Genomic DNA, 67,822 nt, shown 5'->3' with positions numbered 1-67,822 from the left:
CATAGGCTCACACAGGCTCACACAGCCACTCTGGTTCACACAAGCCTACACAGTTTCATATATGCACACAGGCTCACAGGCTCACACAAACACACAGATTCAAACAGGCTCACAGGCTCACTCAGGCTCACAGACTCTCACAGGCTGACATGATCAAACAGGCACACAGATTCACACAGGCTCACAGGCTCACACAGGCACAAAGGCCCACACAGGCCCACAGGATTACAAAGGTTCACAGACTCACACAGATTCACACAGACACACAGGTTCACGCAGGCTTATAGGATCACACAGACACATAGGCTCACAAAGGCAAAAGGCTCACACAGACCCACAGGATCACAAAGGCACAGAGACTCACACAGGCACAAAGACTCCCTCAGACATACAGAGGCACACAGACTTACAAAGACTCAACAAAGCTAACAGACTCACACAGGCACACAGACTCACACAGGCACAAAGACTCCCTCAGACATACAGAAGCACACAGACCTACAAAGACTCAACAAAGCTAACAGACTCACACAGGCACACAGACTCACACAAGCACACAGCACACAGGCTCACCACAAATACACACATTGTCACAGGCACACAGGCACAGAAACTCACCTGGGCTCACAGGCTCACACCAATTAACACATTCTCACAGGCACACAGACTCACACAGGCATACAGGATCCCACAGACTCACACAGGCACACAGACTCACAAAGGCACTCAGGCTAACACAGCCTCAGGCTCAGACAGGCTCAGACAGCCACACTGGCTCACACAGGCCTGCACAGGTTCACATATGCACACAGGCTCACACACACTGACAGACTCACACAGGCATACACATCCACAGGCTCACACAGGCTCATAGACTCACACAGGCACACAGACTCACACAGGCACACAGCACACAGACTCACACAAATATACACATTGTCACAAGCACACAAACTCACCTGGGCTCACAGGCTCACACCAATTAACACATTCTCACAGGCACACAGACTCACACAGGCATACAGGGTCACATGCTCACACAGGCATACAGGCTCTCACAGGCTCATAGGCTCACACAGGGAGCAGATTCACACAGGTTCATGGGCTCACAGGCTCACATGGGCTCACAGGCTCACACAGGCTCATAGGATCACAAAGGCACAGAGACTCACACAGGCACACAGACTCCCTCAGACTCACAGAGGCATCAGGGGCACACAGACCTGCAAAGACTCAACCAGGCTCAGACTCACAGAGGCACACGGACTCACAGAGGCAAAAAAACTCCCACAGGATCACACAGACTCACACAGATACACATTCTCACAGGCACACAAGCTCAAATAGATACACACATTCTCATAGGCACACAGACTTACAAGGCACACAGGCTCACACAGGCACACAGATTCACACGGGTTCACATTTCACACAGACACACTGGCTCTCAGGCTCACATAGGCTCACAGACTCACATACCTACACAGGCCTACACAAGATCCCATAGACTCACACAGGCACACAGGCTCACAGAGGCACAGAGTCACACAGGTTCACATTTCACACAGGCACACAGACTCACAGGCTCACACAGGCACACAGACCCTCACAGGCACGCAGGTTCACATAGGCACACAGATTCACACAAGAACACAGACTCACACAGACTCAAACAGGCACACAAACAGTCACACAGACTCACACATCACACAGCCTCACACAGACACATGTTGATTTATATAGCCTCAGAGGCACAGACTCACAGAAAAACAGACTTATAGAGGTACTATTTACAGAGGCACCCACAGGACCCACAGATTCACACAGGACAGAATCACAAAGGATCCCAAAGGCACAGATAGGCAACTAGGCTCACAAGGGCTCACAGGCTCACATGCTCACACAGGATCACACAGACTCACACTGGAACACAGGCTCATACAAGAGCATACAGACTCATATAGGCACACAGGCTCACAGAGACATACAGACTAACACAGACTCACACAAACACACTTGGACAAACACTGAATCATACAGTCTCACAGAAGCACAGACTTACAGATAAACTCATACAGCACTCCTTACAGAGGCACCCAGACCCACAGACCAACAGATTCACACAGGCTCACATAGACACACAGTCTCACACAGGATCACATAGGCATAGACAGGCAACTAGGATCACAAAGGCTCACACAGTCCCACAGGCTCACAGACTCACACAGGCCCACAGACTTAGAGAGATAGCCAGGTTCACACGGGTACACAGGCTGACACAGGATCACATAGGTACAGACAGGCAACCAGGCTGATAAGGGCTCACAGACTCACACTTACACACAGACTGACACTGGCACCTCAGCTCACACAAGCACAAAGTCTCACACAGATAGACAGACTCACAGAGACACACAGGTTCACACAGGCACAAAGGCTCACACAGATACACAGACTCACACAGGCTCACAGGCTCACAGAGACACACAGGCTCACAGAGACACCCAGGCTCACACAGGCACACTGACTCACACAGGATCACACAGTCTCACCTAGGTACAAAGGCTCACACAGGATCACAGATTCACACAGGCTCACAGACTCACAGAGACACACAGGCTCACATAAGCACAAGGCTCACCCAGATACACAGGCTCACAGAGACACAAAGGCTCACAGAGACACCCAGGCTCACACAGGCACACTGACTCACACAGGCACACTGACTCACACAGGATCACACAGTCTCACCTAGGTACAAAGGCTCACACAGGCTCACAGACTCACAGAGACACACAGACTCACACAGGCACACAGACTCACACAGGCTCACAGGCTCACAGAGACACACAGGCTCACACAGATACACTGACTCACACAGACTCACACAGACACACAGACTCACATAGACTCACACAGGCACACAGACTTATACAGGCACACAGGTTCACATAGGCTCAAACAGGCACACAAACTCACACAGGATCACACAGTCTCACCTAGGTACAAAGGCTCACACAGGCTCACAGACTCACAGAGACACACAGACTCACACAGGCTCACAGGCTCACAGAGACACACAGGCTCACACAGGCTCACAGGCTCACAGAGACACACAGGCTCACAGAGACACACAGGCTCACACAGATACACTGACTCACACAGGATCACACAGACTCACATGGGCACACATTCTCACAGAGACACACAGACTCACACAGACACACAGACTCACATAGACTCACACAGGCACACAGACTTATACAGGCACACAGGTTCACATAGGCTCAAACAGGCACACAGACTCACACAGGATCACACAGGCTCACACATGCACACAGGTTCACACAGACACACAGCTTCACCTAGGTACAAAAGCTCACACAGGATCACAGATTCACACAGGCACACAAACTCACACAGGCACACAGACTCACACAAATACAAAGGCTCACACAGATACACAGACTCACACATGATCACACAGTCTCACCTAGGTACAAAGGCTCACACAAGATCACAGACTCACACAGGCTCACAGACTCACAGAGACACACAGACTCACACAAGCACAAAGGCTCACACAGATACACAGACTCACACAGGCACAAAGGCTCACACAGATACACAGACTCACACAGGATCACACAGTCTCACCTAGGTACATAGCCTCACACAGATACACAGACTCACACAGACGCACAGACTCACAGGGGCGCAAAAGCTCACACAGGCTCACAGACTTAGTAGACATGCCAGTCACTGAGGCCCACAGGTGAGGAAGTCCAGTGTGGGTTCCTGAGGCGCCCAAGTGAGAACCCTGCTCAGCCTGGAGAAGCCAGGCCTGCCCCAGGCATCATCCCTGGCACTGGAGCCTCAGCACCTCTGCACAGTGACACCCGCTCAGACTGGGTCACACTTTGTCGGGACTGAGCCTGGACCTGGGTCCAGACACGGATTTGGGGCCTCCCATCCACCCAGAGCCCCACAGACCCCGGCCCGTGCCACAGCCAGGGAACGGTGTGTGCACGTGTGAGTATGGACCTGGACTCGTTCACTTACACTCTTCACAGCCACACACATAGGAAGCTGGCTGCCAGCCCCATGAGGCTGAGCACCCAGGGTCACGGTTCAGCTGACCTGGGCCTGTCCCCTCAGGCCCCGAACCTGACTCCCCCGGCTGCTAGGCCGGGCACCTTTCAGAGGGCCCCACGCTGATCACATAGCATCTGTACCCCGGGGATTGTTCTAGAACCCACAGCTGACCACAGCCCCATTGCTCTCGGGGTGAACCTGGTCGGCCTGCCCTCCCCTTCTGGCCAGCTCCTCTTGCTTTAGAAAAGCGGGAACGCTAGGCTTCTCAAGTCCAGTAGTTTAGTGCTCCTCACCACCCACACAGGTGCCCAGGGAGCGGATCTGCTCTGCTGGCGGGAACAACCCCACCTTGGCTCTGCCCCCTTTGCTGTTTCACCTCCCAGGTCACAGGGCCCTTCCCTCAGCAGTGGCCAGTCCAGGGAGGATGGGCAGCCAACAGGCAAAACCCCAATGGTGTCTCTCCCCACCAGGCTGTGACCCTTGGGAAGGCTGGGGGCTCTGAGGTGCATAGAACTGGGGTGCCTCGTGCAGGGCAAGGCTTGGGGTGGACGACACACACAGACCAAGGCCATGGCCCACATGTGTGCACGTGTGAAAGCTTGAGAAACGGTTCAGGGGTCCCCCAACCCTCCACCTACAACGTGGGTCCTTCAGGGCAGCAGCCAGGCTCTCCGAAACCCAGCACCACCAGACCCCCCGAAGGCCCAAGCACCCCCCCACAGGCCCACCCTCCCTCCCCAGGCAGGGACTTACTCCTGCCACACGGGGACTCCCACCCGGAAGTGTCAAGACCGCTGACCAGGACAGGTGTCCCCTCTCCTGTCGCCCAAGCACCAGGGTCACTGTGGGGGCCCAGCGTCCCTGAATTCTCCAAACACTGCCCCTCAGTGGTCACTCGGTACGGGTGCAGCCAGCTCAGTCCCGGATGACCCAGGGCCGTGGGGTGACCGAGTACTGCCAGTGAGCTCAGCCTGGCAGGGATCGGGGTCCAGGCTGAGCCTGGGGCTGGCGTCAGGGGGACCTAGGGCCGGGCTGGGGGAGCCTGAGGCTGGGGTCCCGGGGGCCTAGGGCTGGGCTCGGGTGAGCCTGGGGATGTTCTCTGACTCTGCCCCGGGAGGTGGACCTCCAGCCCCTGAACACGCTGGACTCTGCTGCCGCCGTGTGGCCATCGGCAGCATTGCAGGCACTGGACCGCAGAAGGCTCGGCCCAGACCCGGGCCCTGGGGGGAGGAGCAGAGGCAGGGGCAGCGGGCGAGGCCAGCACCACCTGCAGGTGGGAATCGAGGTTCATCCTGGAGCCCAGTGAGGGTGTGCACCCTGGACCCCGTGCCCACCCCCTGTCCTTGCAGTGCAGGTGAGCTCTGGGGTCCTTGGAACAGCCTCGAAGGAAGAGGCACACGGGGAGCCTGACACCCCCGGAGGCCTGTGCCCGGGCATCTGCGTTGTCCCGTGTGTACTCGGCAGGTGTGCCAGCTGTCCTGAGGGCTACGGGCCCAGCCCAGGGCCGAGGGCACGGCCCGAGGGTCGCACTCTGTTCCCTGGTCCACCAGAGGCTGCTGTATTTATCATGCAGTTTGCGGGGATGCTCCCCGTGTGCCCGTGAGGTGACACCCGGGCCCCACCCTGCAGCCCGTCCCAAGGTGCAGCAGGTCCCGGGCAGGTGGTCACACCGGGTGTCCCCGAGGCAAGGCTCGGTGCCCCCTGGGGGCCATTCTGCACCTTTGCCGCTCTGCCAAACCTGGGGCATCAGAGCCCTCCACGCAGCCCTGGGGCTCTGGGCAGGGGCTCTGTGGGCACCGTGTGGGCAGTCTGGGACTGAGTTAGGGGGGTGGGGGTCCCCCTGGAGCTGCACAAGGGCTGGGGCTCAGAGCTGCTCTTGGGGCAGGGCCACAACTCGGTTCTGAGTGAGCAGGTCCATCACAGACATGCAGACTCACCAGCTCTCCTGAATGGACCACGGGCAGCGCCCACCCAGCAGCATGCCAGGGACTGTCACTCAGACCCAGGCCCCGAGCCCATCTGCAACAGGGCAGGACCAAGCCTGGGTCTGGGTCTGGGGCCTGAGTGGGCCCCCATCTGTATCAGGGCTGGGGGTCTCTGAATGGACACTGTGATGGCGAGTGAGAGGTGGGTGGCTGAGGGGAGCAATGCCCTGGCAGACACAAGCCTCGTTCCCTGAGTACCTGGGGCACTCAGCCTTCAGCCTCAAAGAATGCTAGTGACAGATCTGAGGACAGAAGGCCACTACAAAAATCACAAGGAAGAAAAACAAGAAGCCAACTGTCATTTCCTGTGAAATGAGGAACCACAGAGTCAGACCCCAGGGAGAGGAAAAGCTGGTATCAGAACCATCAGACACAGAACAGGCAGGGGAAGCATCTAGGGTTGTTTTCTAAAGATAATGCACATGACAAAATAAGATAAAAGTTTGAGATAAACCAAGAGACTTAAAAAGATATCCTAGAACTGAAAAGGTGACGTTTGACAGGGAAGTCAAAACAGACAAAACAGACAGCACACAGGACCCAGCCAGAGAGAGGATTCATGTTGGAGGAGAAGTAAGGTAGCAGGGGGGGTTTCCCTGGTGGGTAAAGAACCCACCTGCCATGCAGGAGTCATAGGAGACGCAGGTTCAATCCCTGAGTCAGGAAGATCCTCGGGAAGAGGGCACGACAACCCACTCCAGTGTTCTTGCCTGGAGAATCCCACAGACAGAGGAGCCTGAAGGGCTACAGTCCATGGGGTCACAAAGAGTCAGACACAGCTGAAGCGACTGAGCTCGCAAGGCAGCGCGGAGACCCCAAGCGAGAGGACGTGGGAAGCAACACCAGGTACCCTGGACACTGCAGCAAACAGGCCACACCACGGGGCTCATCTCCCAAAGAAGAAGTGGGGGTGCAAGAGGCTAGGGCCCAGAGCGGTCCGAAAGAGAAGAGAGACGGAGCTCTGCACACTCGAGACACCAGCAGACCCCAGCAGGACAGGGTTCAGGCCCACTTGAGCTGTTGTGATCAGCACCAGACTCCAGGCAGCAGAAACCGCGGACTGCATCTCCCAGTCCTGAAGGCCGGTGGGCTGAGACGGAGGTGGGGCACTGGGCTCCTCCCGAGGCCATGGTGTGCAGACACGTCCTCTCCCGGGCAACCCCTGGGCCTGTCTGCGTCCTCATGTCCTCCTCTTAGGACAACACCAGCCAGACTGGGTTGGGGCCACCCAAGGGACTGCGTCTCAACTCGATTACCTCCATAAAGGCCCATCTCCAAGTTCAGCACATTCTGAGCTCCTGGAGGTTAGGGATGCAACATCTGAATTTGGGCAGACATAGTTCCCTCCATAACATCAAACAAACACAAAATGCAATTCCTGACACATTGAGGAGAACAGAGCAGGTGCCCTGTGACAACCTGGAGGGATGGGGCGGGGGGGTGGGGGGAGCTCAGGAGGAAAGGGATGCAGGTTCGCCTATGGCCGATTCCTGTCGATGGAGAGCAAACACCATCACCACATTGAAAAGCAATTATCCTCCAATTAAAATAAATACATTGCTTAAAAAAAGAAAATGGAAGATTTTAGAAGCAGGTGGCCAGGCACGCTGGGCATGGCAGGCTGAGCGTGGCTGCTGGGCAGGGCTCCAGGGCTCAGGTCACACTGGTGGATCAGCCTGTCTGGATGCCGCTCCGACACCCGCTCCTGGCCCTGCAGTGACTCCAGGGCAAGACTCGGGGGCCCCCTGGTGGCCGTCCTGCGTCATCACATGCACATGCGGACACAAGGGTGTTTACACTGAGGTCTAATTGTTTGCTCCTTGGAAGAAAAGCTATGACCAACCTAGACAGCATATTAAAAAGCAGAAACATTACTTTGCCAGGAAAGGTCTGTCTAGGCAAATCTATGGTTTTTCTAGTAGTCATGTATGGATGTGAGAGTTGGACCGTAAAGAAAGCTGAGCACCGAAGAAAGGATGCTTTTGGTCTGTGGTGTTGGAGAAGACTCTTGAAAGCCCCTTGGTCAGAAAGGAGATCCAACCAGTCAATCCTAAAGGAAATCAGTCCTGAATGTTCATTGGAAGGACTGGTGCTGAAGCTGAAACTCCAATACTTTGGCCACCTGATGCGAAGAACTGACTCATTTGAAAAGACCCTGATGCTGGGAAAGATTGAAGGTGGGAGGAGAACGGGTCAACAAAGGATGAGATGGTTGGATGGCATCACCGACTCAATGGACATGAGTTTGGGCAGGCTCCAGGAGTTGGTGATGGACAGGGAGGCCTGGTGTGCTGCAGTCCATAGGGTGGCAAAGAGTGGGACACTATTGAGCGACTGAGCAACTGAACTGAACTGTTCGGTCTAACGCAATAGACCGAGGGGTCCCAGGGCAGCCCCTCCTGGCACGCGGACCACCGTCTGGGTACTCCTCTACACCTCACAGTGTACAATAAATGCCCTGAGTCCACACTGACATAACCACATAATGGATTCAAACAGAGTAAAGCATTGAATGAAAAAATTAAAATGCGGGAGAAGAGACAGCTCTCCCTGCAGGAGAACCCCACAACTACGGAGATGCTTCCCCTCACCCAAGCGGAGGGTAACATCCCCCACACCCCGCGCAGGGGGCTTCCCCCTGGAGCCGCCTGTCTTTATTGACCCTGAGCGCAGATGGCGGGTAGGAAGCCGCCACTCTCCGGTCGCTGCTTCATGGAGGGACTGGAGTCCCCCGTGCTCTCTCTCGAGCTGGCCTGGGGCTAGGAGCGTGCTCTCTTCGCTCGCGCACCCCGAATCTCGTGTGCAGAACTGCACACAGCCCAGTGTGTTCCCGCAAGACGTGATTTCACACGGACAGCGCCCCTGGTGGCCACGCCCAGCCAGCCCTCGGCTCTAGAGTGGGGGATCTCCTGGCAAGTCACAGGCTTGGACGTGAGCACGTGTGGTGTGTGCGTGAGAGTGCCTGTGTTCACATGTGTAGCCCTAGCTCCACCCACCGAGCGGTCCCAGGAACAGCGATGAGTACATATCGGGGGCAGGGGAGCAGTCCACGGTTCCGCCTGACGCCCCTGCGGTTTCTGTAGGATCGGCGGGCTCTCACTATGGACGGACGAGACGCGTTGTCCTGGGGCCCGGCCTTGCAGCTGGGACTTTGGGCCGTATGGACGGACCCCTTTGTGGAGGGGTCCAGGCGGCCGGGGGGTGGGCGTGGGGAGTCACCCTGCCCTTCGCAGTGACCGGGCTGGCGGTGCCTGCCTGGTCGTCCGGGGCGGGGGCGGTCAGCAGCAAGGGGCAGCGAGAGTGGCCTGGGTCCCTTCAGTCTGCAACCAGCAGAAGCCCCCCAGCTGCCCGACGCCCGGGGGCACCGGAGAGGCCCAGCCTGCTGCGCGTCTAGCTGCGCATCTAGGCTGGCGGCACGCGGCGAGCCCGGGCAGCAGGGAGGCGGAGCCGGAGCGGCGGGCTGCTCCGCCGCCCGGGACCCTCCCCGCCCCTCGGGCTCCCCCGCTGCAGAGCCAGGTCCCCCGGGTCCGCCCCCCTGCGGCGGCGGCGGCGGCGGGGTGGTGGGGGAGTGGCAGCGGAGCAAAGCCCACCCTCCCCGGGCACCAGGTGCTGGTGCCGGAGGCCCTGGCAGCAGCGGGGCACCCACGACCCCGAAGGCACAAGGGGCAAAGACGGGGCCCCGGCGACCCCCCAACAGAGGCGGCGGCGGCGGCGCCTCCCGAGCGGAACCGAGCCCGCGGGCGCCGAGGCTGGAGACCTGCGCTGCGCCGCCTGCCGGACGGAAGGGAGAGCTCTGATCCAAACCACCGCCGGGGCTTCCCGGGGGCTCAGGGGGCAGAGTCAGCCCGCAGAGCTGAAGACCGGGTTCGATCCCGGGGTCGGGAAGATCCCCTGGAGAAGGGAACGGCCACCCACTCCAGTGTTCTGGCCTGGAGAATTCTGTGGACTGTACAGTCCAAGGGGTCGCACAGAGTCGGACACGACTGAGCGACTTTCACACCACTCGGAAGGTGCCGGCCAGGAACCCCCCGACCCCTCCCAGTGCCGGGAAGAAGCAGGCACACTGTTCCACAAAGAGAAGACAATTCTCCAGAAACCAAGCTTAAAGTCAAGGCGTACTGAGAGTTTACTGACGGACAAGCCACACAGCCCTCACGGAGACTCCACGAGACACGGGAACTCAGAGGGCCGCTTCAGTGAGCTCAGAGATGCATTTAATGAACACAAGAAATAAGTTACCAGAAAGATTAGAACCTTAGTGAAAAACTAACCAAACAGCAGTGCTGGAGCTGCAGAACTCACTCAGTGAGACGCGTTGGAAAGCACTTGAAAGGGAGCAGGCTATGTGGAAAGAATTAGCGAGCTCAGGTAGAAGCCTAGAGATGACACAAGGTGAGGAGGAAAAAGGCCTGCGATACCAAAGTGAAGACATTCCGTGCGTTCTAGCTGACTCTTTAGGAGGAGCAAAGTGAGGGTGAGGGAACCCCACAGGGAAAGCAAGAGGGAAGGGACAGAGCGCTTATTTTAGGGGCTCAGAGCGGGGCATTCCCTGGCAGTCCAGTGGCTAACTCTTGGCACTTTCACTACCCCAAGCCCAGATTTGATACCTGGTCGGGGAACTAAGATCCCGCAAGGCACTCGGTGCAGCCAAGAAAGAAAGAAACAATAGCTGAGAACTTCCCAAACCTGGGAAGAAACCAGATACACAAGTCCATGAAGCTGAGAGAATACCCAATTACCTCAGCGCAAAAAGACCTTCCAAGCACCTTATATTAAAATTGTCAAAAGCCAATGACAAAGAATTTTAAAGACAGCCAGAAAAAAATATGGTCACCTACAAAGGAACCCCCTTAGGCTACCAGCAGATTCATCAGCAGAAACCCTATTGGCCAGGAGAAAATAGAATGGCATTCTCAAGAGACCCAAAGGTTCCTCTATCCAGCAAAGGTATCATTCAGATATGGAGGAGAAATAAAGGCTTCCGCAGACAGACAAAAGCTGAGACAGTCCATCACCACTAGACCTGCCTTACAAGAGCTGTTGGAAGGAGATCTCTGACCAGAAACAAAAAGGCAAGAGTGCACAAAGCTGAGTAAAGTGGTGAATAGACAGAATCAGAAATTTGAGGCTCTTTAACAGTATAGGCTTTTAAGCATTTTATCATAGTATAAAGGATAAAGGGGAAAGCAGAAAAATAATTACAGCCACTTCAACTTGTAACAAACTCATAATATAAAAAGCAGTACTTTGAGACACCAAAAATGTATGGGGAAGAGGATGGACCCTGTTCGACAAACGAAAATAGATGCTGTCTGCAGAACGAGGACTGTTTCATCCATGAGACGTTTTATTACAAACCTCATGGTGGCCATAAGACATACACTGAGAGCAGAGGCAAGAAACATTAAAAAAAGAAAATGAGAAAAAATCCTAGAAAACCCCAAACCTAAATGGTAGAGAGAACACAAGGGAAAAAAAGCAGTGGAGAGATTGTTCTAAGTTGCTTTCAGTCATGTCTGACTCTGCAACCCTCTGGACCGCAGCCTGCCTGTCCTTGGGATTCTCCAGGCAAGAATACTGGAGTGGGTTGCCGGGCCCTCTTCCAGGAGACCTTTCTGACCCAGGGGTCGAACCCGTGTCTTTTACGTCTTCTGCATTGGCAGGCAGGTTCTTTACCACTGAGCCTACCAGGAAAGCCCCAGTGGAGAGATTGCACAACCATAAAACAAAAGGAAAATAGCAGTCCTCAGCCCTCACTTACCAAAGATCACCCTAAATATGAATGGATCGAATTCACTAGTGAAATGACACAGAGTGCCTGGATGAATTAAAAAACAAAACCCAACTATATGCAGCCTCCAGAGACTCATCCCAGCTCTGCAGACAGACAGGCTCAATGGGAAGGGACAGAACAGGAGACCTCAAGCACAGCCAAAAGAAATTGCGTGTAGCTCCACTCCTATCAGACAAGCGACTTCAAGCCAAATGGTAACAGGGGACAAAGATGGACTGAATATAATGATAAAGGGGACAATTCATCAAGAAGACATAACAGTGGGGACTTCCTTAGTGGTCCAGTGGTTAAGAATCTGCCTTGCAAGGCAGGGGAGGCAGTTTCAGTCCCTGCTCAGCAGATCCCACACACCACGGAGCAACTGAGGCTGTGCACCACGACTACTGCGCCCCCGGGCTCTGGAGCCCACACGCCACCAGAAAGACTCTAATATAGAAGCGTCAGAATACATAAAGCAGTTATTAGTAGAGCAGAAGGGAGGCAGTGACGGCAGTGCAGAAATCGTCGGGGACTCTCACACCCCGCTTACATCAGTGGACAGATCGCAAAGTCAACAAGGAGATCGTGGCTTTGCTGAAACACTGGGCCACACGGCCTTGACAGACCTGTACAGAGCCCTCCATCCAAATGCAGCAGAACACACGTTCTCTCACGTACACGTGGTACTTCCTCAAGGCTAGATGGTGTCTGGGACACAAAGCAAGTCTCAATAAATTAAAGAAGGTTGAAATCTTATTGAGCATCTTTTCCAATCACAATAGCATGAAATTAGAAATCAACTACAAGAAGAAAGCTGGAAAAATAACCAATATGCAGAGACTGAACCACATGCTATGAAGACCCCCTGGGTCAATGACCAGAGCAGAGGTTACGGGGAGGGGATGAGGGCGTGGGAAGGGCAAGAAGAGTAAAGGGGCCAACTCTACGGTGATGGATGGAAACTGAATTTTTGGTGGTGAGCACGCTATAGAGTGGTGTCTTCCCTGGTGGCTCAGCAGTAAAGAATCAGGCTGCAATGTCATGGCCGTAGGAGACCTGGGTTCGATGGCTGAGTCGGGAAGATCCCCTGGAGGAGGTCATGGCAACCCACCCCAGTATTCTTGCCTGGAGAATCCTGTGGACAGAGGAGCCTGGCGGGCTACAGTCCATGGGGTCACAAAGAATCAGATACAACCGGAGCGACTTAACACGCATGCATGCTGTAAGGCATACAGAAGTAGAAATACAGTGAACATATAAAACAATATTTTTTCTTTTCTATTTTTTAAATTATGAAAGTATGATAACACATTTACAGAAGACTTGGAAAATATAGAACAAAGTTGCCTATAGTCCCACTATATATTACAATTATTCTTCAAGTAGATAAAGTAAGATTTTTAGTTGGAGTTTCAATACCAAACTCTCAAAACTTAATAGAATGAATAGACAGAAAAGTAAAAGGAACAGTAGACCTGAAAAGCACTGTGAACCAATTTAACATAATGAAGATGTATAGAATTCTCACACAACAGCAGGATACAATTTCTGTTCAAGTCCCCATAGACTTAAACCAGGAGACAGTGGAACATATCCAGGGACATAAAACAAGGTACAAAAATAAACTAATGTTACCTAGAGAAAGGTAAATCTTTAAAGAGACATAATAAAGAGGAACAGTGGGAGGTGTGAGCTCCCGTGTGAGACTTCCAACCCCCGACTGGAGGGACCATTTGAGTGAAAGTGAAAGTGTTAGTCACTAGGTCGTGGCAGACTCTTTGCAACCCCTGGGCTGTAGCCCGCCGGGCTCCTCTGTCTATGGAGTTCTCCAGGCAAGAACACTGGAGTAGGTTGCTACTCCCTCCTCCAGGGGGTCTTCCCCACCCAGGGATCGAACCCAGGCCTCCTGCTATTTACAGTCTGAGTCACTGAGGTGAGGGAACCCCAATATATGGCCGAGGTTTGGGAACAACCCAGCCAGCAGCAATCATGTTCAAGTGACCCTTCAATGCCCTAAGGAGCCAAGAATGTCAGCTGAGCCTGAACTCCTGACCACATGCCTGGACGGACAGTCAGTCGGACATGGGCTGGGCTGTTTGTGATGCAGCCCAAGAGCCAGCACACGTCCCAGGCCTCAGCGAGACTCTCCATGGGGACGGGAAGGACCCTCCTCTCCACAGGTACAAAGCCAGCCTGCGAGTCAAGTGGAGCAGCCTTCTCAGCACTGCAGGCATCACTTGCCACCGGCGCTCTAAGACCAGGGGCAAGTCTTCCCCTTGGATTGTTGACTCTCACAGGACAGACCCGCCACGTGTGTGTGCAGGTGTGAGAGCTGGAGAAGGCTCTGGGGCCCCCCAGCCCCTCTGCTCCAATCTGAGTCCTTCACATGGCAGCTTCCCCCCCCAAACCGGCACCACCAGACCCTCCCCAGAGGCCCATGTCACCCCAGCAGGCTCAGGCTCCTGCCCCAGGCAAGGACCAGGCGCCCCCACCTGCCACACAGGGATGCCCACCCTAAAGATGCCAGGACAGGTGACGGTGGGGGATCCTCGTTCTGTTCCCCAAGCATCAGTCTCACTGTCCAGGGCCCAGCGTCCCTGAATTCTCCAAACGCTGCCCTCAGCGGACACTCAGTACGGGTGCAGCCAGAGCAGCCCCCGATGACCCATGGCCATGGGGTGACCAAGTACTGCCCGTGAGCTCAGCCCGGCAGGAGACAGGGTCCAGGCTGAGCCTGGGGCTAGGGTCAGGGGGACCTAGGGCTCGGGAGCCTGGGGCTGGGGTCCAGGGGACCTAGGGCCGAGCTCCAGAACCTGGGGCTGGTCGGTGCTGGTCGGTGCAGCGTGCTCTCTGGCCACTCCTGGCTTTGGTGCTGGGGAAGCCCTGTGAGTAGGACAGTGGGCCCCTGAATGTGTTGGGCTCTGCTGCCACCGTGTGGCCACCAGCAGCACTGCATGCACTGGACCAGCATGAGACCCGGGGTCCTGGGCAGGCAGGGGCAGAGATCACGGCCTGCACCACCTGGAGATCATGGCATCCGGTCACATCACTTCATGGCAAATAGATGGGGGAAAAGTGGAAACAGTGACAGACTTTATTTTCTTGAGCTCCTGCGGACTGTGACTGCCGCCATGAAATTAAAAGACGCCTGCTCCTTGGAAGAAAAACTGACAAACCTAGACAGCATATTAAAAAATAGAGACATCACTTTGCCGACAAAGGTCTGCCTAGTCAAACCTATGGTTTTTACAATAGTCATGTATGGATGTGAGAGTCGGACCATAAAGAAGGCTGTTGCTATCGTTCAGTCGCTCAATCATGTCCGACTCTTTGAGACCCCATGAACTGCAGCACGCCAGGCCTCCCTGTCCATCACCAATTCCCGGAGTTTACTCAAACTCATGTCCATTGAGTCAGTGATGCCATCCAACCATCTCATCCTCTGTAGTCCCCTCCTTCTCCTACCCTCAATCTTTCCCAGCATCAGGGTCTTTTCAAATGAGTCAGTTCTTCACATCAGGTCGCCAAAGTATTGGAATTTCAGCTTCAGCATCAGTCCTTCCAGTGAATATTCAGGGTTGATTTCCTTTAGGATTGACTGGTTGGATCTCCCTGCAGTCCAAGAGACTCTCAAGAGTCTTCTCCAACACCACAGTTCAAAAGCATCAACTCTTTGGTGCTCAGCCTGCTTTATGGTCCAACTCTCACATCCATACATGACTACTAGAAAAACCATAGCTTTGACTATACAGACCTTTGTCGGCAAAGTAATGTTTCTGCTTTTTAATATGCTGTCTAGATTTGTCATAGCTTTTCTTCCTAGGAGCAAGCGTCTTTTTATTTCAATGGCTGAGCACCAAAGAACTGATATTTTTGAACTACAGTGCTGGAGAAGACTCTTGAAAGTCCCTTGGACTGCAAGGAGATCAAACCAGTCAATCCTAAAGGAAATCAACCCTGAATATTCATTGAAAGGACTGATGCTGAAGCTGAAGTTCCAATACTCTGGCCACCTGATGCAAAGAGCTAACTCTGGAAAAGACCCTGTTGCTGGGAAAGATTGAAGGCAGGAGGAGAAGAGGACGACAGAGGATGAGATGGTTGGATGGCATCACCGACTCAATGGACACGAGTTTGAGCAAGCTCCAGGAGTTGGTGATGGACAAGGAGGCCTGGCGTGCTGCAGTCCATGGGATCGCAGAGTCGGACATGACTGAGCGATTGACTAACAATATGTTGGACTCTGCTGCCTCCGTGTGGCCAGCGGCAGCATCGCAGGCACTGGGCCGCAGGAGGCTCGGCAGAGGCAGGGGCAGCGGGCGTGGCCAGCACCACCTGGAGGTAGGAATGTAGGTTCATCCTGGAGCCCAGTGAGGGTGTGCACCCTGGACCCCGTGCCCACCCCACGCCCTTGCAGTGCAGGTGAGCTCTGGGGTCCTTGGAACAGCCTCGAGGGAAGGGGCGCACTGGGAGCCAGACACACCCCGAGGCGGGGGCGGGGTGGGGGGGGCGCCTGTGCCCGGGCACCTGCGTCATAGGTGTGTGCGCGGCAGGTGTGTCAGCTGTCCTGACACATTAAACTTAAAACTGTGATCGTCCGGATCAGTCCCAAAGCTGATCCCTTTTCAGACCTATTTATCAGAAACTGGGTTCAGCGAGCGGCTTGTTTCATGCCCCAAACCGCAGGAATCTGACCCCGCGATATCCAAGAACCCTGAGGTTGAAACGTGCTCCTCCAGCGCTCCTCAGGCTGGGCTCACACGCTAGAATCCCTAGGACACTCCTCAGTGCGACGTGAAGCCGCGTTGCCCTCCTGCAGACCGAGGGGTCCCTCCACCTGGACTCAGCTGGAGGGGGAGCTGGGCCGGAGGGCAGCCCTGGGCACCGGCGCCCCCTGGTGGCCACTGCGCCGCTGCAAGTCCTGCCCGCCCGGCCCAGCCTAGCGGCTCTCGGGCAGCAGTTTGTGGGCGTCCCACCCGCCAGAAGCAACGCCCCTCTGCGCCAGCCCTGCTCGTGGCCGAGTCCCAGCGTCACGTCTCTGCAGAAGTCCTCCCGGATCTCCCCTGCAGGCCACGGCCCACGCCCAGGTCTGCGTGCGACCTCTCGGGTGAGGAACCGGCATTCTGCGGTCGGCCCGCCAGTCATCCCTGGCACTTCCCCACCAAGTGAGCGCCAACACCGAGCTGCCCCCATTAAGAGCAAAGGTCCCCGAGGGGGCGGGAAGTCCTGGATTCGCCCTCCGCTGCGTCAGACCGTTCCTGATGTCCTCCGGTTTCTGCCTCATTTCATAGAAAATGGATGAAGATTCGCGTCCACGTGAATTCTGCAGTGTAGACGTGGTGCGTGGGTCAAGATTCATCAGGCCAAACATCACCAGCATGTCTTCTGTCCCTGGGTGCCCTTTCCCATCCCCGGTGACCATCACAAACAGTGCTCCCTGGTTAAACTCTGCAAAACCAAGTGTCCTGCTGAGATCCGGCTTCCCTGCCGAGATTCCACCCAAGCGGGTGTTACCACATATGGTTCTTTGCTCTGACCGTCACACAATGTATTTATTACTTCAACTGCAATATTTCTTTTCAATTCAATGAAAGATTGAAAGTCTTTTTTGAGATTGCCAGTGAAATATAAAGGATTGAGCCTGGGCACTTACAAACGTACTCTCCCAAAACCCCATATACACACTACAACACGTAAAGTAAGTAACTAACAAGCCTGCTGTTTAACACAGGTAACTCTTCCCAATACTGTGTAATGGCCTAGACGGAAAAAGCAGCTTAAAAAGAGTGGATATACGTATACCTGTAACTGATTCACTTTGCCGTACGTGTGTGAATGTACAGGTCGCTCAATCTTGTCCGAGTCTGTGACTCCATGGGCTGTAGCCCTCCAGGCTCCTCTGTCCATGGGATTCTCCAGGCAAGAATACTGCGGCGGGTCGCCATGCCCTCCTCCAGGGGATCCTACGGACCTAGGGATCGAACCCCCATCTAGGTTCATCCTGAACTGCAGGTGGAATCTCTTTACTGCTGAGCCACCAGGGACACCTGAAACTAAATCACCTACACTCCAAAATTTTGTTTAGAAACAGAATACAGAAAATGCCTCCTGGGCCCCTTCGGGCACCAGCCCCCGTCCTGGGTGGGCTGCAGGGTCACCAGGCTGGATCCTCGTGGACTCCAGCTTACAGGCCAGGAGACAGGAGGAGGCCACACACCCAGGTTGCTCTGCTGGGAGCTCCAGAGCTGAGATCTGAAGCCAGGGTCAAAGGTGCGTGACTCACAAGCTAAGCTGCTGGGGCCCGGGGGTGGCACAGGAGATGGAAGAGGAAGAAATTCTGGAATCTACAGGAAGAGACTGTGATGGCTGAGATCTGAGTCAGCAGCAGGGGAAACAGCAAGCTCCCATCTTGCACGGTGGCGCCACACAGACTAGGGTCCTGGGGCGGCAGGCTGGGGGTGTCCAGGGCAGAGGACTGGGGGACGGACGTGTGAGGTCAGGAAACCGCCAGACTCCCCGAGTCACTTTTGAACCAGGGCAGCGACGTCCACCTTCTTCCTCTCGGCCAGAACTGGCACCGACTAAGCAGAGCGGGGCTTGGAGACGCCCATCTCCAGCCTGTTAGCACAGGAAGGCCAGGGGCACGGGTCCAGCAGACTTATCTGCCAGCAAGCATCACTTAGAGAAAGGAGAGACATGCCCAGACATACGAGGGCCAAGAGAACTGATGCTCCAAACCCCTTCTGGGTCCATAAGGAGAAAACACAGCTGTGTAACCGCAAGGAAAAGCAGTGGCATGGCCCACACGAGCGGAACCTCGTGTGACAGGAGGTGGCCACACCACCTCCATGAACCACGTCAGAGACTGCGGAGTGGGCAGGCGGTCACAGGTTCTCAGACCCACCACCACGCACACCTTCCGGCAGGAGGAGGTGTGAGGAAGGAGATGGGCCCAGGGTGGCTGGCAGCCCTCGCAGGAGCCGTGGAACTTTATTCTGTTGGCATCTAGGAAGCCGGGTGGACCTGGAGGATAAAGTTAATTACCAACTCAGAATTCCCGGGTGGTACAGCGGATAAGGATCCACCGGCCAATGCAGGAGACGCAGGTTTGATCCCTGGTCCGGGAGGACCCCACATGCCAGGGAGCAAAGAAGCCCGTGTGTCACAAGTCCTGAGCCTGCGCTCGGCGGCAAGAGAAGCCACTGCAAGGAGAAGCCTGAGCAGCGCAGTCAGAGCAGCCCCTGCTCTCCGCAACTCGAGAAAAGCCCTCGCAGCACCAAAGAGCCAGCACGGCCAAAACTAAATAAATAAAACTAGCTTTTACAGAGTGTGATGGAGGACCTCCCCGCTGGCTCCCTGGTAAAGAATCCGCCTGCCAATGCAGGGGACACGGGCTTGATCCCTAATGTGGGGAGAGCCCACGTGCTGTGGGGCGGCGAAGCCCGTGCAAACTACTGAGCGTGCGCGTACAGCCCGAGCCCCACAGCAAGAGACGCCACTGCAGAGAGAAGCCCGCCACGCAACTCGGGAAAAGCGCTCACAGCAAAGAAGACCCAGCACAGCCAAAAATAAATAAACAAGAGGCTGCTTCCTTAAAAAAAAAAAAAGTATGATGGGAAATGTGACTGATCTAACAGACTGGGGGTGGAGAGGGGAGGGATTAAAAGAAAAGAGGACAAACACATAAAATGAGATAGGGCACAGAGGTTCAAACATAACAGACTTCATAACTAATGAACATGGATTCAGCGGGTCTTTCCAAGCAGAGATTTCCAGGTGACATGTAAACAACAGAGCCCACCTTCGAGACAGCAGCGTGAAGAGCGGCCCCTCAGCCCAGGGTCACGACAACAAGCTGCACAGACGGGGCTTAAACATCAGGCAGGTCGGTCTCAGAGCCCTGGAGGCTGGACGTCCTGGGTTAAGCTGCCAGCCTGACCTCATCTGACCCTCATCGCCTCCCAACAGCCCCACCCCCAAGTACTACCCACTGGGGTGGGGCTTCAGCGCGCAGGGGTGGTGGGAACACGGTCCACAGCAGAGGGTTTGAGAATGAAGGGAACACACAGCACACAAACGCAAACGAGCGCGTGTGGCAGAACTCTCTAAGGCAGAATGGACGGTGAGGCGCAAAGGATGAACAGCGACAAAAAGACACTCACAGGGCGTGCCGGGCGGTCCAGTGGTTAAGAATTCACCTGCCAATAAGGGGACGTGGGTTCGATCCCTGGTCTGGGACAGTCCCACAGGCTGAGGGGCCACCAAGCCCAGGCACCACGGCTACTGAAGCCCATGTGCCCTGGAGCCTGCACTCTGCAAACAGGAGCAGCCAGCAACCCCCAGCTAGAGAGGAGCCCCCACGCACCGCACCTAGAGCAAGCCCACACAGCAACGAAGACCAGCGCAGCCACAAACTTTGAAAATAAGCAATCAAAAAGAGAGAGACGGAGCAACAAAGGAACCAGGAAGACTGAACCTGTTACCAACTTACAGGAACCTAAACCTAGCGTGACGATGTGCACAGCAAGGGCAACACAGGCAAGAAAGCAACACCGTCACCTGTGAGGCTCCAGCAAGCCACGCACGCCCAAAACCAGCAGAGGGGTCAGACGGCAGAATCGGTGGCGATGGATTTCCCACACCTGACGCCTCCGCTCGACTCCCAGGCCGTGGCGAGACGAGGGTGAGAAGCACAGCTGCACGCTCAGACACAGAGCAGGGACTCAAGACCGTCCAAGACCAACTCTCCAAATGCGCCGGGAAAAAGCGAAGATCAGAGACCGAGAATCAAGGATCTTGATGTTAAACCATCAACTGCCGCCCTGGATGCAGAAGCACCAAGCTTGGGGGAGGCTGAGGGCAATACTCGACACAGCCTCTGGAAAGCTGAGTGGTATCACCTGGGGAAGGCTGACAGCCCCAACCTGCATCCCCACAGTTTTGCTCCTGAGTACGTCAACCCAGGATGAGTGACCCAGGAGCAGTCACAGCAGGGTGGCTCATGGCGCCAAAAATCTTGCAAATCCAAATACCCGTGGACGGGGTGGGATGGGAGAGTGTGGAGTATTCACATACTGGCAGCAGAATGAATTAACAGACACGCAACAGAATGGATGAATCTCAGTAAAATGCGGAGTGAAACGTCAGTCACAGAAGAATATATAAGTAGCGTGATGTGCCGTGCATGCTAAGTCACTTCAGTTGTGTCCAACGCTTCGCAACCCTGTTGACCATAGCTCTCCAGGCTTCTCTGTCCCTGGGATTCTCCAGGCAAGAATACTGGAGTGGGTTGCCGTGCCCTCCCCCAGGGGATCTTCCTGACCCGGGGGTCGAACCCATGGCGCTTACATCTCCTGTACTGGCAGGCACGTTCTGTACCATTAGTGCCACAAGGGAGGCCCTATATAGCGTCACACTCTTTCCATAATGTTAAACACTAAAGCCAAAATACAAATTCAGAAACACATATGGATTCAACATGTGTGTGTGCGTGCTAAGTCACTTCAGTCGTGTCTGTCTCTTTTGCAACCCCATGGACTGTAGCCCGCCAGGCTCCTCTGTCCATGGGGATTCTCCAGGCAAGAATACTGGAGTGGGTTGTCATGCCCTCCTCCAGGGGATCTTCCCAACCAGGGTTCAATAAATCTGCACAAAATGGAAAGAAAAGAAAGGCTCTCCCAGGACTGAGGGTGAAGCTGCCTCTGAACACGGCAGGGATGGGTGGGTGGGCCTCAGAGAAATGCAGTCAGTGTCGAGATTTCAGCTTTGGTTTCTGGTGGTGGGTTTGCAGGTGCCTCTATGATTTAAATAACAAAGGACTGACTGGGTGCATAACGCACACCCAGCATGGACCCAGGAAGGGAGCATATCATGAAACAAGAGTAATGATCCCTGATTCTCTGCACCTGGTGTCCATTTAAGACAAGAAGACTGTGACCAGAATTTACACAGGGTGCCTCCAAACCAGTAAGGAAAACACAGTCAAATAGAAAAACGGAATACAAGCCATTCACAGAAGACCACGAATGTTCCACGGAGATGTGAGAAGATGCTCAACCTTAGACGTGAGAAGATGCTCAACTTTTCGATTAATCAGGAAATGTGAGTGCGGCTGGCTCTCCAGCCCCACCAGGTGGGTGAGACACACTCCCACCCGCCTCATGGGTGGAGGCTCAAACTCTGCGGGTGAGAATGTCAGGATAAAAACTGAAGAATCTGGAAAGCTGAGAGAGACATAAGCGGGAGACCTAAGTGGCCCCAGTGTGGACCCCCTTCCTCCAGAACAGAATTGCACCCGGGCACCCTCCCCCGTGGACCCGGGTGTCCAAGGTCAGGACAGCGGGGTTAAGCTGGGCACAGTCTTGGGCCAGCTTCTGAGAACCACAGGAAGAGATGCTACCAGCGGCCCCGACACAGGCGGGGCCAGGACCCTGCGCTGCAGGGCTGGCACGTGGACGGACGTCTCCTCCCGCAACAAAACAGCTGGGGCGAGTCATGGACAACAAGATGCAGAAAGCCCAACAGCTCCTTGCAGAGCCCGGGCGAAACCAGCGCGCTGCCCACGCCCCCGCGCACCGCACCACCAAGGGCGGGCAGACCAGTGAGACCCCGCCCCGCCCCGCCCCGGCCCCAGCTCTGGACCACGTCCTGCCCTCACCCCAGTAAAGAACAAGCTCGCCGCTGCGGGGAGCGAGAGAGGGAGCCTGTTGCCCTCTCTCCCGGCGGCGGCAGGGGCCCCAGTAAAGCCTCCCCTGAGTCTCCTGTCTGGCCTCTGGTCAATTTCTATCTGCGAACAAGGCCAAGAACTGCGGGGCTGGGGTCGGGGAGTAGAGGGGGAGGGGGCGTCACATTCCTTCCAGGTCTTCAGCCCTGACCCGCGCCTCTCCAGCGGGACTCAGGCAGGAGCCACAGGCCGGGAGGGGGTGTCTGTGCCCGGGGGCGGGCAGACCAGCCGCCTGGACAACCTCCAGACTCGCGTGGGAGCATCACCAGCGTCCACGTCGCCCAACCGCTGCCCCCTCCGGCTCCACGTCTCTGGGGGGACGCGGATGAGTCCACGGTGAGGCCGGCACGCCTTCCTCCGTGACCCATCGCCGGGAAGGAGGGAGTGGAGTCCAGGCTGAGCACGGGGCTGAGAGGCACAGGCGTCACCGTGACGGGTGGCTGCCCGCAAACCCAGCAGGCGTCTTCCTCAGCGGACCTGACCTTCCCGCCGGCCTCCTGCTCCCCAGCGGCCTACCCACCTCCTCCCTGCCCACCTGTGACTCGTGATTTTGTGTCACCTGCCTCCTTCTCCTCAGACGCCACGCTCCTGGACCGCGGGACTCAGACTGAACGGCGCCACGGCCCTCTGGCCTCCAGGCCACAGGTCACGGGGCCTCTCGGCTTCCAGGGGCTCAGAGGTCTCCTGCCGGGTGTCCCCCTGCCGGCTGTCTCTCTGCAGACCCCTGACTAACAGGCTCTCCTCCCCACAGACCCCTGACTCACACGCCCCTCCTCCCTGGCCCCTGGGCACCCGTGTGCCCTGCTGACCCCTACCCCAGGCAGCGCCCAGCCTGATTAGGGGTCTTCCCCTCCATCTTTCTCTGATGACGCGGCAGTCACCCGGCTTTTGCCACCAGTTAAGCTGCCTTCCCTTCAGTCTCGAGAGGGCAGTGACTCCAGAGCGTCCGGCCCCACCATCAGCCAGAGGCCCCAGAGGGCGGCCAGTGACAGCGTCCTGACCGGCCGGGGGTGCTGGGCAAGCCTCTCCCTAGCCCACCATGGAGCCCATGGGGTCGCCAGGGCGTCGCTGCACGCAGGACTCTGATACGGTGAGGTGCAGGTCGTACTCAATGTGAGGGGCTTCAGTGTTGCCAAGGTGGGCTTTTACTATTAATACATGAGACTGTTTTCCTACAGAGGAATGAACATGCTGTGGAACAAGACGGGTCAGGAGTCGCAGCATCTTCGTCCTGAGGGAGGAGCTGCGTCTGCGGGGCGGCCGACCCTGCCTGGGCCCCATGGCAGGTGAGGCCCGGCTGCCCCTCTGCTCTTGCAAGAGGAAGGGGCCCGCGGGGGCCCCTCACACCAGGAGAGGAGAGGATGCCCTAGGCTTGAAGCCAGGAGCCTTGCCTTCTGCCAGCACCCAGGACTGATGAGGCAGGGACCGCGCTCCTGAGGCCAGCCTCAGAACACAGCTGTCCCAGACCCAGTTCTGGACTCGGGCCCCTGCGGGACGCCCCTAGCGACACGCGGAGGCTCGCAAGGGGAGCCCCACCCTGCCTGCCCCAGCTCGGACGCTGCTTCTGAGATGACGTGAGGCTCGCTGCTGCTGTGGTCCTTGGACCGCCCGGGAGGCATCGGTAGCGCCCCGAGATGGGGAACATGGTGGGACGATGTGTCCTCAAGGCCGCGGGCTCTCCGTCCCCAGACGCACGCTGACACCAAGCCCCCCGGAGGAGGCCAGGCTAGGCCTGCCTCAGAGGCGGCGCCTGGCTCCCCAGGGCCTCAGCCAGGGCTGGAACCGCCCTGTGAGCACGGGGGCAGGCCCAGGACCTCAGGGCCTCACTCGTGGGTGCAGGAGACACGCGGTGGGCCCAGGTGAGCTCCTAGACGCTGGCAGGGCAGCCCGCCAGCACCCGGGGATGGGGGTCTCCCTGGCTTGGAAGGCTCGAGTTCGCAGAGGCCAGCCCGGGCCTTCTCTGACCCTCGCCATTGTGGGCACAGGTCTGGGGGAGGAGCTGTGAGGGGTGCACCTGCCCTGGCCTGGAGGAGGGCCCGAGGGGCAGAAATGGGGGCACCTGGACACGCCCTCCCAGGCCCAGGCCCCTGGCCACCCTTAGCCCCGCCTCCCCAGGACTCGGCGGCACCCGGAGTCCCTTCCCTGCCCCTCACTCCTGACCTCACTCAAGAGGAGCCTCCGCCCAGTCTCCCGACACCATCGTGCAGAGTTGACTGTGGCCTCCTAGCTGCCCCAACCGTGTCCCCACTCGCCCCTCCACCCAGCCGACCTCTGGACCCCTGGTCACAGGCCCTTCCCCGCCCCCACCGCGAGTCCAGGGGGCCCCCCAGCCCGGGCCTTGTCCAGCCCCATGTCCCCTTCTAAGACGGACCCAGGATCCTCTCCACATGGGGGGCCTCATACAAAATTCTTGGTTTCCCCCAAAACTCCTGCGTGACCATCCACCCTGTCAGTGCCTGTCTTAGTAGATGTGCCCCCACTTCTGGTTGAGCCCCCATCCCCCAGGGCCACCCAGGGTCCCCATGCAGTGACCCCAGCCCTCACCCCCAACTTGGAGCAGGTCTGGTGGGGCTGCCACTCTTGGAGCCAGAGCCCGCCATGCCCCGGCCAGGCCCCACCGCCTCAGAGCCCGCCAAGCTCCTCCCAGGCCTGTCCCACCCAGGCCTTAGCGCGGGCTCCAAACCTGCTCTGAGGAAGGCCTCCTAGCGTGGACCCCTCCGGACAGGCCCCGTGGCCTGGCCGCGTCCACAGGGACAGTCTGCCTGGCTCAGCATAAGGGCCTGCTCGGGGCCAGCAGGGCGTGGATACTCCATGAGGACCTGTGAGCTGATGAGTGAGGGACGGTCAGCTGGCCGGCGCTGCAGTCACTTCTGGCCTCCGGAAGCCACCTCAGGAAGCCAGGAAAGGTCTGCAAGGCCTCCTCAAACAGGCTGTCCACAGCCTCACCAAGCCCCAGACAAAGGGCCCCTCCCCAGAAGCTACGAGACCCTCCCAGGCCTTCTGGGTGCCCAGAGTCACATCTCAGGTGCGAGGGCCTGGGCGGAGCGGCAGAGAGCCCTGCAGATGGGCTTCTCCCCGTGGGCTGTCCAGACAGACCAGCCGGCAAGGCAGCCGCTCTGCGCCTCTGGGCACTGAGCCCTGGGCCCCAGGTGCCGCCAGCTTCCCAGGCATCCGGGCTCCACTCCCCTGACCCGGGCCGCAGGGAGCCTGGCCGGGGCCAGGTTCCATCTGGCATCCGTCTGTCCTGGCCAGGGAGAGCCCCCACGGTGTCAGGGAAACCTGGGCAAGGGACACTTTTGGGCTGGGGCGGGCGGGGGGGGGGGGTGTCAGGGACAGGGCCAGCATCTCGGGAGGGCATCTCGGGGAGGGGCGTGGGGGTAGGGATGGGGTCACGGAGGCTGGAGGGTCTGTCTCAGAATGCCTGAACAATGGTGGCCGCACAGGGGCTGGGGAGAGGCCCCTGGGAGGAGGCCTGGGAAGGACACAGGCCCCACCCCGCCATCACTCCCGCACACCCCGTCCCGCCCACGCCCCTCCCCGGCTATCAGAGACTGGACGCATCAAACAGGCAGAGCACAGCCACCTTACATACAAAACTGTAAACACGAGTCTTTAAAATGACAGAGGCCTCCTCGGTCCCAAACGCTGAACCAGAGGCCCCCACCGTGGGACCCCAAGGGACCAGACCTCGGCCCACTCTGTCCTCCCTTGCCACCCAGACCCCCGTGGGTGGAGGCGGGACCCTCCCCGCTCCAGTCCGGGCCGCACACACTGGCCCAGCGCCGGGGCGAGCGGGAGGAGCCGGGGCCGAGGTCGGTGGTCCGAGGGATCCCTGAGATGAAGGCGCGGCCGCAGGCCCCGCGGGTAGGGGCGCTCTCCGCACCCGACCCCACCCCATCCCATGCAAACGGCGCGCGCCTGCCGCCACGCGTCTCGGAGTCCGGGGGGCCTCGGTCACGTGTCCAGGGCGTCGCGCGTGGGCGAGGGGCCGCGGGGGCGGCCTGGGGGGCCGTGCAACGGCGGGGGCGGCGGCACCGAGTTGCGCTGCGGGGCGGGCGGCTGCAGCTCCAGCGCCAGCGCGGGTGGCGGGAAGTCGCGCACCTGGCGCCGGTACTCCAGGAAGGTGCAGGCCTTGGTGGCCAGCGCCACCACGTTCTTGCCCACGAAGATGGCGGAGACGCGGCTGTCGCGGAAAAGAGCCATGTTGGCGGCGCGCGCCAGCACGGCCACCACGTTGACGGTGGCGAGGCTGAGCACCGGATAGAGCATCATCTTCTGCGGCGCGATGTGCTCGCCCTGCATGCTGACCTCGCTGAGCGCCACGCACGGCAGCACCAGCAGCAGCATGTAGCAGTAGAAGAAGGTGAGGCCCTCGGCCCACAGGGGCAGCCCGCTGCGCGGCGGCTCCCACAGGCTGGCCTGCATGTCCAGCAGGTCCAGCAGGTCCAGCGCCACCCAGAAGAGGCGGCCGCGCAGGTCCTCGCGCTTCCGGAAGGTGCGCACGTACTCCATGCGGTCGAGCGCCACCAGCAGCAGGAAGAGGCCGGGCACGCACACCGACAGCAGCAGCGTCAGCGCCTTGCGCGCCACCGGGTCGGCCGCGCCGCGCCGCGCCGCCTTGTAGTTTTGGAAGATGAAGTAGAGCTTGATCTCCAGCACGAAGATGTAGAGGAACCAGAGGATCATGGCGTAGCCGCGCTTGGCCGTGCGCACCTCGGCGCCCACCCACACGGCCACATAGCGCAGCACCAGCAGGAAGCACACGTCGCCCACCAGCACGATGATGCACACGCCGATCTTACGCGGGCCCTGGTTCTGCTCCACCAGGTACGCGTCCATGACCGCCATGCTGCCCATGATCACCAGCGTAGTCAGGCACACGTGGCGCCGGTCCGGGGGAGGCAGCACCATGGTCGGCCGCCTGGGCCCCGACCTGGGCGCGCGCGGTCCCACGCGAGGCGGGACGAGGCCCTGCGGCGGCGGCGGCGCTCAGCCCTCGGGCATGGCGCGGGGCCTGTCCAGCCGACCCGAGGGCGCCGCTGCTCCGGGCCGGCGAGCTCGGAATCTGGGGAGATCAGAGCAGACGGGGTCAGTACGCAGAGCGAGCGGCCGTTCCCCACCCCCACCCCCGGCGCGCTTCCCCCAAGGGGGTCCTGTCCGCGCCCCGGGCCGGGCTCTGCCGCACGCGCGCGCACGAGGGGCCGCGCGCAGGGCCCAGGCCTCCAGGGGGCGCCACCGCCGCACCTGAGGCCGGGGCCGCGTTCCCGCCGAAGCCAAGGAGGGGCGAGGACGGAAGCGGCTGCTCCCCGCCGCGCGCGGCCCCGACGGCCCGAGGGTTTGTCCCTCCGGCTCCAGCGGCCCGCGCCGCTCGCCCGGGGTCCCGTCCCGCGGCCGTTCCCGCTCGGGCGGCCTCGCTCGCGGCGCCGCACCGGGCGGGACGCGGGCCTGCGCCCTCGGCTCGGCGAGAAACGAAGGCGCGAGGAGCCGGGGCTCTGGGCAGGTTCTCCGATCCAGGACTGAGAGTCATCCAGGCCCCGGATGACTCCATCCCCAAAGCCCCTCCGCGCCCCACTGCCTCTGCCTCGCAGCCCCACCTTTCCTCCCTGCGTCCGCAGACTCGGTCTTGCCTCTGGCCCACCGTCCACAGGGCACGTGGCCCGTTCTCTTCCGCCCTGTGCGCACCGTGGCTCCCTGCTGCGCTGGCAGCGACTCCTGACCTCTGCACTCCCCCAGCCCCAAGCCAGCTCGCCCTGCTCACCACGAAGGGGTGGGCCCCAGTCGCTCCCTGCCCCCGAGCCTTGGGGGCAATCTTAGGAAGCCTCTTCTGCTACCGCCCGCCTGGGCCACAAGCCCCTACGCCCCTCTCACACCCCTGGCCCTGGCTGTCACGGCCCCACACCAGGCTGTGGGTCAGCACCCCTGTGCCCGCTGACACCCTGAGGAAAGACGGAGGGCCCCAGCCTCATCCACCCAAAAGTCACTTGAGGCTCACTCCTAGCCGGGCTCCCCACCCCTCTGCTCTCCCCCACAGCACCCCTGGCCCCAGAGCTCTGTTTACTGCCCTGTCTAGACAAAGACATAAAATTTAATGTCACCCGCGACTGTGGAGCCAGTGCTCGGCCTGCCCTGGTGACACCACAGCCCCCACGGCCTGGGGAAGAAGGCCCCCTGCCAAGTGGGCACCTCCAGCCCTGGTCTCATCCCAGCTGCTCCCCACCTGGCACCCACCTCCCAGGGTCTCCGCCGCCACACCCAGGACCCCACCACTCTGAGTGTGGACGCCTGGAGTAGACGATCCCTTGGAAGGGTCATCCGTCTAGCCCCTGCGCCCACAATTCCGTGAGCTCCTGCCCTCCATCACACACACACCCCTTCTTCACCGACCCCCGAGTGGACACACTTGACCCACGAAGCTCCCCCTCCCGTGGCTGCAGCAGCGGTCTGGGAATCTCCTTCATCCCAGCCCTTGGCCCGGCCAACGAGCCAAACGGCTGCTGCACCGCGCACCCCACCTCCCATCCACTCCACAGCGTTTCCGCTCCCTCGGGCGCTCATCAGACCTGGGCCGGGGCCGCAGGGGCCAGACAGACTCTGTCCCAATCGGCGCTCGCACATGGAGCCCCAGCCCCTGCCCCGAAAGGCTGGAGCCAGGGCCTGGCCGCCCTCCCCCCACAGCCGCCGGGCCTCTCCCTGGGGACCGGCCCCAGGCCCTGCTGCCCCCGCCGTCCTGAGCCCAGCCCGGGGCCTCCTGCTCGGCTGCCCGGACCTCACAGACTCCGGTGCCTCTGGGCGCCTCGCTGCCCGCCTCTTCCCTGGCGCCTTGCACGCATCCCTCAGTGCCCACAAGGAGTGGCAAGGGGAGAGGAGAAGGCGGCCCTCCCGCAGCCCGATCGGACGGAGGCCGGTGAAGGGGTTGGGCCGCTCCCGGCAGGCTGCGTCTCGGCTCCTCGGTCCGCTCCGCCCGCTCCCCCCGACAGGGCCTGGTCCAGGCAGTCCGGCCGCCAGGCCTCACCCCTGCAGCGCTGCCCCTGCACCCTGCCGCCCCTGCGGCCGGGCACTCGGGGCTCACCAGGGCGCCCTGCCCGCGCGCCCTGCCCGCACCTACCCGCCGCCGGCCAGATGTTGCGCGCGCGGGGCCTGGCCCCACGGAGCCTGTCTGCGCGCCCGCCGAGGCCGCGCTCTCCTCGGCTCCGCGGCGCCCCCCGCCCGCGCGAGCCCCGCCCCCGGCCCGAGGCCCCGCCCCACGCTCCCGGCCGCCCGCGCCCGCAGGGCCCGGACTGGGGTCCCCGCGCCCCCACCCCCTCAGCGGCGCCGGTTGCCAGGGAGACAGCGCTGCGAGGCAGCGGCGCCCAGGACCGCGGCACTAGGAAGCCGGACGCCCCAGGGCTCCATGCGCGGCCCGGGAAGCCTCTCCACCGGCGTCACTCAGCAACCCGAGAAAGACTTGGGCGCCCTGAAATTCTGCGGCAGCCCACACCCAGGCCGCCGACCAGGGCTACTCTGATCTCCGGCAACAGGCGGTCTTACCGCGGAGCTGGCCCCGAGGCGGGCCCGGGTGGCCGCCGCCCATCTGCAAGGGGCCCCATGGGACCTCGTTTGCGGACATAGTGCCGCCTCCCAGAGACCCTGGGCCCTGGGTTCCTCCACTTTCCTCTCCCCAGTCCTCATCTGAGGCCAGAGAACAGGAGCAGTGGGCAGACATCGGGGAGCATGCTAAGGTTTGGAGGCTCAGGCCGCTTTCCACCCACCGGAGTACCCTCCCCCCACGCCGGCCCTCACTGAGCACCGCCCCCAACATCGCAGCCACGTCCACCCCGGGACGCGCACCCTCTGCCTGCCTGCTGCCTCTGACGGAGGAGAGCAGATCAGAAGGTGAAAGGACCCCCTGGGTCCCCCGCACCTGTCTGCTCGCACCCAGGCCCGGGCAGTGCCTGGTCCCACACAGGTGGCTGAGTCTCTGCAGATGATGGGCACGGATGATGTGCCCTTCCCCAGCACCAGGCCCCCAGGGGCGCCCTGGAGCCAGCAAGCCCTCCTGGGCCGACCCTGAGAAGCATGAGGGAGACGCTGAGATGCTCTGGAGCTGAGCTCTCAGGATGGTTGACTGCCGGATACCAGCACCCGCAGCCTCTCATACACTGGCTCTCACTGGCGGAAGTGCAGTCAGGGCCTCACAGATGCCTCTGTGCCCAGGGAGGGGCCCCAGATCCCCGATGATAGTTTACCTTCCCCAGGAAGGTCTCCAGGGACCAGGGGCCCGGGTACCAAGGCCACTTCCTGTAGCATGGAGGTGCAGGTTCTGACTGGTCAGCGGGCACCACCAGCAACCCCGTGGCAGACCCACCCTGGCTGGCTGGGGAGGTAGAGGAGGCCAGGGCTGGGTGCCCTGAGCCCACACCTCCCACCGCCATCTGCCCTCGAGGCGGGGCTGCCGGCCAGGCCTCCCTGCCCACCTCCCGTCTCCCTCTGCCCTCCCCACTCACCCAGGGGCTGCTGGGAAAGTCTCTGCATGCCTGAGTCAGTGCTCTGCACGCCACGCACCCCTCACTGCCCCAGCACCCAGCTCTTGCCTCCCAGTCCCCCATCTGTGTGTCCACACACTGCCCACCCCCCCCACCCCACCCCCCTCCCCGGCCAGGCCCAGAACACTTAGGACGCATGCCGACTCCCTCAGGATGACGTGATTAAATCATAGGCCTTGCGATCTGGGATCATCCCAGATTGCCAGGGCAGGCGTTGTCATCACCAGCCTCCTTGTGGGAGGGAGGTGGGGTTCCAGGGTCACAGAGATCTGAAGAGGCTACAGCCAGCTTGGAAGGTGCAGGGAGTGGCCAGGAGCCAAGAAATACAGGCGCCTCTAGAAGCTGGAAAGGCACAGAAACCACTCTCCTCTAGAGCATCTGGATTTTAGCCCAGTGAGACTGCAGAACTGTAAGACTGAATATGTGCTGCGTTCATCCGTGGCAACTTGTCACAGCAGCAGTGGGTTACTAATACAACTGCCGACCTAAAATCTGACTTTACTCAGAGACAGAGTTTGCTGTAGCAGGCTTGCTAAAGGAGGCACTCGGGGCAAAGAAACGAATCCCAGATATAAGATCAGGGAGGCAGGAGGGAGAGCTGAGCGCAAGACGCAGGAAATCCACGGGGCAATCTTAACACAGACTATTACAGTAGTGATGATAATGCTTAGCAGGGCCTCCCTGGAGGTCCAGTGGCTGAGACTCTGTGCTCCCACTGCAGGGGGCCTGGGTTCCACCCCTTCGTGCTGCAGGGAAGACCGAAGATCCCGCATGCTGCAACGAAGACCTGCTGAAGCCAAATAAATATTTTTTTAAAACATAAAAATGTAAACTGGGACTGCCCTGGCAGTCCAGTGGTTGAGACCTCACCTTCCAATGTAGGGGATGCACATTTGATCCGTGGTCAAAGAGCTGAAGTCCCACAAGCCACTTGTCTGAAAACACAAAACTTAAAAACAGAAGCAATGTTGTAACAAATTCAACAACGGCTCTTTAAAAAAAAAAGTGGACTGAGGCACATTAAAAAAAATTACAGGTGCTTAGGAATGATACTGTTTTAGAAAACATGAAGATAAAATACAAACCAACAATGGCCTGTGAAGTAAGAGTGAAATGCAGAGGGCTACCTGTAGTGAGTTAAGACGGTGCTTGGCAGCTTCTTGCTGCAGAGTGGAAGGAACACAAGCAGACCTAGTGCTCACACCCGTGGGAAGAAACCATGGAACTTTTCTCCCTAATCAGCCCCATGGACAAGAAAGGGAGGGGGGTGGGGGGAATAGAGCAGCTGCAGAAATTAGAAAACTTCTAAAGACAGCAGGTTTACAAACTAATTTATCAGTAATTACATTAGATGCAAATGGACTAAACATTCCCATGGAAAGACTAAGATGATCAGTCTTTTGTTTTTCTTTTTAAATCAAAATACATCCTGTTTACAAGGGACACATATAAATCATGAGCGTATGGATGGGGAAGGACTGATCGTGCAAATATGCACTGAAGAAGGGTGGTGTGTGTCATCGCCACGGGGGTCTCCAGGGTGGATGCTCCCCAGGAGACCATTTCTGGAGCGAGGCGTGATGACGTGTCCAGGTGGATTGTCAGGGTGCCTGCAGTTCTCGCTCCAGCAGTCCAGAATACAATGCGTGTACGCACACACACACTCACTTCGGTAAAGAAAAGCCGAAGGTGGTGAGACAGGAAGAGCTGCCCAGGCGAGACCAAGGAGTCATGTATGTGTGTGGTCTTTTTCTTTCACGTCTCCTGGGTTCCCATTTCGGGTGAGATGGAGTAACTCGGCCGACCTGGCCCCTCCCCGCCAATGCACCTGCAGGGAGAAGGTTGTGCAGGAGGCACCGAGGCCTCTGAAGACAGAGCAGAAACGGGCGGGGGCGGGGGGACCAGGACGGGAAGCACAGCCTGGTGGTGAGTTTCAGGGTCTTCCTTCTGTGTCCCTGGGCTGGCCTCCACCTGCGCCAGGGGGCTCCGGGAGGGAGAGGAGAGGGGTGGGGAGGGGTGGCTCTGTTTGCTGGTTTGGGGCCCCTGGGCAGTCCCACCTCTCCGCAGGCTGCAGTCACTGCAGCAGGCCTCACAAGCACCTCTTTAGGGGGAGGTCCCTCTTCTCCAGTCAGAGGAGACATGGTCCAGAGGGTGGGGCCCACTTGCCTTGAGGGGAGGGGGAGAGCCAGGACTTTTCTGTCTCAAGATGCAGGCTCAGTCTGGGGGAGTGTACAGGAGGGTGAGGTGAGTAAGGCCCCAGACTTCTGCCAGAGGACTGGAAAGCGGAGCCCCAGGCAGCCAGAAAGTGACAGAGACAAGCCAGAGAAGGGGCTCCAGAGAGCAACCATGCGGTGGTTTATGACTTCCGGGCTCAGCCCCAAGCTGTGTGTGTCACACCAAGTCCCAGAACCGAGCCGCAGGACACAGCGTTGCCCAGGTCCCGCACCGGTCACTTAGCAGTGCCCACAGAGGACAGAATTCACACAACACTGCAACGGCTTTGAAAGCAGAACTGACGTTGACACCGCTATCCACACAAGGCTATTTGGAATGTGCAGCTTGAACCCAACTGGGTTGATTGTGTGCTAAAACAAAAATGTCACCATTCTCAATGGAATTTAAATAAAACCAGATATTTATGAAATAATGTTTAAATATGCAGGATACAATCCAACATTACTCTGCATATGAAGAACCAGGGAAAATCCAGCCAACCCACAAGGGGAAAGAAACTCCAATGTCATCATGTCATAAAAATCCTCATCAAAATATTAGCAAATAGAATTAAGCAACAGTATTAGCAAATAGAATCAAGCAACATAAAAAAACAAAACCACAACCACATGAAGATTACCTCAGAAAAACAAGGCTGGTTCCACATGGGAAAATAAATCAGTATGATCCACTGTATTAACAGTCTAAAGAAGAAATCACATGAGCATATAAATTCATGTAAAGAAACCATTTGACAGAATTCCGTATCCACTCATGATAAATACTCTCAGCAAACTAGAAACAGGAAAATCGTTACTAAATATAGTAAAGTAAAAGACATCTCAAAGAGAGAGAGAAAAAAAACAAATCTACAGCTAATGTGATAGTTAATTCTGAAGGACTGGGTGTTTAAGATCAGAAACAAGGCAAAGATGTCCCCTGTATCCACTATTCACTATTGGCTAGCAGTCCTAGCCAATGCAATAAAATAAGAAAAATAAATGACATACATAATAGAAAGTAAGAAGACTCTTTCTATTCATGCATGCATGCGTGAGTGTGTGCTAAGTCGCTTCAGTTGTGTCCAATTCTTTGCAACCGCATGGACTGTAGCCCACCAGGCTTCTCTGTCCATGGGAATCTTCAGGCAAGAATATTAGAATGGGTTGTCATGACCTTCTGCAGGGGATCTTCCCAACCTAGGGATCCAACCCACATCTTTTTTGTCTCCTGCATTGGCAGGGAGGTTCTTGACCACTGAGCTACCTGGGAAACACCCTCTCTATTCATAGATGATAATAAAGTCTATATAGAAAATTCCAAATGTTCTACTTAAAATATCTGAGTACAAATAAGTGAGCTTAGCAAGGCTGTAGGATACAAGGTCAAGACAACTTCAATTCTGCTTCTACTAGAAGCAAACAAGTGAAAACCAAAAATTTTAGAGGAATAACACTTTAGCTCCCCTCAAAATTAAATACTTTGATATAAATCTAACAAAACATGTATAGGATCTGTGTGCTGAAAATTGCAAAATGCTGATGAAAGAAATCAAGAACTAAATAAATAGAAAACTGTGTTCATGAGGTAGAAGATGCAATGTAGTTAAGATGCCAGTTCTCCTCCAAAATGACCTACTGATGTAATGCAACTCCAATCAAAATCCATGGAGGAAATTGTGTAGACACAGACAAAGTCACTCTAAAATTTATATAGAAATGTAAATGTATATAGACAGTAGCCAAGACAATTCTGGGAAAGAAGGGGAGAAGTTGGAGGATTCTCACTAACCAATTTTAAGACTTATTGTAGGGGACTTCTCTGGTGGCCCAGTGGCTAACACACTACTCCCAATGCAAGGGGCCCAGATTCAATCCTTGGTCAGAGAACTAAATCCCACATGCTGCAACTAAGACCTAGGGAAGCCAAATAAATAACTTTTTTAAAAAAGACATTGTAAATCTGAAGTAATCAAAACAGTTGGTATTGTCAAAGGATAAGCGCGTAGATCTATATGAACAAACTGGAGTCCAGAAATAAACCCACACCAGTGTGGTCGACTCTTTAATCAGGCTTATTATAATTCACATACTATTCAATTCACACATTTGAAGTTTACAATTCAAGGTTTTTTAGTATATTCACATGTCATAATCTTAGAACATTTTCATCACCCCCAAAAAGAAGCCCCAGACTTAGCAATCAATCCCCGATTATTTCCCAAACTCTAGGCAACCACTAATCTATTCCTTAGCTTTGCCTATTCTGGACATTTCATGCTAATAAAATCATACAGTGTGGTCTTTTGTGACTTAATTTACAAAGCAAATGAGTCTGTCATTACTTTAGTCTTTTTTATTGCCAAGTAACCTTCCATTATTTACTCCAGATTTATTTTATTATCTATTTTTCAGTTGAACATTTATGTTGTTCCCACGTTTTGGTTATAAATAATATTGCAATGGACACTTTATACAATATTTTTTCTGAACAAGATTTTATGTGGACCTGTGTCTTCATTTCTTTTGAGTGTATACCTAGGAGTGGAATTGCTGGGTCATGATGTAACTCCATGTTTAACAATTTGAGGAATTGCTGTTTTTCAGACTGTTTTACATTCTCACCAGCAATATATAAGGGTTCCAATTTCTTCACATTTTCCCCAGTGATTGCTCCCTGTCAGTATTTTTTATCACAGCCACCCTGTGGGTGACGGAGTATCTATTTCCTCAGAGTTGGAGCTGCCTTTTCCATTGTGGCTCATGATGCTGGGCATCCCATCACCTGCTTACTGCTCCAGCGTGTATCTTCTTTGGAGAAACATCTGTTCAAACCCGCTGCCCATTTCCCACTGTGCTGTGGTGCTCTTACTGTTGAGCTGTAGGAGGGACTTCCTTCTGTGTTTTGGATACAAGTCTCTCGAAAGTGGCAGATACCTGTCAGCAGCCTGGGGAAGGTCCTTTCCACCCCTGCTTTGCTGACGCGACCAGTAAGCTCTAACTAAGGTGTGAAGGTGATTCGACAGAGAAGGGATAGAATTTTCACTAACTGGACATTCATACGCCAAAAAAAAAAAAAAAATCCTTAAACTAGCCTAATATCTAACACAAAAATTAACACAAAGTGGTTAGTATGTCTAAATGTAAAAACTATAAATTTGCAGAAGGAAACATAAAAGGAAATCTTCATGACCTGGGACTGGTAAAAAAAAAAAAAAAAAAAAAAAAACGTGACACCAAAAGCACAGCCCACGAGAGATAAAGTGATGACCTGGACCTCATCAAAATCAAAAACCTTTACTCGGTAAAAGTCAAGTTCAGGACTTCCCCAGCCCAGTGGTTAAGACTCCACATTCCCAGGCCTTCCCTGGTGGTCTAGTGGTTAAGGATCCACCTGCCAATGCAGGGGTAATGGGTTTGATCCCTGGTCTGGGAAGATCCCACATGCCGCAGGGCAACTAAGCCCAATTGCCACAAACTACTGAGCCCATATGCCTAGAGCTCATGCTCCACAACAGAGAGGTCCACCATGCAATGAGACGCCTGCATGTCGCAACAGAGGCGCTCCTGCGTGCCACAACCAGAGGACGCTCGTGCACAGCAGTGAAGATCCAGTGCAGCCAAATAAATAAATCTTAAAAAAAAAAAAGACTCCACACTCCCAGTGCAGGGGGCACAGGTTCAATCCCTGGTCAAGGAACTAACAGCCTGAGTGCTACAGTGTGACTAAGAAAAAAGTTTCAAGGCATAATTAATTCCTACCTTAATAAGTTATTCCAAAAAAATAGACAGCAGAGGCTATGCTGAGGCCAACGTAACCTTGATCCCAAAGTATAGTAAGGGAAATAAAGAAAAAAGAGAAGAAAGTCAGTCACAGGCCCATTTCCCCTCGAGTATTGATATAAATGTTCTAAATAAAATTATACCTAACCAAAACCAACTGCATATTTAAATGTTAACAGCATCGTGATCAAACAGGACTTCTCACAGGAATGCAAGGGTGGTTTGACTTTGGAAAGGGTGCTGAAGTATTAATATAATGTAATTCGTCATGATAAAGGAGAAAATCATATGACTGTCTTAATTAATGAAGATAAAGCATTTGATAGTTATGATTCTAAAAAGGCTCTTAGGAAAATAAGAGTGAAAGAAACTTTCTAAAAGTTGTAAAAAGTTATGTACCAGAAGAGCAGAGACGCACTGTTCTTCACAGGGAAGCCTTAGATGTGTGCCCTTGAAGACTAAGAACAGGACCACCATGCTGACTGGTAAGCGTTAGCAAGATGGCCACAGTGAAGCTGCCGTCACCACGGGATCTTTCTACACCAGCAACCGCAGACAGCGCATCTCTTCATTTAGAACCTCTACTGGTTCTGCTCCTAAGGGTGAACCCTGACGAAGCACGGGGTGCTGAAAGCGGCATGGTACTGGTGCCTGAGCTGCCCGGTGGAAGAGAAGGGGGCTGAGTGTGGAGAAGCTGACAGCACAGACCCAGGACAGGGCATGCTTGTGTGTAGACGGTATTGGAAACTGACTCACTGCATGCAAGAGACCTGGACTCCTGCCTGATTCCACACACAGAGTTCCAGGGGTGAACTCTGGATGGAATGAAGCAAAAACTGACAGAAGGAAATGCGGAGAATATGACACGAGACAGAAGCACGTCTTCAAATGCTGACTATAAAAAGCAAGAGGCAAAAACATAATTCAATTAAAACAAAATTTAAATTTTCTATTCAACAAAGGGAAACCATGAGCAAATTTTTAGCCAACGACAGAATGGAAAGTGAAAGTGAAAGTCGCTCAGTCGTGTCCGACTCTTTGCGACCCTGTCCAAACAGTCCATGGCATTCTCCAGGCCAGAATACTGGAGTGGGTAGCCTTTCCTTCTCCAAGGGATCTTCCCAACCCAGGGATTGAACTAGAGTCTCCTGTATTGCAGGCAGATTCTTTATCAACTAAGCTATGAGGGGGACAGAGTGGAGAAGATATCTATAATGTGTAAAACCAATGAGGTATTCATAGCTCAAATTTTCAAGGAACTTCCTGCAAACCAATTTTTGAGAGTCAGCAAACATCAGGCAAAAATCCACATGGATCAATTAATTCAGGTGGCAGCATTCGATCTGAAAATAAATGGTTAGGATAGCATAAAAAAGAATGAAATAATGCCACTTTTAGCAACCTGGGTGGACCTAGACATTATAACACTAAGAGAAGTCACAAAGAGAAAGAGAAATATTAATATTATTTATCACTTACAGATGGAAACTAAAAAATGATACAGATGAATTTATTTACAAAACAGAAGTAGACTCAGGACTTCCCTGGTGGCCGAGTGGTTGGGAGTCTGACTGCCAGTGCAAGGGACAGGGGTGCGATCCCTGGTCTGGGAGGATTCCACATGCTGCCGGGCAGCTAAGCCCGTAAGCCACAACTACTGAAGCCCATGAGCCTAGAGCCTGCGCTCCAGGAGAAAAGCCACTGCAGTGAGAAGCCAGAGCACCGCATAAACGGCCAGCCCCCGCCACAACTAGAGGAAGCCTGAACAGAGCAGCGAAGGCCCAGTGCAGCCAAAAGTCATTAATCTATTAATTTAAAAAAAAGAAGAAGCAGACTCACAGACATAGAAAAAAAAGAAAAACTTATGGCTACAGAAGGGGAAACGGGGCAGGGAAGAATCAGTCGGGAATGTGGGATTGAGACCCCCTGGAGGAGGAAACAGCAACCCTCTCCAGTCCTCTTGCCTGGAGAACCCCAAGGACAGAGGAGCCTGGGGCCACAGAGTCAGACACAGCAGAGCGACCAACATTCTCACTTTCATGGTATTAAAGACACAGTATAGTAAACGTGAGACAGATAGGCAACAAAGACTTAGGGAAAGACACAGGGAAATACAGTCAATATCTTGTGGGAAAAAAAGCGGAGTCACACAGTCGTGTCCGACTCTTTGCAACCACATGGACTGTAGCCTACCAGGCTCCTCTGCCCATGGAATTTTCCAGGCAAGAGTACTGGAGTAGGTTGCCATTTCCTTCTCCAGGGAATCTTCCCGACCCAGATATCAAACCCAGGTCTCCCGCGTTGCAGGCAGACACTTTACCAACTGAGCCACCTGGGAAGCCATGGAAAAGAATCTGAAATATATATATATATATAATTGAATCATTTTGCTATATACCCAAAACTAACAGTATTGTAAATCTACTATATTTCAATTTTTAAAAAGTGATTTTGTGTTCACGTTCAATCGTGTCCAACTCTTTTTGCGACCCCATGGACTGTAGCCCGCCAGGCTCCTCTGTCCCTGGGAGTCTCCAAGCAAGAACACTGGAGTAGGTTGCTGTTCCCTTCTCCAGGGGATCTTCCCCACCCAGGGGTTGAACTTGTGTCTCCAGTGTCTCCTGCATTGGCAGGCAGATTAAGATGGCAAATTCAGTGATGTGTTTTTTACAATTTAAAAATGTCCCTAAGTGGGAAGGGGAGAGACGGGACTTGTAAATAAAGACTGGAAGAGGGAATGCCCTGCTGGCCAAGTGCATGAGACTGCACACTCCCAGTGCAGGGGGACCGATGCGGCCCCTCGCTGGCATCTCCGGTCCCACACACCACAACCAAGCCCCAGAGCCCCAACCAGACGGCCGCAGTGAAGACACAGCGCCACCAAAAAGAGAGAGAGAGAGGCTCTAAGAGGAAAAACGACTTTCCAGAGGAGCCACCAGCGGACATGCCCCACGGCCAAGAGAGCAACAGACCCCAGGCGCCAGCCTGACCTCACCCACCCCTCACTGAGCCCCAGACCCTCCCCACCCGGGGGCAGAGGGGCTGTTCAGAACCAAGACAGGACCTGGCCCTAGACAGGGTACCCCCGCCAGAGACACGAGAGCCTGCAGTCCGTGCCCCTCCCATGCAGCCTCCCCGGAAGCACCCCGTTTCCTGACCCCCCTCCTGGACAGGACACACAGCACTCCGTCCTCCCCCCAGTCCCCCCCTCCCCCCCTGCCCTCACCCCAGGCAGGCCTGCTCTGACCACCGCTGTCGCCTCGGGCCTCCCCACCCCGCACGGCGCAGCCCCCGCCCCTTATGCAGGTTCGTCTGGGTGTCCGCTCTCCCCCGGGCACCGGGGGTGGCCCCAGGGCAGGCACACGGGCACCGTGGCGGTCCTGGCTGCCGGACAAGTGGAGAGTCAGCCCAGCCCCAAGGGGAGAGCCCGGTGCCCGGCCGCACTCGGCAGCCAGGACCCAGCTGAGGCCCCAGAGCTCACAGGCACCTCGTGGGCAGCGGCCACGCCCACAGGGAGGACATGGGTGGCCAGCTGGGCCCCACTGGCAGGGACTGTCTCCTACATGCCGCTCTGAGATGCTCCTGCCCACCCGCACCTGGACTTCAGTGGGACCCGGGGACACCCTCAGGCCACAGGGAAGGGCATCTGGGGGCCTGTGGTCCTGACTAGCGAGCCGCGTCCCCAGGCCAAGGTCAACCAGTGTGAATAAGGCAAGGGAGGGGGCCAGTAGACAGGGAGGCCCAGCGCCCGGAGGACCACGGAGACGGAGCGGTGGGGGTGAGAGTCTGGGTGCGGGGGGCCCCCGGGCCCCCGCCCTGCCTTCTGAGGCCCTGCCCTCTGGGGCGAGTGGGACCCCAGAGCCGCACGTCCCCAAGGTCACACGCGCGTGATCAGTGCCTTTTTTTGGCTGCATCACCCGAGGATCTTAGGTCCTCGACCAGGGGTAGAACCAGCCCGTCCTGCGGCAGAAGCACAGGGTCTTCACGGCGGGACCCCAGGGAGGCCCCGAGGGTGCGAGCCCCCCCTGCCCGGGTCGTGGCTGTTCTTCTTGAGGGTCTCCTGCGTGTCTTCTGCAGCGTGCTTGTTTTCTAGGACTCGGACCTTTGGACCCTGGACCCCAGGCCTCGGCAGGGGGCCTGCTGCCATGACCCTCGCTCCCTGCCTCTCCCCTTGGTGACAGTGGGACGCCCACCTCGAAAGACGTGCCTGAGGGGGCCTTGGGGGGGCGCGGTTCGAATCCAGGCGCCCCGCCCCCCTCACCCACAGGCGGCCCTGCCCATCGTCCCTGGTTACAGCGAAGGCGACTGTCTGGTCATTCATCTGATCACCTGTTTCCTCTCCTCTGGGGCCCCTGGACAGACAGCTCCATCCGCTCCACTCCAGCCTTGACACAGGCAGGTGTCACAACGAGCTGCAGCTCCGGCTTCTTTCAGTGACCAGGCCTCCGCCTCCATGCCATGACTCCCCACTGAGTGGGGCGTGGCGTGCCCGCCTCCTGCAGGGCTGTGTCTGCGGGTGGAGCAGCCAGTTCGGCTCCAGGGTACACGTGGGCCTGCGCTCCCCCACGCGGGGCCAGGGGTGGCGGGCAGGGTCTGAGCCCTGGGGTCAGGCCTGTGAACCTGTCACGTCACACGCAGAAGGGGACTCTGGTGGCCGGCAGATCAGGGGGAGTGCAGATGTGGAGAAGCAGCGAAGAGTCAGAGAAGGAGCCCGTGAGGTCTGAGGCCCAGGGCAGACTCTCCAGGGCCTCCTGCCTGCCCACTGGACCTCAGTCCCCTGGAGTGGCCGGATCAGGACCACACTCACTTATTACAGCAGCAGGAGGAGCCCGACCCCAGGGGCCCTGCCGCCCACCAGCCTGGCCTCTCAGGCTGGTCCACCTCGTGTTTCAGGATCAGCGCCCCGAGTCCCACGGACACATGGGGCTTCTGACTGAACTGTACTGGGCCGGAGGGTCAGCGGGGGAGTGACAGCCCCAAGGCACTGAGTTTCCACTTGCGTTTTTAAAGCTCAGGTTCCCAAAGGCCCTGGCCCTCACGGCCCTAGGGAGTCCACAGGAGGCAGGGAGTCCTTCCGTGGACTTGTTCCCATCCAGCAGGCAGGAGGGCGGTGGTAGGAAGACGAGAAGTGGCCCCAACACCCGAGGCGGAAGGCCTGGGTCAGGCACCTGGACCCCAACTGCAGGCAGCAGGGAGCCACGGCCTTGGCAGGAGGGCTCCAGCCGCGGAGGGGGTGCAGAGAGCCCAGGGGCCAGCCACGGGGTAGGGTCAGACAGGCGGTCCTCACAGGGGCGTCTGCTCGCCGCTGCCGGGTCTGGCCGGTGCGCCAGAGGCCAGTGCAGAGGTGCCATGGGTGTGCCCCCACCTCTGACAAAGGCCCGGACCAGCTGGTGCCCCCAGGCGTGGGGGATGTGCCAGTGAGAACATACTCTGGGGGGCCCGGGGTCCAGGGCCTGAGCCAACCAGCGGCAGGTCGAGGTCAAGCGCCCGGGGAGAGGGCAGCCTGGACCAGGAGGCCGAGCCTCGGCTGTGCCCACGGGGGTGGGGCATGGGCGCGAGAAACCAGTCTCCCAGGACGGGGACAGGCCAGCTCTGACAGGGCTGGCGGGACGTCCACAGACAGATGACTCTTTGTCAAGCTGGGCCCCGCTCCCTTGCGGCCTAGAAAACAAAGCCCCTCTGTCCGCACTGGCCTCCCTCCCGGGCCCCTGGGCACCACCCCCAGGGACAGAGCAGAGCCCCCACCCAGGGCTCCCATCACACACGTCCCAGGCACAGGCTGGCCCCAGTGGGGTGTACAGGGGCGCCCAGTGTGCACTGCCCGACACCCACCCCACGCTGCAGGCCTCCCCATCTGTCCAGCACCTGGGGAGCCCCAGGCCAGCCCCGCCTCGCCAGCCTGCCCAGGGGCACTCCCCAGGCCTGAGGGGTGCCCCCTTCCCCGACAGAGGCCAGCTGGAGCCTCGGCTCTGCCAACAGGCCTCCACGGCGTTCCTCCGAGTCCTCACCGAGGCCTGACGCCCATGGCACCACTGTGGGCTGTCACAACCTCCTCGGGGGCACAGCCCGGGCCTGCCCCAGGCCTGGGGGGAGCAGGCACGCTCTGCCCAAGGTGGGGCCCGGGGCCCAGAGCCTGCGCCGCTGAGGATGGATCCTGCCCATTCAAGGCCCAGCCCGGACATGGGGGCGCCTGCGGCACTCCGCGTGTGGGCGGCGGGACCCAGATGAGGCCGGGCCGCGCTCCCGCCAGCCTGGCCAGCTCCTGCTGACACTGGCCCTGCAGCTGGCGCAGCATCGCCTCCAGGCAGGCCTCCCGGGCCCTGAGCGCCTCCGTCGCCTCGGTGGCCCACAGGCCCGGGCCGCCAGGCACCCTGGCCTCGGTCCTCACCAGCCGGCGGGGTCCGTGGGGCCGGGCCTGGTCCTTGCCCTGCTCCCAGGCCCGCTGCAAGGCTGCCAGGTCCTGCGCCACGGCCGCCTGCAGGGCCCGCCTCGCGGCTCTCCACTCGGGCCCGTGGCCACCAACCTGCACAGGAGACGGCGGCAAGTAAGCCAAGGGCGCCCCGTCCACCAGGACATGGCCCCGGGCCCCTTGGCTCTCACTGAGCCTGACCCCCACCCCCAGCCCCACAGCAGCCCCTCCCGTTGCCTAGACGTCACTTCTCCCAGGGCGGGAGGACTCCCCAAGTTGGCACCAAGGCCCGGCCCCTCCAGGCTCTCACCCTCATCCAGTGCTGGGTGCTGAGCCACAAGCTGGGGGTGCTAGGCCCTGGGACACGGCCCGCAGCCTGACCACCTCCACAGCCCCGAGCCCTCAGGACCACTCTGCCTCGGGCCCAGCTTCGCCCCGAGGTGTGGAGGGGGACTGGGCCTGGCTGCTGCCTGCAGGCCGAGTCCTGGGGGTCTGCTCAGAGCCCAGGGCGCAGCCCCAGGGAGCCCACCCCCAGCCCCACCCAGCACTCCAGACGTCCAACAGGATGGCCAGGGTGGGGCACCGGGGAGTCTGGCAGGTGAGCCCACGTCTTCCAAACGGGGCAACCCTGGCATGGAAGTCCACAGTCAAGTGGCCCAGGCCCGCAACCAGCTCTCACCGCAGCCTGCCAGGCGGCCCGCCGGTCCTCCACCGCCTCCTGCAGCTCCTCCTGCAGGGCCTGCAGCTCCTCCTGCAAGGCCTGCAGCTCGCGCACCGGCAGCCCCGCCGCTCCAGCCCCTGGCTCGGGGATCCTAGGCAGAAGCGTGGGCGGTGAGGCCTCCAGGGGGCAGGTGTCCAGGACTGTGTCCTGCAGGGAGAGACCTCAGTGAGAAGCAGGGTGGCAGGCCCGGGTCTTGATCACGGGCCGGGTTCCCCAGCCAGCGGGGAAGAGAGCAGGGCTCAGCTCCTTCCCCGAGGTCACAGAGGGGGCTAGACAATGACCTTCACCCCGGGGGGCCTGGAGGCCAGGGACGCACAGAGGCCAAACTTCCAGAAGGCTGAGACCCTCTGAGGAGTCTGGATCTCCCCAGGAGCTGGGAAGGGTGGAGATGGGACAGACAGATGTCTGAAAAGAACCCCACACTCGAAACCCAAGGCCCAGGTGAAAAACCACCTTCAGGGTTGGGCAAGGTGGTGTCCCCGAGACCTCTCTTCTTGCCTGGAGAATGGGAAGACCCCCAAGGCCCAGGGCTGCCGTGGCCAGGGCCAGGCAGGGGAGGGGTGGGGAGGGCGGGGGAGAGGAGGGGAGGGCAGGGGAGATGAGGGGAGGGGAGGGGTGGGGAGGGCAGGGGAGAGGAGGGGAGGGGAGGGCATGGGAGGGGAGGGCAGAGGAGGGGAGGGGAGGACAGGAGAGGAGAGGGCAGGGGAGAGGAGGAGAGGGCGGGGGAGGGGAGGGAGGGCACGGGGAGATGGGGGAGGGGAGGGGTGGGGGAGGGCAGGAGAGGAGGGGAGGGGGCTGGAGGGGATGGGCAGAGAGGGGGGGAGACAGGGAGGACGAGGGAGGGTGAGAGGAGGAGGCGAGGGGAGGGGAGGGGAGGGGGAGGATGAGGGAGGGGAGGGGTGGGTGAGGGCCAGGGGAGAGGAGGGATGAGTGGAGGGCAGGAGAGATGAGAGGGAGGGGTGGGGAGGCAGGGGGAGAGGAGGGAGGGGAGAGGAGGGGAGGGCAGGGGAGAGGAGGGAGGGGAGAGGAGGGTAGGGCAGGGGAGGGGAGGGGAGGGCAGGAGAGATGGGGGAGGGGAGGGGTGGGGAGGGCGGGGGAGAGGAGGGGAGGGCAGGGGAGATGAGGGGAGGGGAGGGGTGGGGAGGGCAGGGGAGAGGAGGGGAGGGGAGGGCATGGGAGGGGAGGGCAGAGGAGGGGAGGGGAGGACAGGAGAGGAGAGGGCAGGGGAGAGGAGGAGAGGGCGGGGGTGGGGAGGGCAGGGGAGAGGAGGGGAGGGGAGGGCGGGGGGGGGGGGCGCCTCCTGACCATCCACCGCCAGAAGACCAGCTCCCGGTGCCGCCACTCCAGGGCTGCCTCCAGCCGCGCGTTCTCCGTCTCCAGCCGCTGCAGCAGCTGCAACGCAAGACCCGCAGGTCAGAGCCGAGCACAGGGCCCCTCTATCGCGCTCACCTCACTCCCACCTCCAAGCCTAGTACAGCAGGCCGACAGGCGGGGCGGGGCGGCCTCACCCCCAGCACCCCCAGGCCAAGCTCACCAGGCCCTTGACCACCCTGGGAGCCCCCATCCCCACCCCAACCATGGGTCCTGCAGGTGGGGGCTGAGTGCCGGTGCCCCTCACTGGGGACGCCACGCCACATCCCGGCTGACAGACGGTTGCACCCTGGAGGCTTTGGGCAGCTGGGCATCCTGGACAGCAGAGGCTTCTGGGCTCTGGGAGCCCCGCTCCTGTAACCCCCCTAAACCGGAAGGCAGGGCCGGGGCCCAGCATGGAGAACACAGCCGCAGGGCCCCCTGCGCCCCGCCCTGCCCCCAGGCGTGCGTGGGCCCAGGTGGCCTCTGTGCTGAGCCCCCGCCCACCTGCCCAGGCCGCCACCACCTCTGGAAGCTGAACGGGGTGAGGCTAAGCGTGGTCCACCCCAAGGGCCCACGGCAAGTGACAGACACATCGGCTTCTGCAGCCCCCCAGGACTCTGGTCCCCTGGGAAGGCCCAGGCCACTCCCTCTAGAAGAGAGCCCAGAATGTGATCTGGGGCCCAACAAGCAGCTGGAGCCGGCGTCGAGGCTGCCCTGCCAGCCTCATCCCCCAGAGGCTGCGCGGAGCCCCAGGCCACAAGCATCTGCATGCCCACCAGGCCACCAGGGGCTGGACACCGCTGTCCAGACAGTGGGGGGGGGGGGAGGGGTGGCGGCCTCGAACACCAGGCCAAGGGCCCAGCCCAAAGCCAGTGGAGCAGGGCAGAGGCAGGCTTACTGCAGTGAGAACTGCCCTGTGACCTGGGAGAGGGCTGTGGACCTGGGAGGGTGGAGCCATGTGCCCATACCACACACACACATACACACACACACACGCACACACCCGCTGGCGAGTGAGAAAAGCAGCTTCATGAGTTCCCAAAAACAGTCCCGGGGGTGCCCATACCCCCACACACAGGCCGTACAAAAGCAGATGGGGGACAAGGTACTAAGAGCGCAGTAACCACTCCACAGCGTGCCTGACCACTGATGGCAACCAGAGGCCATTCCAGAAGCTTCTGGGACCCATCCCAAGAGCACAGGCCCTTCAAGTAGGCTGCTCCCAGCTGCTACCCACAGACCGTCCGGAAACCTTGGGAGGAAGTCAACGTCCCCCTCGGCCTGGCCACGACGCCGTTTTCAGTCCTGTGGCACCAACTCGCACCAGCACCCAGGCAGAGGGGGAGTGCCCCCCCACCAGCACCCACGGAGGCTGGGGTCCCAGACAGCACCAGGCTGGGGCTGCCACAGTCCCCATGCTCCCCCAACCAGGGGACCAGGGGCAGGAGGCCCAGGCCCCGCTGAGTCACCCCAAAAGGGGACTGAGCCAAGGGCATCTCAGTACACTCAGCTACTGCCTCAGCACCTCAAGGGCCAAACACAGTTCCTGCCCACAGAGTCAGCCAGACAGCCGCCAGGAACGCCAGCCAGGTGGGTCCCAGGGCCACCCTGACCCCACATCAGGGAGCAGACCCCCAGGAGCACGCAGCACTACAGCCAAGACCTGCTGGGTCCATCCTGAGCCTCAGTCATTCTGCCCGGCCAAGTGCCCCCAGGCCGGGCAGTGCCGGCCTTACTCTGGATGGCCAGAGTCCAGCACTCAAGTCATGGCCACGAGCCTGGCCCAGGAGCCCCTGGCCACACGAGCCCCCGGGCAGGGCACAGTGTTGGAGGGGGCTCCTGAAAAGAAGGTCAGCAGAAAGAGGGCTGCTCCCAGCCCATCACCAGGTGATACCTGCACGGGCTCAAGGCACCCACACCCGTCAGCCCAAACCCTGAGCGTCTTCCTTCATCCCAGCGTCCCTCCGCCACCACCACGGCTGGCTGCCAGCCGCCTGATGCCTGTGCTCTCCCTGCGGCCCAGACCGTACCAGCCACACACACACTCGTGGCGGCACTGGCAGGCCAGGGCGAAGAGAGGGACAGAGGTTGCGCCCATCCCCCATGCAAGCCAGATGGTGAGCTTGACGACCACCCACAGCCCACAGCCGATCCACTGCCTGGGTGTGCCACACTCCCAGGCCCCTTCTCACCTTGGGCCACACCCACCTCGGTCCCACCAGCCTCACCTGCCGGCCGCCCTCGGGGTCTCTGAGCAGCTCCGTTTCGGTGACAGACAGGTGGCCAAGGCTGCGGTCACTGTGGCAGCCACGGGTGTGCGAGTGGATCTGAGACACAGCACAGGCCCCATGCTGAGCGTGCGGGCGCCCCCCAGCACCAGGCAAGGTACAGACCAGGAAAGGGGGTTCAGAGAGGGCCCGGCAAGGGAGAGTCGTCAGCACTGCTGAGGCTGGCTCGGGGCCCACCAGGAGGCCCTGCAGAGGGAGGAGCACCCCCATCCGGCTCCTGCACCCCTGTACCCTCCTCAGCTCATCAAGTGGCAGGCCTGGGCGGTGGCAGAAACAGCCCCGGACAGGCTCGGTGGTCCAGTGAGACCAATGGCAGGGACACACACTACCTGGGTCTGGGGGGCAGGGAGGTCAGCAGGGGGGCACGTCCCACACAGCAGGAGTAGCTGGAGCCCAGACAAGTTCCAGGAAAGGTGAGCAGAGCAAAAGATCCTCTGCCAGGGGTTCTAGCACCAAAGAGTCCTGTGCTGGAGGGAGCCCAGGCCACCCACCCAGTCACCTCTCAGCCCAGAACATGCCCTGGGCTGGTGGGGGTACCCCTGTGCCCCCACAGCTGAGCCCTACCAGCCTTCAGGACCCCCGAGAGAGCTGACCACTGCCTGTAGGCCCACACCCAGGAGATGGTGGGAGGACCAGGTGCCTTCCCCCACTGGCTTCCCTGATTCCCTGCCCCACAGACACCCAGCAGCACCTGCTCAAGGCCCCTCCTGAACAATCTGGAGCCCCAGCATCCCACCGTCGGGCCACCCTCAACCAGTTAGTCCCCAGCCAGACACGGGAAGGCCCATATCCAGCCAAAGGCCGGCCCCATCCCGAGCTGGGAATGCTGGACAGGCCTGTGCGGCACAGAGGCACTGCACGAGCGGCACTACCTTGCCCAGGAGGGCGCACTGCTCCTGCTGACCGGCCATCAGGTTTCGCCACCGGAGCCGCAGCTTCCCCATCATCCACTGCAGGTGGCGGATGTCCACAGAGCCTTCTGCTTCCACACGGGGAGCAGGCGGGCCAGGGCTGGCCAGGGCCTCACACTGCAAAGGGAGCAATGGTCACACGCTGCCCCTGCACCCCATGCAGGGACCCCGAAAGGGAAAGGAGACCCATGAAAGTGACCGCCACCAGGTCTGAGGGGTGCCAGGAAGAGTTGGGGACAGACCCTGTGGACACACCGGGCCCTGCCCTGCCTCCGTGTGCTCGCCTGGGCATTAAGGAAGGCAATGCTGACCCCCACAGGGCCGACTCCGCCGATCCAGCTCCCGCACCCCGGATTCCAGGCCGGGCTGGGCCCGGCTCACACTCCTGCACCCACCTCGCACACGGGCATCTCGTCGCCCAGCCTCACGTGGCTCTGGGTCAGCAGCCGCTCGGGGAGGGGCCCGCGGGCCAGAAGCCAGGCCAGGGCCAGCAGCAGCTCACGGCCACCCTGGGAGCCGTCGTCCTGGAGTTGCACCAGCGCCCGCCTCGGGTAGCCCTGGGAGTGCAGCACCGACTTCACCCAGCGGACTTGAGCCTCTGCGATAGGAGACGCCAGCTCAGGAAGGCCACCAACTGGAGGCGACAGTGCCCCAGACCCTAAGGAAGGGCCCCACCCGCGACCCCAGAGCAGAGAGCACGCTCGGAAGGGTCCAGTAGGGACACGGGGACCTAGACAGGAGGCGGGGAGGGGCGGGGTCACCACGGCGGGTCCGACGGGGAGGCGGGGCGGTGGGCGGGGCTCTGCAGAGGGCTGTCCCGTGAGTGGTTGGTGGGCGGGACCCTGTGCGGTGGGCGGGGCCGGGGCGGGCCTGGCGGGAAGGCTTACCCAGGGCGAGCGAGACCGAGGCGCTGTCGGCGGACAGCGGCGAGAGCACACGGAAGAGCAGCCGCCAGAGCGCGGGGGCCTGCGGAGATCAAAGAGCGGCTGCCAGTGGAGCTGGCCACCTCCCCTCGTCCACCCACGGGCCCACCGCGCCCGGCTGCCTGCCCTGCTAGCCTCACCGCCTCCGGACGGTCAAACTTGGCGCGGCGGAAGATCTCGGGGCTGGGCGCGGCGGGCAGCGTCCGGCTCAACGCAGCGATGGCCTCGGGCAGAGCCCGGGCCGCGTCCGCCGGGTCGGGCCGGCGCCGCCGCCGCCTCCCCATGGAGCTTCCACTGGCCTCCCCCGGACCGCGCGCCGCCCGCGCGTCCAATCCCAGCGAACGCGGGTTTCCCGCGCCCAATCGCCGCGCAGATGCCGCCCCCGCTGAGCCCGCGCCCAATCGCCGCGCAGGTCCCGCCCCCGCTGGACCCGTACCCAATCACCGAGCAGGCTAGGGCACGCCTCCAGCTCCCGCCCAATGAGCGGCGCCTCCGACATTGGGTGCTGTCTGTGCTGCCCAGTGCGGAGGCACTTCCGGTGCGTCCAGCACCAATCGGCGTTGAGAGCTCTGCGGGGCCCGCCTCCGCGACTCAAGTGCTGCAACCCTGACACGCCTTGTCTGGACCCCGCCACTCAGCCCCGCACCTCCAGTTGCTTCAAACGGCTGCCGGGCAACCACCGACGGCTGGGAGGGCAGCGCTGCCGGGCGCCAACATCCCCGGGAGCGATCCTCGGCCTCCTCGAGCCCTCTCGGGCCAGGCCGCTGCGGGCTCCCGGGACCCGCTGCTCGCACCAGGCCGCAGACGTGGGGGCCGGCACCGGTGGACGTCCCTCGACCGATCAGCCCCGCGCCACGCGGGCGGGTGCTCCTCCCGACCGGCCGGCGACTCTCCCCTTCAAACCTACGCCTGCAGACCCCCGCCCGGTCCCTTCCTGTCCAGTCCAGCCTCTGCCTAGCCAGCCCCCTTTACCCCTTAGCTCGTCCCCACCCCACCCCTGCCTGCCTCTGTCCTGCACCTTCAGCCTTCTTCCTACCACTGAAGAGCGGAATCCTCACGGCCACTTTGGAAAGCAGTTTGGGTTATTTCAGAGCTAGCCTTAAGTCTACTAGACGGCCCCACAATGCAAGTGCCGGGAATCTAGGAGGACTCACGTAGACATGGAGGAGGACAGACACAAAACACTATGTGGTGTGTTATTGTTCAGTTGCTTAAGTCGTAGCCAACTCTTTGCGACCCCATGGACTGCAGCACGCCAGGCTTCCCTGTCCTTCACTATCTCCCAGAATTTGCTCAAACTCATGCCCATTGAGTGGGTGATGCCATCCAACCATCTCATCCTCTGTGGCCCCCTCCTCCTCCTGCCTTCAATCTTTCCCAGCCTCAGAGTCTTTTCAAACAAGTCGGCTCTTTGCATCAGGTGGCGGTAATATTAGAGCTTCAGCTCAGCCCTTCCCACGAATATTACTTTTCATCCATAGGAAGTGTCAAGAAAGCAAGTGTGCAGAGACAGGAAGCAGGTCAGTGGTGGCCTGGACAGAGGCTGGGACCAGGGTGTGGCAGCAGATGGGCATGAGGGAATTTTTGTGGGCGAGGAGACTGGTCTATAGCTGGATTGTGCTGATGGTTGCAGAACTCTGTGAACTGGTTAAAAAGCACGGAGTGTGCATAGGTGAGTTTTATGGCATGAAATTATGCCTCAATAAAGCTGTAAAGAGGACAGAGTAGGGGAGGGAGAGAAAGCAGAGAAAGTGTTCCCCAAACAACCCTAACTTTGGCCAAGCCGACAGGAAGTGTGGTCACGCCTGACTCCATCTTCTGCCCAGTCCTCACCTTTGCCTGCCCCCATCTCAGGCACAGCCAGCTGCTCATCCCTTGTGTCCCCTGCAGAAGTGACCCCCTTCTCTATAACTTGGCCTCTGACCCAGGCACCCCGACCCCAGGAGGCTGTTTCACTAGCAACCCACAAGAAGCTTACCTCCCGAGAGTCCTCCTTCCACCACCGGCATGGGGGCATTGCTGTCTGCCCCCTCACCCCCAACTTCAGTCCCCTCCAGGGTCCTCCTTCAACTGGGGCTGGGACCAGCACAGGCTTCCAGTCTGGCTGTCTTCTGTCTCTGAGCCCGGAGACCACCCTGGTTAGGCCTGCCCGCCATAGTGCCAGCGGACTTTGCCCAAAGTGGATCCTGAGCCCTTTTCCCTCTCTGGCCTTCGCACCTGCTGGGCCTTCTGCATGGCGTACCCTCCTTCCCAGCCTGAAGCCTGACCCACTCAGCTCTCTAAGCGCTCATCTGCCCATCACCCCCAGACAGCGAGCCACACCGTGGGGCCAGGAGTCAGCTGCCTCTTCAGGGCCGCCTCCCAGCAGCTCACAGCAGACTTTCCTGTGCACGCACTTCCCACTCTGCACTTGCTCTGCCCACAAGCCCTCAGTCCCTGGGCCCCCAAAACACCTCCCTCCCGCCGCCGCCTGCACTGAGAAACCCAGGCTCGCTCAGCATCCTCTGCCCCTTCCTCCTCGGTCCCATCCATCCCCAGAGGCTCTCCAGCTCCCACCCCTCGGAGTTCTCTGAACCACCCAAATCTCTCTCACACACACACGCACACGTGACCCCACACACCTCCCTGGGCCCCCCCACGGCTGTCCAGCGCCGGCCTGCCAGACCCACAGCCAAGCTATGGGGCAGGGCGGAGGCCACACGCAAGGCTGAGATGACCCCTCTGGGCTCTTTAGATCAAGTCCTGGGACGGGGCAATCTGCCAGAGCCAGACCAGCAGTGACCAAGTAGAGGGAACGGGGAGGGCTCTGAGGGAGGCTCAGGCTGACGTGAGAGTTTCCAGACAGCCCCCAGCCGTCGCTTCCCAGCCAGTCCTCACAGTCCCCCATCGGGCAGCAGCCACGTGCTAGCCCCTTGGGTGTAGGGTGGGGGCAGATGAGGTGGGTGGTGTCTGGGTGGCTGCATGGAGGGGGCTGGCTCCATCTGGCAGGGTCAGGTAGGGAATGGAGACAAGGGTGGAGCCACAGGAAGTGGGGAGGGCAGGCAAGGACTCCCCACCACAGCACCCCAAAGCTTCTCAAAAGCGGAACCAACTCAGCGATTCACCCTGCGGCCCTCTGTTCCTGCTGACCCGTTCCAGAACCAGGGAGGAGGCCTGCACATCTGCAGAGCTGGACAACGGGTTGTCCAGTGTGGTTCCACGCAGAGCACCCCTGCCCCAACAAGGCAGCAGGCAGCAAGGCTGGCAGCAGCAGGAAGAGGGAGTGCCAGCATGGCCTGGCGTCGACCCCGGCCACACCCCTGCACCATTGCTCCAGGGATGCAAACACACAGGCAGGTCTTCCAAGTGTGCGTGTTTATTGAGGGCACGGGGTTCTACAGGGGAGCCCCACGTGCCTGTGGAGAAAAACCCGCCATCGGCCTGGAGGGCAGCGGCCCGGTGGGCAGCTGGAGATGGGTCTCCAAAACCTGTGCAGAGACAGACAAGGACAGAGGTGAGTGCAGGCCCAGGGCGCTCAGACCTCACTGCAGGGGATGCATGCTCAGGGCCACTGGGCGGGGCAGGGTGAGGCGTGGGGAGGTACCTGGATTTACTTGAAAGTGTGGCTTTCGGCTCCACCACGCCCAAAGCCTGCGGAGAGGTAGAGGGCAGGTTAGGGGTGGCCGGGGCTGTGGAGGGCTGGGTCCGGAGGGGGCGTGGGGAGCATACCTTTGGGTCCGAACATGGCTGCATAGCAGGGGTGGTTGCAGTAGGGCTTGCCTTCATGCTGCAGGGAGAGAGGCCATGAGGGTCTGCAAACCCTGCCCCAGCCCTTACCCCTCAGCCTCCCGGATGCCACCACCAGGCCCCACGGACCTCGGCATGACCCCCGGAGGTCAGCGTCTTCCCACATTTCTCACACTTGAGGCAAGGCCGATGCCAGTCCTTCCCCAGGGAAGTCACCCGCTCAGCTGCAGAGGCACAGACGGGACCCCGTGACACGGGGTACACGCACACGCTCGCACCCACGCTCTCCAGATGCCTCTGCCAAGGCCCCACCCACAGCGCTCCGTGGCCCACGCGGGAGCTCAGCGGCACCTGTGCCCCCGCGGGTGGGGCACCCCCAGTCCCCAGACCTTCCCGCCTAACGAGCGGGAGTGGGCGCTGATCCTCGGGGCGCCCCGAGGGCTTGGGTGGGGCTGGAGGAGGAGGAGGTGCGGGTCTCGGGCAGGACCGGGCCGGGCTCCCGGACTGAGCCCTCCCCCGCTTCTGCACCGGCGACCGCAGTGTTGGGGCGGGAGGGACCTCCCACTTCCTCTGCCCCCCCACCTCCCCTGAGCCCCGGGGCGCGGGGCGGGAGGCGGCGCCGGGGTTGCGCCGCCCGGGGCGCGGGTTTCCGCGTCTGTTTCTACTTAACGATGGGACAGGCGGCCCGAGCCCCGCATTCCTTCCTACCCTCTGGAGTCCCCGCCCAGGGCGCGCCAGGGAAGGGGCGAGATAGCGGGACCCCGAGACAGGGAGACACAGAGTCGGGGAGATTCAGAGAGAGGAGACTCAGTAAGACCCGGAGAGAGAGCGGGGCAAAGATGGACGGCGGCCCGACGCAGGGGGCCCGACCGGCACACCCAGGTGGCCACCAGCAAGGCTAGGTGTCGCCCCGAGGCGCTGCCCGAAGTCCCCCTGAGCCCCCGGCCCACCCGGGCAGCCCCGCGGGATGGACCCTAGGCCACGCTTCAGCGCAGGGCTGCGGGGGAAGCCTCAGTTCGAGCCGCGGAGGGCGAGGGTGGGGTGCGCTCACCAAAGTACACCTCCTTGTTGCACTTGGGGCACTTGGGCATGGTGGCGCCGGATCAGGGCAGGTGGCCAGGCGGGAGCAGACCGGAGCGCTGGACTGGGTGGGTCGCGCCGGGTCCGCGTCTTTCAAGGACCCCTGGGTTCCGCCCCTTTGGGACACGCCCCTATCGCCCCGCCCCCTGAGTTCTGGACTTGGACCCGGAGGCCTCGGATTCCAGCCAACAGGCCGAGAAAGGTCATCTGGTCCACCCTCGCCTTAGGGCAGGACCCGGGCCTGGCCGACAGCAGAGCGCGGTCCGAGGGGTGCAGGAGGTCGGCGAGCACTCTCGCTGACTGGACGGGGCTGGAACCCCGGAGGAGCCCCGCCCTCGCCCCGGACTCTAGGCGGGGGCTCCCCAGAGCGGAAGGGAGCACCCCACCCCCCGCCCCAGAGTGCTGGAGCCCGGAAGGTAACCGCTACAATGCAGATAGATGCAAACCAGCGTGTCATACCTTTCCAGGCCTTTCCCTAGATACAGGGCAGAGGGCACCTACCAGGGCATTCTCAGCCTGGTAGCCCTCCCCCACGAACTGCCCTCCGCCTTCATCACGCGTGGGGCCAGAAGGTTGCCCCGCCCCAGTATCCTACCCTCAAGGGACATCCCAGTCTCCACCGGGCCCCCGTTCGGCCTGCTCCTGGACGTCCGTGGGACCGCAGCGGAACTCCCCTGGGACTCCGAGACGGGACATCCCCCTCCAAGGCGGGGACACCCATCGACGGCGGGGCTGGGGATTCTGCGGGATGTCGGGGGTGGGGGGAGTCTGTGCGGCAATGGCCAGGCCTCCGTGGAGCTGTGCGGCGGCGGGGGAGGGGTCCTTATCTCCGCAGGAAGCTCCGAGGGCCAAGCGGTCCAAGTCCGTCGTCCAAGGAAAGGGGAGGCGGCCTGGAGCCTCTCCGGTGCCAGGCGGAGACTGTGGGCCCCACCCGCTCCAGGAATGGAGAAGGCCAAGGGGGCTGGCGCTGGCGGGCTGCAGGGCCCTAGGCCATTCTCCTCCGACCAGCGGAGAGGCCTGCGGCCTCATGGAGGGGTGCGGGGTTGGGGGGAGGCTGCTGGACCGGTCTCCGTTGCCCTTCAGCCCAAGCGGAGGCAGGGAGGCCTGGGTGGGGTCCCCCTGCTCCCCGCCCCGGAGGACACTGCCCCGCCCCACCCTCCTGCCGGTCAGTGTCACCCGGGGCACCGCCCTCTCACCTCTGCTCCCCTCCCTGTGGACCCTCCACCTCTCTGCTCCACCGTGACCCCCCAAGCCACACCCAGCTCCCTGACTTCACCAGAGCCTCAGTGCTCAGTCCTCTCTCCATCCTGCCTCCCACCCCCGAAACTTCAACAGCGTCCTCGGCTCCCCTCGACACACCCGCCTCTCAAAACAAATCGTCATCTCTGGGCCTGACCAGGCCCTGTCCCCACGGAGGGTGCTGGAGACCATCCTCTGAGATGCCCTCAGCCTTGAGCAGCGGGAACCCCTCCCCCTCCCCCGAGCCTCGGCAAACCTCCCCCCCCCCGCCCCCGGGGCCTGTTGCTGGGAGGAGGGGAGCCAGGCCACCTCCACCTCAGTACCCCCACCCCGACCTGCCCTGCCCTCTGCCCCCCGCCAGGCCCCACAGTGGGGGAGCATGCCCCAGCCTCTGGGAGGTGGGTGCACGGGACCCCACCCTCCCCCACCACTCTCTAATCCTCCCTCCTCCCTGGGACCCCCCTTCTGCGGGTGGGCCACAGTTCTGTCCCCCACTGGGACTCCGCAAGCCCTGGGGTCCACAGAGCTCGAGCCCTGCTCTGGAGCCCTAGGTGGCTGGCTTCCCGCTGCCCTCAGGAGGGTGCCCATCCTCCACTGCAGGAACCACCCAGCCTGCCCTGCCCCGAGCCTCACCACCCTCTCCCCCCGGGGCACAGGAGTGAGTGCCTCCACGGTTTCTGGAGCTGCGGCCGCCCACCTGCCCCCACCCAGCCCTTGGTGTCTCCCTGGCCTGTGCCTGGTCCACCAGGCCAGGAGCAGAAACAGGAAGGTTGGCCCGGGTTCCCTCCACTCCTGGCTTCATGATCCAGAGAGAAGTGGAAATGAGACAGCTGGAGGGGGACGGGCACATGGACAGACACGCAGACAGGCAGAAGCAGAGAGGGGAGGAAGGGTCAAGACCCCCGGTGACAGAGAGGGCCGGGTGGGTGGGGGCGCCAGGCAGGACCATCTGGGGAGGTGGGCGTCTGTCATGGCAGACCCTGGGGTCAGGTCACACGTGGTGCGCGCACCGCCTGAGTAGGTGTGACGGGCAGAAGTCAGCTCCCCACGCGTGATGAACCTGAGCGGGCAGTAAACGGCTGGCAGCCTGGATGCGCACGTGTGTCCAGGGCCTGTGGACACACCTGTGTGGGCACACCCATCTGAGCATCTCTGGGGGGCTCCGGGGCAGGGAGGGCCACCCTGAGCTGGGCTCGGCTTCCTTCTGCACGCTTGACCCTGGGATGACCCCTACTCCCACCGGAGTCCAAGCCCCCCAGACTCTGGGAGTGGGGGAGTAAGAGCCCTCCCCTCGCAAACCAGGGTGACGAGTCTCTTCCTGGCCTGCCCAGCTGTTATTGCCGTTGCCATAGCCACAGCGCAGGCTGGTGTGGGGAGGAGGCCAAGAGGGGCCAAGACCCATGGGCGTAGCCCTTGGGTTGGTATTTAGCACAGTTTTTCCAGACACACACACACCACACACACACACACACGCACACACGCACACACACACACACGCACACACGCTTTCTCCCTGGAACCCTCCCAAAGCTTCAGCTCCCCCAGCTCCCTGTCTGTCCTGCCCGCCTGTGAAATTAGGGACCCCCCCTCAAAGCTGCAGTCCCCCAGCAGTGGGGGCTGTGCAGGGTGGACAGTTCCCACAGCCTCTAGACTCCTTGGCCAGGCACACCCCCATTTGAGGCTTCCCTGTGAGGTGCCAACCAGGCCCTAACAGCCCTCCAGGAGCAGGCTTCCCGCTTCCATCAGCTCACCTGCCCTAGGAAGCTCTTGGAGGGGCGGGGCGCTGACCCAGCCCAAGGTCAACCAAACTCAGGACCACCGGGCCAGTTCAAGACCCAGCCCTGCTGCCTGGCCCGCCACCCGTTTCTCCACCCTTTGGGGGCACTAGTGGCGTCTGCTGCACGGACACACACGAGGCACAGTGAAGCACCAGGCGCATCCCGACACGTGGCCCCCCGAGCTGGCAGCACCCAGCCCCACGCTCTCCCTCCCAGCACTGGCCCCAGGGCTGCAGGCATCTGGAGTGTAAGGGACAGAGCGACCAGCACAGCCACTTGCCCCAGGCTGCTCTGTGCCCAGAGTACGTCCCCCTCACTCTGCCAGCATGAGGGCACCCAGGGCCCAGAGACCTGGGGGAGGCTACCGCAGGGTTCCGGCTGCTGGCCAAGGCCACCACCACATGGCTCACCCTTTCAGTGCTCACGGCCACGCCCTCACCTGCTCATGTTCCACCCAGACTGGAACCAGGTGGGACCCTGCCCCGCAGCAGGATTCTGGATGGAGGGGGCTGGTGGGGGCCCACTGGGGCTCCAGGCACTTGGGAGAACTTGTGGAGCAAGGCTGGGCCCCAGTGACCGCTGAGGAATCTTCCAGGGAAGTTCTGCCCCTCGGAGCTACACAGATCCACCCCCATCCCGGACCATACGCCGCGGCACTTGCCCCTGGCCTTTGCCAGCCATTCCTGAAGCCTCCACCCCGCGCCCCAGTCTCTGGGCCCCGTCCTCAGCACGGACAAGAGTAAGGCCGTCCCCTGCGAGGGCTGGAGGCCGGCAGGGCTGCTCTGGCATTCCTGCACCCAGTGCCCTGTGGGGCCAATGTGTACTCCGGGACCACTGCTGAGCCGGGGCCAGAGCCGGCTGCCTACCCCCGGAGTCCACCCCTCCCTGCCCTTCCTCCAGGCCTGGCTGAGTCACAGGCACTCAGACATTCCCAGGGCCTATTTTTAGCAGCTTGTCTCCCAGGACCCCCTGTCTGCCCCAAGGTCTTGCCCCAGGTGGCCCTGAGGTGGGGGCGGGGGGATGGAATCTGTGCTTTCCCAGGAGGGCTCCAACCCTGTCCTCCAGGCCTGAAACCGGCCCAGGCAGGAGAGGGTCCCTCCCCTGCTCTGTTGGAAGCAGGTCCGGGATGCAGAGGGGCTGGGGGCACCTGCGACCGTGAGCCCCCTCAGCCAGCCCTGCCAGGGCCTGCAGCTCAGCTCGTTGAGGTGCCCTTGCCCTTCCTACCCACCCAGGCTGAGCCTGGTGCCAGGAATCTCTGTATCCTGGAGCCAAAGGCCATGCAGAATGGCCTCAGATTCCAGCCTCACCAGTCCGGCAGCTGGGCGTGTTCTCAGCCCCAGACCCACCCCTGCAGCCAGCCAGGCCCTGAGAAAGCGTGCAGCCCACACCTACCCGGCCACCTCTTCCGGCAGTCCTCCCTGGCCCAGCCCCCAGCAGCCCAGGGCCAGGCTAGCAGGCTCTCGGTGACTTGACCCTCAGCCCCTATGAACCACGGCCACTACCAGTGCGCTGGTGCTCGAGAAAGGTCATGCCCCCTCCAGGCCTGGAGGGGCTCAGGGAGGCTAGCTGAGCGGGGCGGGGTCCCCAGGGAGCCTTCACAGCAGAGGGGCAGCCCAGGGCTGGCATTGGGGAGTCACTGGCCCGGAGGAAGCTGGTGGGGCTGGAAAGGAGACGGGGTGGGGGGTCTAGGGCAGGGGGCAGGAGATTCCGGGCCTCAGGAAGTGGGGACAGAGGAAGCCAAGAGATGCCTGGTGTGGGGGGCAGGGGACCACCAGCCAGGACCTGGGAGGCTGATGGGGTGCAGGGGGGCTCGGAGGGCCCTGTGGAGAAAGTGGGGAAGACTGGCCGGATGGAAGGGGGGTGCAGATGGGGAGCAGGGTGTCAGAGGAGGCTGGGGCGCCGTGCCCAGCCCTGGGGTTCTGGAGCAGAGAGAGGAGCTTAGATGGCATTTCAGGGCCGCCTCGCTAGCCGGTGGGGTGGGGTGGGGTGAATGCCGGGCCGGGGCAGGCAGAGAGGGTGGCGCACCGCACACAGGCCTCCACGGCATCTTGCGGGGGTGCCCGAGGAAACACCTGGCTCCTGGGGAGGCTCCCTGAAGCTGGGGTCCCCGAGGGAGCCTTGGCAGTGCTGGGCCCCCCCGCCGCCCCCACTGGCGGCACCCAGCAACCGCCAGGAGCCAGGCGGGAGCTGCCCCGCCCCGGTTTCCACGACAACCCCAGGGAAACAAACACGGAGGCTCAGCACTCTCCCGCGAGCAGGAAACGGAAGGCGGCCTCCCCGGCCAGACCCCACGAGTGGGAGGCACTAGTGCCAGGCAGGTTGCAGCCGATCCTCCCTCGGGGCGGGGGGACCCGGTGCCCCTCACCCTGCCCCCAAGGCGGCAGTCACACAATAGGCACCCCTCCTCCCGGGTTTGGGGGAAGGGCTCGCAGGAGATCGCATTTCCCCGGTGTAGTTTCCACTGGAGCTTCACAGAGGAGGAGGGGCCCAGCTGTGCTCTCAGCAGCCCCCACCGGCAGGACGGCAAGAAGTTCCCATCCGGCAAGGGGAGCCCTCGGCAAGGGCGGGCCTGGGGGTGCTGGGGGTGGCCCCAACGATCCCCCAACCAAGGAGTCTCAGCTTGGCAGGAGGGAGGTGGGAATGGGGACAGTCGTCCCAGCCGCTCCTGAGTGCACTCCTTACCTCTGCCTGGGGTGAAGGCAGGGCGCCCCTGGGGTACCTGCACCAGGGCCTCCCACCCCCGGGGCAGGCCAACCCGCCTTGCACATCCTGGCTGTGTTCCCGGCGCCAGCCAAGTGCAAGGAGACACTGCTGCCCACGCTGGGCGCCCGGACGGGCTGGGAGGAGGCAGGGCGGCTTGGCATTGCAGACACCGAGCCGGCCGCTCCACCCGAGGGACACGGATGGCTGCTCGGAGGACAATGAGCCCAGCATTCGGGCCCAGCTGTCTCAGCCCGCGTCCTGCAGGACGGGTCAGAGAGGGGTCTGTGCCAGGGGCTGGGGTGCTGGGAGTTGGCCCCCCGGCAGCGGGGGGGCCGGGCAGGGCACATACGGAGCCGGCTGCCTACGGTGCTGAGGGCACAGGCCCAGAGATGACCAGGCCCCGAAGCTCCTGGCTCCGGGAGGGCCAGGCCTCTGGGGATGCGGTACTGGGAGCAGGCCGGGGCAGGCGCTGAGCGGTGGAAGGCGGGTCTACCAGGGCTCTGCCCCGGAGCAGAAGAGAAGGGGCGCCCTCTGGCGGGCTGCTAGGGAGCCGCGGATAAAGGGAAGGCAGGCGCGTGGGCGGGAGTCTGGGAGGGGGCTCCTCCAGCTGCTGGGGGTTCCCGGTTGCTAGGGACAGCCTGCAGAGCCCAGAGGTGACTCCATCAACACCGCAAACCGGATGCAGAAACTGCTCAGGCAGGAGCACTAGGCCCTCCAGACAGCCTGCATTCTGTCCCTGGGCTCCCACCCGTGCTGAGGCCGCCGACCAGTCAGTGCCTCTCCGCTCAAAGCCCTCCTGCCTCCACGCTCCTCCTGGGCTGAGGGTCTACTTTGTCCTGCCGACCCCTCGCCGCTCTTCCCCTGCAGGAGGGGCCGTCTGTCTCTCCCTCCCTCCCCCGGGTGCCCTCAGCTCCCCTTCCCGAGGCTGACCCCCGCCCCCCCCCACCCCCGCTGGACCGAGGCACCCGGGTCTTAGTGCCCATATCTGGGCACCAGGACCCCAGCCCTCCTGCACTCCCCACCTCCATCTAGTCCGGTCCTCCCCAGGGGCCCAGCCCCCCACTCGCCTAAACCAGCCCAAACCAGAGCCTCCCTGCCTCCCACCCATGGGCACAGGGCCCCGCCCCCACCTCACATTGGGCCCAGGGGTTCTGGGGGCGCTTGTACTGAGAGATGGGGCCCTGGCTGCAAGTCCACCCCAGAGCCGCAGACACGAGCGCCCTTGACCTTCAGACCTTTTATTGGTAGCGAAAGTCCCAGCACTGAGTGTGAGCCACGTGAGGGTGGTGGGCGGGCGCTGGCGAGGCAGGCGGGAGGAACACGGTGGGGGGCGTGGCTGTGGCTGTCACTGGCAAGGGGGGCATAAATAACACTGTGGGCAGGAAGGGGCGGGACGGGGGCGGCGCCACCTCAGAAAGGTCACCCAGGCCACGGAGACACCAGGGGCGTGTGGGGCCACGAGACCCCGACGTGGGGACACGTGGGGCCAGGACGAGAGGGGGCAGCGGGCAGTCGGGGACACACAGGTGGATACACCCGGAGACAGAGAAGGGGCAGGGTCCTGGGGTCGGGCAGGGGCTCCCTCCTCCCCCAGCTCTCTGGCCCTGGACTTGCAGGTGCAGAGGCGGCCTGGGCAGCGGGCACTCTCCCCGCGCAGCCAAGCAGTGGGTCCGGGGTCAGGGGCCCGCGCAGAGCGGCCCCGGGGCCTAGGGCTGAGCTTTGCCTTCAGGGTCCTTGTCATAGATGTAGCTGCCCACGGCTCCCGTGTTCACTCCTGCAGAGAGAGACCGCTCGGTGGAAGGGAGGGCGGGAGGGAGCCCGAGGCCCACACTCCGGCCCACACTCACCCTTGGGTCCGAAGAGTATTCCGTAGCAGGGCTTGTGGCAGTAGGGCTGGCCATCGTGCTAAGGACAGGGTGTGGGTGGTAAGAAGGGGGCCACAGACTCCACGCCCACCGCCCCCCCGTGGCCTCCTCCGCGTCCAGGCGCCCCCCTCCCTGAGCCCTCGGCTACCGGGGTGGACCTGCAGGATGCAGCGCTGCTGCTGCACCAGCGTCGGTGAGCACGCGGCGCCAGGCCGGCCTCCAGGGGGCAGCACACGCCGCCCCCTCCCGGCCAGCAGCTCCCCTCGGGGCCTGCCAGCCCTCCCCACAGACCCCCACCCCTCCCAGCCCGCAGAACCCCTTGGGCCCCGCCCGCCCCCCCAGACCCCCGCCCCTCCCGGCCCGCCCCCGACCCTCATAACTCCCCTCGACCTCCGCCTGGCTCCCCCTGTAGCCCTGCCCACCCGCCTCGGACGCCCGCGCCCCCGGACCCTCATAGCCCCCCTCGGGCCCCACCCCTCCGGTCCCGCAGCCCCCAGTCTGGGCCCCTATCCGCCCCTCTCGGACCCCCGCCCCCCTGAACCCTCAGAGATCCCTCTGGGTCCCCGCCGGCCCCCGTCGCCGTCCGGGGCCGCGCGCCTCTCACCTCCGCGTGCCCGCCCGGGGTCAGCGTCTTCCCACAGCGCTCGCAACGCAGGCACGGCCGGTGCCAGTCCTTGCCCAGAGACGTCACCTTCTCGGCTGGGGAGGAGACAAGAGGATGACGCCGAGGCGCCCGGGGTAGACCTCCCAGGATGGGGTTGGGTGCAGCCACTCACCGAAGTAGACCCTCTTGTTGCAGCGAGGACACATGTTGGGCTCCCCGGTGAACGTGGTGACGCTGGAGGCTGGGAGAGAGGAGGGGTCAGGGTCCGCCGGCGCCCCGACCCTACCCCCCGTCCCCCCTCACCCCGCCCCCCCCTCATCCAGCCCACCTTTGCTGGGTCCCTTCGGGGGACCGCTGGCTTTACGCTCCTCGGTTCGGGCCACCGGGACCTCGATGGGGCCGGTGACCTGGGGTTTCTCGGAGGAGGGCTTCTCGTAGATGTAGGAGCCGGCCCCTCCGATGTTCACCCCTGGGGGGGGCAGGCACTGGACGCGGGAGCCAGGGCCCTCCCTACCCCCGCGCCTCGCAGTCACCCCCTACTTCCCAGGAAGGCTCGTTCAGCCACGGGGGGCCAGGACCCCCCCCCCCCCCGGGCCGCGGTGGGGAAGGCACGCAGAGTGCTTGTCCTTCCGGGAGACGGGACGTCTGAGCTGGGCGGGGTGTCCGCACCGACCCGGACCGTGGGGTCCCAGCCTCACCTTTGGGTCCGAACAGCGTGGCATAGCAGGGCTTGTGGCAGAAGGGCTTTCCATCGTGCTAGGCAGAGGGCAGGGGTTGAGGGTGGGGTCTGGCCTGGCTCCCCGCCCCCTCCCTGCCTGGGGGCGGGGCTCACCTCGGCGTGGCCCCCGGGGGTCAGCGTCTTGCTGCAGTGCTCGCATCGGAGGCAGAATCTGTGCCAGTCTTTGCCCAGGGAGCTCACCTTCTCAGCTGGGCGGAAGGGCAGTGTCAGCGCAGCGCCCCCGCCCCCCACGCTCAGCCCCTGCTGCCCCCCAGGTCCCGGGCAGCCTTGGAATCTGGGTCCCCTTCACCACCCCCTGGGAGCCGTGTGGCCGCCCCCACCATCCACTCCTCATCACCCTGGGTCACTGCTTGGACCAGGCAACCTGGACAGGCTTCCAGCTCAAACCTGCCCCTCCCTGACACATGCCCCCCTCACATGGCCCCAGACCCTCCAGGAGGGCCCTGTAGGAGCCGGCAGAGTCCGAGCCCCGTGCTGAGGGGAGTGGCCCCAAGCCTCCAGACCCCCGGTGGAGAGGCCAGTCCCTGTGGCCCCTCAGGGGACAGGGCAGGGCGCTGGCAGTCCATATTTGGCCTCCACACCCTAAGCGCCGAGAGCACCGGCCCCTCCTGCCTCCAGCTTTGGCGCCCAAGCTCTGAGACCAGCTGCTAAGGGTCACGTCGGGGGCCCTCCCTGCCCCCTGCCTCCCCCCACTCCTGGGCTGCTGGGCCATCTCCCCATGGACGGAAGCTGGGGCTTCCCCAGGGAAGCACAGTAGGAAAAGGGCGGAGGACTGGGCAGGAAGCCGCTGGAGCCGAGCTGGAATCCTCCCGACTGGAAGGGGCCTGGCCAGAGGCAAGGGGAGGAGAGGGGTGGGTGGGCTGGGGCCCTTCCGCTCAGGCAGGACCTGGCCAAGGAGCGGGGACTCCTTCCCAGAGCGGCCCCTGCTTGGGCCAGGCCTCCCCCAGGGAACCAGCAGGGCGGGGATCGGGGGCCGGGCCAGGACACCTCCAGCCCCAGGAGGCCTGTGGGGGCTCCTGGAGGACAGCTCACACTCCTGGTGGCTCAGGTTCGGGGCTCTGAGTTCTGGCTCCAGTGGCCCTGGTGGCATCTGCTGGCCTGGCCAGGGGCAGCCTCTGGGACCCCCACCCTTCCCAGGGGCACCACAGGCTTATAGATCTTTCTGGCCACTCCACCCTAGGAGGCTGGGACTCAGGCTGGCCAGGCCTCCCGCAGGTCCATGCCAGGGCAGACGGGAGCTGGCTGAGCCCAAGGCGGGCTCAGATCCCATGCCAGCCTGGCATCCTCTCCCAGCTCTCCCGCTGGCCAGCGGTGGCCGAGGCAGCTGCGGCTCAGGGCTGCCAGAACCGTGATACTCTGGCTAGCTGTTAGGCTGTGGCCACTCGGGGGCAGGGGAATGACCCTCGGACCCACTGGGCAGGTCAATGGCCACACGTTACCCGCCCAAGTTGGGAAAGCAGAATCGATTGAGTCTAATGGCTTAGAAAGAAACCAGCTCCCACCCAGCTGCAGTTGTCAGGGACACAAAGACTCAGCATCCTGAGGTCTCTGTGGGGGGTGCCCTGGCCCAGCTCTTCCGTGCACCCACTGGGGTGCAGCCTGACTCGGGGTGGCAGCGTCCTGGCCCCGCCCCTTCCTCCACCAGGGCCTCCAGACCAGGAGAGAAGCCAGCCTTTGTTTTCTGCTGGGAGCCAGCAGCCGCCCAAGCAGGCAGAAGCGCTTTTCCGGGTTGTACACGGGACTGTCGGCCCACCCCTGAGCTGGCCTGGCCCGGGGTAAAGATGTGGGCAGCAGGGCTGGCAGGACGACCCTGGGGCTGGCCCCTACCCTGAGCCTTACAGGGATGAGTCCTGTCCGGGATGGGGACCGAGGGCTGGGCGGGCTCCCCAGCAGGCAGCCGGAAGCCCCGCAGCCTCCAGCCAGGCCAGAAGCACTTCAGGCCAAATCCGGTCCCTCCCCTCTGGGAACAGCAAACAACGGCCTGTGCCTTCTCCTCCCACCCGTCCACAGGGAAACCAAGGGGCCATCTTCACCTCGGCCAGTCCCCACCCCGGACCCTGGCCACTGCCCCGAGGATGACGAAAGAAGGGTCTTCTCTCTGTTCCTGTCTCCCCTGCTCTTCTGGCTTGTGCCACTAAGTCTGTCTGTGCGGGCATTGGTGGGAGGCTCAGTGGGCAGGGACCCTGGCAAAGTGGGGAAGAGGGCCAGCCAGGGTGAGGGAAAGTGGGGGAGTGAGCCAGACACCAGGGTAGGAGTGCCAGCGAGTGGGTGCGCCCATGGGGGGCAGTCTCTGCCAACGCAGGGGGCGTCCAGGCAGAGACAGGCTCTCCTCCCCACTCCCTCCTCCTGGATGCCACTGTTCTGACCTTGAGGAGGTAGGGGGCCTGGCCACCTGGGTTCCAGCGTCCTCTCCTGCTTGTGGGGGTTCGCTCCTCACCCCAACCGCAGGAGAGTCCAGGGGGAACTTGGCCAAGAAAAGGAGCGTGTCAGAACGCGCAAGAGGTGGAGGCCAAGGTCGCCCCCGCATGGGCTGAATCCAGACAGAGCCTAGACCTAGCCCAGCATGTGCAGAGGTCCGGGCTGGGGTTGGGGGTCATGAAGCCAGCCGGCCCGGCCACGTGTCCGTGGGAGGCGCGACTGGGGTCCGGGCGAAAGGGTAGAGAAAGGCAGGAGCGCGCTAAAAGCGCGCAGAGCTTGCTGCTGCGCCCGACCCCGCCCCGCTGGGCTCCGCCAGGCAGGACCGCGACCGGCCGCGAGCGCAGAGCGCTCCCCCAAGCCCGGCCGCTTTCTGGAGGGTCCACGCGCCCCCGCCCGCCAGGCCTCGGGCCCCCGCCTCGTCCCCGTCGGCCACTTCGGGGGTTCGGGCGTGGCCGCCCCCCAGCTCTTCGCCGCTCCACCCTCCGGCCGCACCCGCGTGGGCAGAGGACTAGCCGGATCCGGGCCGGGCATCCTAGGGCGGTGGCCGGGCGCTGGCCGACGAGCGCCGGGGGCTCGCGGCTCTGTAGCGAGGAGCTGACCCCAAGGGCGGTGGCCGGGCCCGGGCACTCACCGAAATACACGGTCTTGTCGCACTTGGGGCACTTGGAGGCCATGGTCCGTACGCCTGGTCGCCCCGCGTCCTCAGCGCGCGCCCGTCTCCCCGCCGCTGCTGCCGCCTCCGCCGCACCCGCCCCACCCGCCCGGCTGTCCGCTCGCCCATTGGCCTGCGGCCGGGGCGGGGCATCGGGAGCCCGCCCTCGGGGTCCGGCCGCCCGGGACGCCGCGGGGGCAGGGGCGCACCTGCCGGGGCGGACTGGGGGCTACGCGACCCGCCTGGCGCCCCTCGGCCTTGCGCGCCGGGTGGCCTCTACCCGGCCCGCTCGGTCCTCGCCTGTTTCCATGGCAACTTCGGGGCAACCGGCTGGGCCGCGGGTGGGGCTGGGACTCCGCGGCCCCCTGACGGGGGGCGTCCTGGCCAGCGGGGCCTCGGCCCGGAAGGGCGGCGTCGGGACACGCAGACTGACGCCCCGACGGCGCAGCAGCCCGCCCGGCCCGGTGCTGGCGTCCGGGTCCCCAGAGGACCCCACCCCACCCTGCTGCGCGCCGCCGCCCGCTTCCCTTTGTTGCTCGGTTTCTATAGCAACGGCCTCGCTCTGGGACAGGAGCGGGATTCGGGCGGGAGCGCCACCCGGTCCAGGCCCGGTCCCGGCCCCGCCTAACACTGTCACTGGTGCTGGAAGCTCAGCGGGTGGAGGGCAGGGCCTCCGCCACTTCCAAAAACAGCGCGAGAGAAACTGCTGGAAGGGAGTGAGGGAGGGGGTGCCTGGCAGCGAGGGGGCCTGGGGTGTGTGCCACAGGCTCTGAAGGCGCCCTCCCCAAGCTCTCCCACCCGAGGGCATGGGGGGAGAGCCGGGAGACAGGAGGCGTGGGGCCCCTGGGGTGCCCCCTCTGCGGGCGTAGCGGCCACGTGGACAGACGCTGCCACCTGCATTCCATGCCGTTCCGCCCTGGACGCCAGCCCCATCTCTCCTCTGGGCCCAGTAGTGGCGGGCCCAGGGCCTCTGACCTCGTCCTGCTGGCCCCAGAGCCTCCTCCTGGAGGGCTGGGGAGCTAGGGGTCTGCCAGCGCTCAGGGCCTCTCCCCAGGGGACCTCCGGCCCCTGCCAGCAGGACTGCCTAGCCTTTCCCACCCCTCCCTGCCTCCACCTGGCGCCATGCAGAACCCGCCTGAGCCCCAGGGTCTGGGGACCCAGAGGTCGCAGCAGCCATTTCCCAGGGGTTCTGCCTTCTTGTCGGCTCCTTCCTGGACCACCATCCCTGCTGAGCCTCAGATCTGGCAGATGGACAGACGCCTAAGCCCAGATGACTGGGTCCAGTCTGGGCAGTGGGCTCCAGCTCCCTCATCCCCTGC

The 67,822-nt window shown here is 61.1% G+C and overlaps 5 protein-coding genes across 8 annotated transcripts; 1 reads left to right on the top strand and 4 right to left on the bottom strand.

The window, feature by feature from the left end:
• Positions 1-26,160: 26,160 nt before the first annotated feature.
• TMEM121 (transmembrane protein 121) lies at positions 26,161-30,230 on the bottom strand. 4 transcript variants are annotated; one of them, XM_043434303.1, is made up of 2 exons: positions 30,104-30,230; positions 26,161-27,641 (listed from the first exon to the last, which is right to left on the bottom strand). In XM_043434303.1, exon 2 carries the CDS (start codon positions 27,485-27,487, stop codon positions 26,531-26,533), a length of 957 nt encoding a protein of 318 aa, XP_043290238.1. In that variant the 5' UTR covers positions 27,488-27,641; positions 30,104-30,230; the 3' UTR covers positions 26,161-26,530. The 4 variants fall into 4 exon arrangements, with proteins under 4 accessions (XP_043290238.1, XP_043290237.1, XP_043290240.1 ...); XM_043434302.1 differs by lacking the exon at positions 30,104-30,230 and adding an exon at positions 29,682-29,809; XM_043434305.1 differs by lacking the exon at positions 30,104-30,230 and adding an exon at positions 29,343-29,645.
• On the top strand, positions 27,486-30,080 carry LOC122454889 (basic proline-rich protein-like). The gene is made up of 5 exons (XM_043489576.1): positions 27,486-27,668; positions 27,724-28,196; positions 28,310-28,485; positions 28,608-28,751; positions 29,107-30,080. Exons 1-5 carry the CDS (start codon positions 27,486-27,488, stop codon positions 30,078-30,080), a joined length of 1,950 nt encoding a protein of 649 aa, XP_043345511.1.
• A 12,868-nt stretch (positions 30,231-43,098) lies between the features above and the next one.
• On the bottom strand, positions 43,099-50,127 carry TEDC1 (tubulin epsilon and delta complex 1). The gene is made up of 8 exons (XM_043434314.1): positions 49,840-50,127; positions 49,664-49,742; positions 49,172-49,374; positions 48,738-48,893; positions 47,806-47,904; positions 45,530-45,616; positions 44,183-44,371; positions 43,099-43,617 (listed from the first exon to the last, which is right to left on the bottom strand). Exons 1-8 carry the CDS (start codon positions 49,981-49,983, stop codon positions 43,099-43,101), a joined length of 1,476 nt encoding a protein of 491 aa, XP_043290249.1. The 5' UTR covers positions 49,984-50,127.
• Positions 50,128-53,036: 2,909 nt separating this feature from the next.
• On the bottom strand, positions 53,037-55,062 carry CRIP1 (cysteine rich protein 1). The gene is made up of 5 exons (XM_043490174.1): positions 54,477-55,062; positions 53,555-53,649; positions 53,408-53,465; positions 53,283-53,329; positions 53,037-53,166 (listed from the first exon to the last, which is right to left on the bottom strand). The coding sequence occupies exons 1-4, from the start codon at positions 54,514-54,516 to the stop codon at positions 53,289-53,291; spliced, it is 234 nt and encodes a 77-aa protein (XP_043346109.1). The 5' UTR covers positions 54,517-55,062; the 3' UTR covers positions 53,037-53,166; positions 53,283-53,288.
• Positions 55,063-61,447: 6,385 nt separating this feature from the next.
• On the bottom strand, positions 61,448-66,661 carry LOC122455209 (cysteine-rich protein 2). Its single transcript, XM_043490173.1, has 8 exons — positions 66,483-66,661; positions 63,527-63,621; positions 63,393-63,450; positions 63,023-63,163; positions 62,867-62,935; positions 62,695-62,789; positions 62,073-62,130; positions 61,448-61,999 (listed from the first exon to the last, which is right to left on the bottom strand). The coding sequence occupies exons 1-8, from the start codon at positions 66,523-66,525 to the stop codon at positions 61,932-61,934; spliced, it is 627 nt and encodes a 208-aa protein (XP_043346108.1). The 5' UTR covers positions 66,526-66,661; the 3' UTR covers positions 61,448-61,931.
• Between the last annotated feature and the right edge of the window lie 1,161 nt (positions 66,662-67,822).

The sequence above is a fragment of the Cervus canadensis genome, chromosome 17, assembly GCF_019320065.1.
Source record: "Cervus canadensis isolate Bull #8, Minnesota chromosome 17, ASM1932006v1, whole genome shotgun sequence".
In the NCBI taxonomy this organism is placed as follows: Eukaryota; Metazoa; Chordata; class Mammalia; order Artiodactyla; family Cervidae; genus Cervus; species Cervus canadensis.
The sequence above is the reverse complement of the archived record's forward strand: the minus strand, read 5'-3'. Positions and strand labels throughout refer to the sequence as shown.

Bases quoted from the DNA above. Each gene is read 5' to 3' on its own strand.
- TEDC1 (XM_043434314.1), bottom strand. From the start codon at position 49,983: ATGGGGAGGCGGCGGCGGCGCCGGCCCGACCCGGCGGACGCGGCCCGG. The intron at 48,894-49,171 runs GTGGGTGCAGGA...CTCCCTTTGCAG, and splicing joins ACGAGATGCCCGTGTGCGAG to TGTGAGGCCCTGGCCAGCCC. The intron at 43,618-44,182 runs GTGAGAGCTGGT...TCTCCTGTGCAG, and splicing joins GGGCCGCCTGGCAGGCTGCG to GTTGGTGGCCACGGGCCCGA.
- TMEM121 (XM_043434303.1), bottom strand. From the start codon at position 27,487: ATGGTGCTGCCTCCCCCGGACCGGCGCCACGTGTGCCTGACTACGCTG.
- LOC122455209 (XM_043490173.1), bottom strand. From the start codon at position 66,525: ATGGCCTCCAAGTGCCCCAAGTGCGACAAGACCGTGTATTTCG. The intron at 62,790-62,866 runs GTGAGTGGCTGC...TCTCCTCCCCAG, and splicing joins CAACAAGAGGGTCTACTTCG to CCGAGAAGGTGACGTCTCTG. The intron at 62,000-62,072 runs GTGAGTGTGGGC...CTCTCTCTGCAG, and splicing joins AATACTCTTCGGACCCAAGG to GAGTGAACACGGGAGCCGTG.
- CRIP1 (XM_043490174.1), bottom strand. From the start codon at position 54,516: ATGCCCAAGTGCCCCAAGTGCAACAAGGAGGTGTACTTTG. The intron at 53,466-53,554 runs GTCCGTGGGGCC...CTCTCCCTGCAG, and splicing joins CCTCCGGGGGTCATGCCGAG to CATGAAGGCAAGCCCTACTG. The intron at 53,330-53,407 runs GTATGCTCCCCA...ACCTCTCCGCAG, and splicing joins AGCCATGTTCGGACCCAAAG to GCTTTGGGCGTGGTGGAGCC.
- LOC122454889 (XM_043489576.1), top strand. From the start codon at position 27,486: ATGGTCGGCCGCCTGGGCCCCGACCTGGGCGCGCGCGGTCCCACGCGA. The intron at 28,197-28,309 runs GTCTTGCCTCTG...GCACTCCCCCAG, and splicing joins TCCCTGCGTCCGCAGACTCG to CCCCAAGCCAGCTCGCCCTG. The intron at 28,486-28,607 runs GTCAGCACCCCT...TCTCCCCCACAG, and splicing joins GGCCCCACACCAGGCTGTGG to CACCCCTGGCCCCAGAGCTC.